The 72,089-nt window shown below is 45.5% G+C and overlaps 1 long non-coding RNA gene across 2 annotated transcripts; it reads right to left on the bottom strand.

Annotated features, from left to right (window-relative positions):
- Nucleotides 1-32,590: 32,590 nt before the first annotated feature.
- LOC148521905 (uncharacterized) lies at nucleotides 32,591-56,955 on the bottom strand. Of its 2 annotated transcripts, none has more exons than XR_015878785.1 (3): nucleotides 56,839-56,955; nucleotides 55,305-55,527; nucleotides 32,591-32,973 (listed from the first exon to the last, which is right to left on the bottom strand). It is a non-coding gene; the product is annotated as an uncharacterized LOC148521905 (long non-coding RNA). The 2 variants fall into 2 exon arrangements; XR_015878784.1 differs by lacking the exon at nucleotides 32,591-32,973 and adding an exon at nucleotides 47,718-48,343.
- Between the last annotated feature and the right edge of the window lie 15,134 nt (nucleotides 56,956-72,089).

The raw sequence follows: 72,089 nt of genomic DNA, 5'->3' as shown, positions 1-72,089 counted from the left end.
CGACTCCCAGCAGCAGCAGCAACAGCAGCAGCGGCAGCAGTAGGCGTAGCAATGCAGGATCCTCCGGAGGAATCCCGGATAGGAGAGTCAGTCATGCCAGTGATATGGCCTGCAGGACTACTTCCGATCCTGACTAAGGAGGAAATTGACGAGGAGGGAGTTGACGGTGTGGTTTGCAGGCGCTTGGATACAACAGGACAACGGGATTTAGGTGTCCCTGGACTGCTTACGGTCTGAGCCAAAGTTTCTGAACTTCACAGTAACTTTTTATGAACGCGCTGCAGGTGCCGTATAAGGGAGGATGTTCCTAGGTGGTTGACGTCCCTACCCCTACTTATTTCACCTTTACATATGGTACATATGGCAAGACAGTTGTTGTCCGGATTTGGATAGAAATATTGCCAGACCAAAGAGGTGGAATGTTTGGTCTTCTGCCCAGGCATGACCGTGATGGGCTTTTTCATCCCACGGACAACAACTGTCTCCCCCGGAGCCTGATTTAAACAAACCACATCACCATCAGAATCCTCCTCGCCAACTTCCTCCTCAGCGCCAGCTACACCAGTATCCTCATCCTGTTGTACTTCAACAGTGACATCTTCAATTTGCATATCAGCAAGTGGACTGTGGGTGCTCCTTTCAGCACTTGCAGGGGGCGTGCAAATGGTGGAAAGAGCCACCTCTTCCCGTCCAGTGCTGGGAAGGTCAGGCATCGCAACCACCACCACACTTGGACTCTCTTTGGGGATTTGTGATATCTTCTTAGAAAGCACAGTTCTTCGCTGTGCTTTTGCCAGCTTAACTCTTTTGATTTTTTTAGTGGGAGGAGTGCTTCCATCGTCATGTGAAGCTGAACCACTAGTCATGAACATACTAGGGATCGACCTTAGCCGTTCCTTGCCACTCCGTGTCGTAAATGGCATATTGGCAAGTTTACGTTTCTCTTCAGCTGATTTAAATGTCTTTTTCAAGGTCATTTTCCTGAACTTTGCCATTTGGGATTGTATGTGCCCTCTACTATGACATTGGGCATCGGCCTTGGCAGACGACGTTGATGGCATGTTATCGTCTATGTCATGACTAGTGGCAGCAGCTTCAGCACTAGGAGGAAGTGGTTCTTGATCTTTCTCTATTTTATTTTTATCGGAGAAAGTTTGGTCCTCCATTTATGTTATATCGATTTGATATATACGTGCGGCTAAACACAGAAAATAAATTTTTTTTTGGTTCGGACTGGAGTGTACTTTGTGGGTTACAGCACCCTTTAACGGTCAAGCCAGCCGGCCCTTTACTTATGACACAGGCGCACTCTTGGCACTACTTTGTTGATGCACGTGCGGCTACTGCGCACACAATTCACAAACACAGAAAATAATTTTTTTTTGGTTTGGACTGGAGTGTACTTTGGGGGTTACAGCACCCTTTAACGGTCAAGCCAGCCGGCCCTTTACTTATGACACAGGCGCACGCTTGGCACTACTTTGTTGATGCACGTGCGGCTACTGCGCACACAATTCACAAACACAGAAAATAATTTTTTTTTGGTTTGGACTGGAGTGTACTTTCGGGGGTTACAGCACCCTTTAACGGTCAAGCCAGCCGGCCCTTTACTTATGACACAGGCGCACGCTTGGCACTACTTTGTTGATGCACGTGCGGCTACTGCGCACACAATTCACAAACACAGAAAATAATTTTTTTTTAGGTTTGGACTGGAGTGTACTTTCGGGGGTTACAGCACCCTTAACTGTCAAGCCAGCCGGCCCTTTACTTATGACACAGGCGCACGCTTGGCACTACTTTGTTGATGCACGTGCGGCTACTGCGCACACAATTCACAAACACAGAAAATAATTTTTTTTTTGGTTTGGACTGGAGTGTACTTTCGGGGGTTACAGCACCCTTAACAGTCAAGCCAGCCGGCCCTTTACTTATGACACAGGCGCACGCTTGGCACTACTTTGTTGATGCACGTGCGGCTACTGCGCACACAATTCACAAACACAGAAAATAATTTTTTTTTTGGTTTGGACTGGAGTGTACTTTCGGGAGTTACAGCACCCTTAACGGTCAAGCCAGCCGGCCCTTTACTTATGACACAGGCGCACGCTTGGCACTACTTTGTTGATGCACGTGCGGCTACTGCGCACACAATTCACAAACACAGAAAATAATTTTTTTTTGGTTTGGACTGGAGTGTACTTTCAGGGGTTACAGCACCCTTTAACGGTCAAGCCAGCCGGCCCTTTACTTATGACACAGGCGCACGCTTGGCACTACTTTGTTGATGCACGTGCGGCTACTGCGCACACAATTCACAAACACAGAAAATAATTTTTTTTTTGGTTTGGACTGGAGTGTACTTTCGGGGGTTACAGCACCCTTAACGGTCAAGCCAGCCGGCCCTTTACTTATGACACAGGCGCACGCTTGGCACTACTTTGTTGATGCACGTGCGGCTACTGCGCACACAATTCACAAACACAGAAAATATATTATTTTTTTAGCACTTGGGGGGAGCACCCCTGATGGACAGAGCACCCCCTGGACAACACTACAGCACCCCTTTAGGACTGGGACACTGCACAGGACTTTGGAACTGACTGCACAACACAGTCCAGCCAGCCCCTATGGACTTTGAAGTAGTGGACACAGCCCCTATTAACAACAGCAGCACAGCACAACACAGCCAGCCCCTATGGACTTTGAAGTAGTGGACAACAGCAGCACTACACTACACTACACTACACAGCACTAACTCCCACCCTCCCTCTTCACTGTCCACAGCCGAGTGAGAAAATGGCGCCGACGCGGGTACCTTATATAGGATCCAAAACCCGCGAGACTCGGAAGGCGGGATGATGACGTTTTGCCTCGATGTCAGATCCGAGTCAGGCGGGAAAAGTCGAGCCTGACTCGGATCGGACTCGGATCGGGGGGGCTCGGGGGGGTTCGGATTTCAGAAATCCGAACCCGCTCACCCCTACTTTAAACCCATTTTCTAACACATTTATTTTTTTCACCCCAAAAATGACATGTCATTATTGCCCAAATTAATCTAATTAAAACATTTTTTTTTGCCTAATTTGTCAGTATGGGGAAGTCCAAATGGTTCTGAACCAAATCCTGACATTTTTATCCCAAAATATGGATTTTGCACACATTTTCAGCTGCTCTGAGATGGTGAAAACGTTTCACTTGTTTTTGTCTATAAAGAATTTGCACGTGTGAAAATTTCGGCAATAGGAGAAAAGTTCGCACCTGTTAAAACTTTTCGCAAAACCACGGCTTTTTCGCGGCTAATTGAACCCGACCCTTAAGCTGCTACTTCTTACTAATGTAATACTTACTTACTGCTACTCAGGGCCGGATTAAAGGGGGGGGTGACAGGGGCGATCGTCCCTGGGCCCCCACACCTGAAGGGCCCCCACACCCAGCCATCGGGGTTAAAGTGAACCGGAGGAGACTGAACCAGTTCCACCTCCTCCGGACACCTAACCCCAGTGCCGCAGAGAGACACCATTGACCACGCGCCCACTTAGATTGTATCCAGCTGGCGCCTGGCTCTCTCCTCGCAGCGGGAGCCAGAGCCGGAGGCTAGAGCTCACTCGTGAGCTCCAGCTTCCGGTTCAGGCAGTGAACTATGGGAGAGACGTCATAACTCTCCCATAATGCAGAGGAGCACCCGGGCGGACCAGAAGGCAGCGGAAGCCGGGCTTAAGGTAAATATACGTTTTTTTCTTTTTAGCGCGGACCAGAAGGCATTGCTCAGGGGGGGAGCATTACTTCTGGGGGGCATTACTACAGGGGGCATTACTACTGAGGGCATTGCTTGGGGGTACATTACTACAGGGGGCATTACAGGGGGGGCATTACTCCTGAGGGCATTGCTCGAGGGGGGCATTACTACTGGGGGGCATTACTACAAGGGGCATTACTGGGGGGGGCATTACTCGGCATTACTACAGGGGGCATTACTCGGGAAGGGGCATTACTACAGGGGGCATTACAACTAGGGGCATTACTATTGGGGGCACCATTTCTGGGGGCATTACTATTGTGGACTACTGGGGGCATTACTACTGGGGCACTAGTACAGAGGGAGCATTACTATTAGGGGCACTAATACAGATGCTGTGTAAAAAGGTGACCGAATACTTGGGGGTGGTCTATCTGTTTAGTCAGTCAGAGTCAGGGGCATTTATACAGAGGGTACTACTACAGGGGGCATTACTACTGGTGCCACTACCACAGGGGGCATGACTACTGGGGGCACAACTACAGGGGTATTACTACTGAGGGCATTTATATAGGGGGCATTACTATTGGGGACACTACTACTGGGGGCATCCAATAAGGGGTAACACTCCTGGGGGCACTACTACTGGGTGCACTGCATAAAGGGCACCACTACTGTGGGATCTGCATACGGGGCACTACCACAGTGGGCACTGACACTACTGGGGTCCCCATTGTGCATAGCCCCAGTCCGTCACATTTAATAGGGGCCCCCACATGTTTGTTGCTCAGGGACCCCCACAGACCTTAATCCAGCCCTGCTGCTACTTCTTACTAATGTAATGCTTTTCTGTATATTCTCATTGTTTCCTATTTTAGCACTTTTCAGTGAACTCACGGACTGGAGAATAGAGGAGACATGGCTGCAGAGGTATTGCTAACAGATGGCGGGGCCGCTGCTTCCCGCGCAGTGCCCACCACTGCTGGGAGAGATCATAGACAATCACTCCTCCAGTGGTGGCGGGGACTGTGTGAGAAGTGGCTTCCGCCTGTTAGCATTACCATTGGAGCATGTCTGTGGCCTGGGTCCCCTGCAAATACTGTATGTCTCCTCTCCAGCGGCGTTGGGCACTGTGCAGGAGGTGGTGGCACCACCGGCTGTTAGCCTTACCATGGGAGCATATCTGCAGGCTGTGTCATCTGCAGACATGTCTCCTCACCAGTGGCAGGAGGGAATGTGCAGGAGGTGGTGGCACCACCAGCTGTTAGCCTTACCATGGGAGCATATCTGCAGGCTGTGTCATCTGCAGACATGTCTCCTCACCAGTGACAGGAGGGACTGTGCAGGAGGTGGCGGCACCACCAGCTGTTAGCCTTACCATGGGAGCATATCTGCAGGCTGGGTCATCTGTTGACATGTCTCCTCACCAGTGGCAGGAGGCAGGGCCAGATTAACAATGGGACGGATGGAGCTACAGCTCCAGGCCTCCACATAAAAATAGGCCCATTGTCATGACAACATGATGTTGACTGACCATCTCCTCTCCACACAGTCAGCCATAAATCATAAGTAGTAAAATTGTATTTCTATTTACCTCAAAAAATGAAGCATTATTTTTCTTTTACATATTTAGGGCGACATTGGGGCTGAGAGTATAAGGGTGTACACGCCCACATGGCCACACCCACACAGCACTGGTCACACCTCCTCTGCTTCTCATAATAGGCCCTTAGTCATTTTCAGCTCCAGGCCCATGTGGCCCTCAATCCAGCCCTGGCAGGAGGGTCTGTGCAGGAGCCTCCTTTTGGCTCAGCAGCTGTAACATTGGCACAGCAGCAGCTGCAGATGCTTTGTAAAAAGGTGACCAAATACTTGGGGGTGGTCTATCTGTTTAGTCAGTCAGAGTCAGGCAGTCAGTCAGGGAACAAATGTGCAGACATCGTACAGTGTACTAAAGCATTACATCAGTAAGCAATTGCAGTTTAAGTATTAAAAAGTGTTACATTAGTAAGAAGGGGTTGGGTACTGGATCCCAGCGGTCAGGATGCTGATGGTCAGAATATCGTCAGTGCAACCTCCACAATCAGAATCCCAACAGAAATGGGTACATAACCGTAACCCTTACCCTAACCCTCCTTCTAACTCTAACGCAACTTTCCCCCAGCCTAACCCCCACCCTTTCCTCCCGCAGCCTAACCCTAACCTTCCCTTAGTGCCTAAACCTAATCCTAACCCTAATACTCACCATTGAGATGTCTGCAGTCGGGTTTCTGGAGCCTGCATTCAGATTGCTGACGAGATTCCAACAACGGGATTCTGACTGCCGGCATCATGACCGCTGGCATATTGACTGCCGGGATGCTGACTACATCCCATAAGAAGTAGAGATGTGCAGGCTTGGATTAGTTTGGATTTTCCCGCCAAATTCAGATTTTTCCCGACAAAACTCCGTTCTCAGAAAGAGCAAAACTTCATCTTTCATGGACAAACATCATCATTCCTGGACTTTTATCCAGGAATGATGATATTTTGTCCAGGAATGATGAGGTTTCAAACATCACCATTCCTGGACTTTTGTCCAGGAATGATGATGTTTGCCCATGAAAGATGACATTTTGCCTCTTTCTGAGACCCGATTTTTGGCGGGAAAAAACAGAATTTGGCGGGAAAATCCAAGCTAATCTGAGTCTGCACATCCCTAATAAGAAGTAGCAGTAAGAGTGTTAAATTACAGTAGTTAAAGTGCTGAATAACTTTACTGATGCTCTGAAGTAGCTTAGCTATACTGACCCAGGGTGTCCTATGTTCTGAACTTGAATCAACCTATTCATATGTTTGTAGAGTGTGGGTGGATACTAAAGCACCTGGAGAAAACCAACGCAACTTTGTGAAACTGAGGCATGTGAAAATCATAGGATGGTTGATTACATGACAACAGAAAACTATATTTGTGGTATGCCTATAAAATGACTAATCCCTACTTTGTTACTTATGTGAACGTGCTACACTATATATGATTTATATTTGCTTGAGGTCATGCTCCTCAGACCAAGTTTGCAGTGGTGTCCCTCCCTCTGGTGACACCCGGTGCGAGAAGGGGCGGGTAGGCTTATAGTGTGCGGGGGCGAAATTCTGGGAATTGTTGTGATGGTGATGCGATGCTGCATCTTTGAATGCAGCATTTGGATCACAGATGCTGACAGGAGGCATATTTTTCCTACCAACACCTCCTGCTGCATTAGAATATTAGTTGGATAGTATTACAAAGTATAAAGAGTACACCTGGCCAGTGATAGGGGATTTTAAGATGGTTGGCTTTCTGATGGGAATGCAAAGCGGTTATACTAAATATCCTTGTTACCTTTGCTGATGGGACAGTAGAGCAGACACAGCGCATTACCAACAGCACTCATGGCCTAAGCGGACCAAGTTTCAGATAAGAAAACATATTGTCAAATTGGTATCAATTGTGGAGCCTAAACACATATTGATTCCTCCATGGCATATAAAACTAGGCCTTATGAAGCAATTCGTAAAGGCTCTTCATCAAGATTCTGAAGCTTTTCAATATTTAAAGAATTTTTTCCTAAGTTATCCGAAGCCAAAGTTAAAGCTGGTATTTTCATCAGACCACAAATAAAGAAAATAATGGCCAGTGACGAATTTCCACAGCTATTCAACACTCACGAAAGACAAGCCTGGGACAGCCTTAAAGCAGTGGTTCATGGTTTTCTTGGAAACAACAGAGCTGAGAATTATAAAAGATCTTAATTCAACTATGCTTGATAACTTTAAACTCATGGGTTGCAGAATGTCTCTTAAAGTGCATATGTTACATGCTCACTTGGACCAATTTAAACATAACTCAGAAGAGCAAGGTGAACATTTTCATCAAGATGTGATGGACTTCGAACGTTGTTATCAGGGGCAATATAATGAGAGTATGATAGGGGATTATATTTGTGGGCTAATACGAGAAAGTCCATACAATCACAGAAGAAATACGAAAAATATTAATTTCTAAACTTTTTTTATATATTCTGTTACAGTAGTTGTTTGTTTTAAATTTTCTTTATGTAAAGAAAAGTAATTAAAATTCATAACAAAAGTTTGTTTGATTTTTACATACAATAAAGGTATGAAAATAGGGAAATTTAGTTAAAATCCATAATTTCATTCTGATAGCTACAAAAAGCAAACTTTTTTGGGTAAACTATTTTTTCTTTAATTAGTAATGTGGGAGAAACAAAAATCAGATATGCAGAATCCAGACTCAAAATTCGTGTTGACCGGTGTTATTTATTACAATATCTACACATATGAAGAACAGCAAGATAGCTGCAATAGAAGCCATCTCACTGCCCTCTGGGCCGTCCATTGTTTTGCGAGTAATTCTGGCACGATTCTAGCTAGTTTACAATTACATTCGGGGACTTTTATGTTTCACATTAGATACACGTGTCATGCTGAAAATGGTTGTGTCAATAGTCTGGCGAGTTAGGCTGTACTAGTATATTACATACAGCGACTACAATCTCACTGGAAATACCCAAAAATCATTAGTTTGACAAAATCAGAACCTATTACATTCCCCCCTTAGAGTAATAATTTAGTGTCGGTTTCATAATGCACTGCTTAAGGGGACCATATTTCACCAAATTTACTAAAACCAACCTTTAAAATACAGGTAATTTATTCTAAGAGGTATATTTACAAAGTGGAGCCTATTGCAATTGCCCGCCGGTTCTTGGCAATGCAAAACATGTTGAACATCGCTTTGAGATTTTAGATAGGGAATAGTGAGGAAGAGAAAATGGCGGACATGTTGATATCCCTTATGAAACAAATTTCCCTTAGTACTTCTGCAGATTAAGCTTTCATTGATTTTTTATTTTTATTTTTGCCTTTACTCTGGTTCCAGAGCCTCCATGTTATCTTCCCATTTAGTATTATGCTTATCCTTCTGAGATCGTAATTTTCAAAAACATGACAGTTAGGAGCTGATTGGTTGGAGCACCATTTAAGATTAGTAACGAGCAGTGGTGGCTCCAGGGGTGGGGATGCAGCGCAGTCAAACATTTAAATAGGGGAACCACATCAACTGTCAGTCCTGGCCGCTGATGTTTGGCCACATTTGGGGTGACAGTTGGTGAGGCTCCACTATTTGAATTTTGGACTGCACTGCAGCCCCACCTCTAGAGCCGCCACTGCTCGTTACTAATCTTAAATGGTGCTCCAACCAATCAGCTCCTAACTGTCACTGGAATTGCATTGGTTCCTGCAAGGCTGTTGCATAAAACCTTTGAGATATAGGGCCGTATTCAATCAGCCACAATAATTTTGCAGCCATTGGTGGAATGTACTTTTCGTGTGCGGCCCCGCTTTTCACCCTATTCATTTCCAAAGGACGTGAAAACGGGACCCAGCGAAACGCGAACAGGTGAAAAGTGCTTTCAGATTTGGGGAAATCAGCCTGACACCCCTCAAAAGATGTAATAACTTTGAGGATCAATCTAGATGCCCCCAAATAGCCCTGCTGAAGGTATTTAGGGTACTTAAATGCTCTCAATAGCTGCTAATTAGCGTCTTTGCACAAGTGGTAAAGAATAGCATTTAGCAGGTCTTTTTGGTGAAAATAACTAGTTCCAGCAAATTTGGGGTACATGAAAATGGGTGCAAGCATGGTTAAAAAAAAGTATAGAAAGGAGAAAATAGTGCCTAGGGGTTATGTTTAAATAAACCTTGTATCTTTGAAAACGATATAGAACTGCTTGAAGAGTGGAATAACACACTGGATATGTGCTCACTTGTACTTATGTCTTTAATAATATGCTTTAGAATGAAAAAAGTAGAGGAGACAAAGGAAGACATTGAGATCCAACGAAAGAAAGTAGAGTGTTTTAAGGATTTTATGAAAAGGATGAATTGATTGGTAAAAAATTAGTGGAGTTTGAAAAAACAACTGTAATAAATAAGAAAAAGAAATATGTGAGAGATAGTATTGATTACCAACGGAGTGAAACTAGGTCCTATAATAAAAGAAAAACTAACGATATCAATACACAACAAAGAATTAACTCTTATGATGCTAGAAATAGATACACCGAAGAAATTAAATATAATAAGAAAACTAGACCACAAACTCACACACATGATATTAATACACCATATAGGATTTGGAAAGAGAGGGACACAAAGCATTGGAGAAAAAGGAGTGAACATCACATCGAATGTAGAGATAATGAGAATGAAAACCCCTTTACTAGACATAATTCAGATGCCATTCCAAAAAGATCTCAAAGAAGAAACTCCCATAATAACAACCAGGGGTTTCTTTTAGGGAAAAATACCCACCAAATACAATCAGGTCCACAGCTACACAACAGTTCAGTGTTCTGACGACTCCAAAAAGGAGAAGGTTGTCAGACTCACTAGAAGTAGAGGAGGGAAGAAGGAAAAATCAAAGCAGATAAAGAATAGCAGCCAGAAGCACCCATCCATTCGATCCATATTTAATTTGTCACATACGTCTTTAAGTGAAAATCAGAAATCGGTCCTCATTAGGGGCTTGAAATTCTCCCCTTCTACAGGTCCAAATATATTTGTATTATATGTGGATCTAAATTGATATACAGTATTAGGAATTTATGTAGACAGCAGTATTTTGCCAATAAGAAAATATCAAAACCAGATTCTGAAAATTCACCCATACTTCTGGATAATGGCAATGTACATGCCCTTACAGCTTTAGAAGAACTGCTTGAGGAAAATAACGATGAGAACCACATAATCAAACTGTTTGACATAAAAGAAAATAAACAACAATTTAAAATAAAGTCAGAATTCTTTCCTATAAAAATAAAAGTTCCAGTGTAGAATTGTGTTCTATGTATAGACAGAAAAATCCAAACATAAACTCAATACTTATTAAAGAGGCTGATAAGGGAGGGGGGTATTCTCAATAGAGAAGACTATACCCTCGAGGCCCAATGCCAACTAGGGCGGTAATCAATTAGTTTTGCATACGCGATAAAGTTTTGTCTGCCGGACTTTTCGCCTACATCGCATATTTTAGCTGCAGAAACTTATTGTGCGTGTACCCGCTATTCACCCTATTCAATTCCAAAAGACGCGAAAACTGCGACACCCGAAGTCAGAAGAGGCGGAAAGTGTTGTCAGAATCGGGGAAATCAGCCTGAACCCCCCAAAAGGAAACATTGTGCACGATTAGCCCTAATTAAACTGTTTGGGGTACTTAAGTTGGTACAATTGCTTCTAATTAGCGTCTTTGCACAAGTGGTGAAGAATAGCATTAAGCAGTTTTTTTTGGAGAAAATAAGTAGTCCTGTCAAATTTGGGGTACTTGAAAATGGGTGCTAGCATCTTTTAAAGTCGCTAAAGTGAAGTTTTAGAACACTTAAAAAACATATCTTCAACAAGCACCTGCAATCAAAAAAACACCTCCCCTATACTTGCAGACCCCCCAAAAGCTTATTTCTCTAGTTTTTAAGTTTGTATCCCAACTTTGATATTTTTTTTTTTTTATGCCGTTTTGCTTTGGGAGGCTGTCCCAACGGTGCTGAGTGGTTTCCCCATGTTTGCACCCCAAAACCGCAATTCTGCACCTTTTTCACCACCTGCATTGCGTTTTCGCATCCACGAAAAGTATTTGGAATTGAATACGGCAATACTTTTCCACCTAGCGAAATTAAGTCATCGGCTAAACTTTTTCGCCGAAAACGGCTTTTTGCGTCTAATTGAATACGGCCCATAATGTCAGATCCCAAAAGCAGTGAAATAAAAGCACATCAGAAATTACAATTAAAGGCCAGTGACTAATCACAAACCAGAAATCATGAGATTAAGAATGTTTTGAGAATAATATGGATAATGTGGCAATAGCCTAGTGTGTCGTGTATTCACAAAAGGTCAACTCAGGCCATCAGGGAGCAAAGCTTGGAAGGCCAATGCTGATACAACATATGGTCAAGCAACATAATCTACTTTGAGAGAAAAACAACAGATCTGACAGCCCAGATGGCAGTTCAAACATTAAAAGTGTATTTTTCTCTCTACAGAAGAGATCATGTGGGAAAGTGAAAATAGGCTGCAAAAATATGAGCTATGGTAAGAACTTACCCTTGTTATCTCTATTTCTACAAAGTCCATAGGGTTCCACAGGATACCTTGGGGTATAGGTGTGACGTCAGTCGCTGGGCACCATAGAGTTAAGCTTTTCAGCCTCCCAGGATGCACTAGGGTCCCCCTCCTATACCCCGCCCCCGAGCCAAGGCACCTCAGTTAGTTATCAAGCCATAGGCCGGAGGAGGAGAAGGAAGAGAGAGAAAAAAGATCTGGACACATACAAGAATCACATTCTCACCAGAGGGAGACGGAAAACCGGTGACCAGAGCAAAGCCCATCTGCAGCACAGGTGCGACAGGGCGGGAGTCCTGTGGAACCCTATGGACTTCGTAGACATAGAGATAACAAGGGTAAGTTCTTACCATATCTCATATTTTCTACTTCAGGGTCCATAGGGTATCCACAGGATACCTTGGGGATGTCCCAAAGCAGTATCCTTTAAGGGTGGGGATGCTCCTGTGCAGAAAGGAGAATCCGCCGCCCGAAGGAAGCATCCTGAGAGGCGAAGGTGTCAAACCTGTAATACCTCACAAAGGTATGGACAGAGGACCACGTAGCAGCCTTGCAGATCTGAACTGCCGAGGCACCACGTCGAGCTGCCCACGAAGGACCCACAGACCTAGTGGAATGAGCCTTCAGAGAAGGAGGAACCGGTAGGCCTTCATGAAGATAAGCTTCAGAAATAGCCATATGGATCCAGGCTGCCAAAGTTTGCTTTAAAGCAGGCCAACCCTTTTTACGGAAGCCATAGAGGACAAACAAAGCGTCCGACTTCCTAAATGAAGAAGTGCGGTCAACATAAGTCCTTAAGGCCCGCACAACATCCAAAGAGGCCTCACCCACGGAAAGACCCGGTGAGTTAAAGGCTGGAACAACAATTTCCTCGTTAATATGAAACTGGGAAACAACTTTGGGAAGAAACTCGGGCCGAGTGCGGAGCACTGCCCTGTTCCCATGAAAAACCAAGAAAGGGGGTCTACAAGAAAGAGCCCCTAACTCAGAAACACGTCTGGCCGAAGCAATGGCCAGAAGGAAAACAGTCTTAGCTGTTAGCCATTTAAGATCCACTGAGCCCAGTGGTTCAAACGGCGGTCCTTGGAGAGCCCTCAGGACCACAGCCAAATCCCAAGGCACCACAGGTGGAACAAAGGGCGGCTGAATGTGGAGAACACCTTGCATAAAGGTGCGCACATCCGGGATTGTAGCAATCCTACGGTGAAACCAGACAGATAGGGCCGAAACCTGTACCTTCAAAGAAGCAAGGCGAAGCCCATGATCTAGTCCCGCTTGCAGGAAGGCGAGAATCCGAGACAGACGAAACTCCGGCGGTGCATAACCTCTCGGTCGACACCACTGGAAGAACGTATGCCACACGCGATGGTATATCCTCGCGGAAGACGGTTTCCGAGCTCGCAACATGATACGCACCACAGAGCTGGAAAACCCCCGGGACCTCAGCATGGCCGTCTCAACAGCCACGCCGTCAAAGACAGCCGAGTCAGGTCCGGGTGAAGACAAGGACCCTGAGACAGTAGGTCCGGTCGTAGCGGCAACCGCAGAGGAATGACCACGGACAGACCCTGAAGGTCTGAGAACCAGTGCCGTCTGGGCCACGCGGGAGCTATCAACAGGAGCGTCCCTCCTTCCTGTTTGAATTTCCAGATTACCCGTGGAAGAAGGGAGACCGGAGGGAACAGGTATGCGAACCGGAACGTCCACCGGACGGACAGAGCATCCACCAGAGACGCCCCTTCGTCTCTTGTGCGAGACCCGTACACCGGCAATTTGTTGTTGTGCAGGGACGCCATGAGGTCGATCTCTGGAAGACCCCACCTGTCCACCAGCAGTTGAAAAACGTCCGGGTGCAGGGACCATTCCCCCGGATGAACGTCCTGGCGACTTAGAAAGTCCGCCTCCCAATTTAGCACTCCCGGGATGAAGACCGCTGATATGGCCAGAAGATTGCGCTCCGCCCAAACCAGGATCCGAGAGACCTCTACGAGAGCCGCCCGACTGCGAGTTCCTCCTTGCCTGTTTATGTAGGCCATGGTGGTAGCGTTGTCTGAATGGACCTGCACCGGGTGACCCTGGAGAAACCGATGTGCCTACTGGAGAGCATTGAAGACCGCACGGAGTTCCAAGATATTTATTGGAAGCTCCGCTTCTGTCGGCGTCCACCTGCCCTGGAACAAGTGTGGACCCGAAACTGCTCCCCAGCCCCGAAGTCTGGCGTCCATTGTCAACAGGACCCAATTTGGAACCCAGAACGGACATCCCTTGTTGAGGTGGGTCGTCTGTAACCACCACGCAAGGGACAGGCGAACCTCCGGGGTGATCACAATCATCTGGGACTTCAGAGACTGAGGCAGCCCGATCCACTTGGACAGGATCAGGTGCTGCAGAGGTCTGGAGTGAAACCGGGCGTATTCCACCATGTCGAACACCGACACCATGGATCCCAGTAACCTCACAGCCAACTGCGCACCCTTGACTGTAAAGCAGAGATCTTGTCCTCCGTCACGAAGATCCTTTGCTGTCCCGAGTCCAATAAGGCTCCAAGATGCAGAATCCTCCGAGACGGGATTAGAGTGGACTTCTGCCAGTTGATTAGCCAGCCGTGCCGTTGCAGCAGTGCAATGGTCAGGTCCAAGTGGCGTAACAGGAGCTCTGGAGATCCTGCCACCAATAACAGGTCATCCAAGTACGGCAACATGCGGACTCCATGCAGCCGCAGAGAAGCCGCCATGACCGCCGTCACCTTGGTGAAAACACGTGGTGCTGTCGCCAGGCCAAAAGGTAACACCCGAAACTGGAAGTGGTCGCTGCGGATTGCAAACCTGAGGAACTGTTGATGGCGCAAAAGAATAGGGACATGCAGGTAAGCGTCCTGTATGTCCAATGACACCATGTAGTCCCCAGGTTCCAGCGCCAGAATGATGGACCGTAGGGTCTCCATCCGAAACTTCAGAACCCGCAAAGACTTGTTGAGTCTTGGGTTTCTGTACCAAAAATAGATTTGAATAGAAACCCTGGCCCCTCTGGGAGAATGGAACAGGCACTATAACTCCAGCCTGGAGCATAGTGTGCAATACCTTCCGCAGCTCTGTATCCTTGTTCCGGTCTGATGGTAGACCCGTGGTGAAGAATCGAGCTGGGGGTCTGTGCCGGAAGGAGAGGGCGTTTCCGTGGGAAACCACCTCCTGAACCCAAGTGTCTGTCGTAGTGGCCGACCAACACTGGGCGAACTGCAGCAAGCGGCCTCCCACCCTGGGATCTGACAAAGGGAGGCCCAGACCGTCAGGCCGCAGGCTTGTCATCTGGCTTGGGGGCCGGACGTCTGGAACTCCATGCCTGCTTCTGGGGCTTGGCCGATTTCTTAGGGCCAGCCTGTAGAAGAAACGACTGTGGTTTGGGCCTGCCCTGGGCCCTAGATGACCGAAAGGACGATGGTCCAGAACCAGAAGGAGCAGCGGCCGACGGGAGACAAGCCGATTTGGCTGCCGCCAGCATGGCCACAATCTTATCCAGATCCGGACCGAAGAGAACTTCTCCGGTAAACGGCAATGCCTCCAGACCCTTTTTGGAATCTGCGTCCGCCTTCCAGGATCGCAGCCACAAGGTGCAACGAGCAGCCACCGCTGCTGAAGAAATTCTAGACACCAGAGTACTAATGTCTAGGGCCGCCTCGTTGATATAAGTGGCCGAATCACGGAGATTACCAATCAACTCCGCCTGTTCGGCCGGACAGTCGGAATCAAAAGAAGCCTCTAATGAATCCGCCCAGCGCTCCATCGCTCTGGCAACCCATCAAATGGCCATAGCCGGCCGTGCTGCCCCCCCGCAAGGGAATAAGCGGACTTCAGGCAGATCTCCACCTTGCGGTCCGTAGCATCCTTAAGGGAGGACATAGATGGCATCAGCAATGTGGCACTACGGACAAGACGGGTCACGTGAGAATCCACCTGTGGAGGGGATTCCCACTTTGCAAAATAATTATCCGCGAACGGATAAGCCAATGCGAGGCATCTCTGCGGCTGGTATCTTTTGCCAGGCTGTTTCCACGCCTCCTCTAAATGGTCCACCAACAGACCCGAAAGAGGAAAGACTGTGGCATCGCCCTTCACATCTTTGAAAAAGGCATACTTAGATTTAGCCGCTGGGGGAACTTCGTCCTCAATCACCAAGGCTGTGCGGACTGCCCGAATAAGTCCAGGAATATATACTTTGGACTTAGCATCAGCATCCTTAGTATGGAGAGGTTCCTGATCATAAGGATCCAGAATCTCCCCATCATCAGACGTCCCCTCGTCATCCTCATAAGGAGCCGACAGAGACGCCACCGGCCGTTTATGCGGCCGCATCACAGACTCCCCTTGCAAAACATCCGACAAGTGCTGTACAGAACTCGTCAGGGAGTTAACCCACGCTGGCTCCTGAGAAACCGGGAGTGGGGAAATAGGGAGACTGTGGGGTACCACCAATTGTCGTGGGAAACCCTGCATGGGTGACGACACCACTGACTGCTGGGATAAACCCATCGGTGTAAACACGGGCTGCGGAGCTAAATGGCCCACTAAGGCTGTAAGTGCCTGAGCAAAACAAGCCCAGGGCTACTGGTGCTGTAACCGTAAGAGGCCGCGCCATGGACAAACACTACCGGCAAAGGCCCTCCTCGCTACCCTCCCCTTCCGCTAACGGTACTTTACACGTAGTACACTGTAGCCAGAGGAGAAAATCACTTTCGGACATGATGGCACCACGTATGTGACCTCTCTCACCAATTATAACTTAAATAGGCGAGAGACCACCCTGCAGCACCGCACCGCAAGGGCTTAGCAGAAAGAACAGGGACAGTAATAAAGCTGACAGTTTAGAGAAAAGTTACAGGCAGCAGCGCTAGGACAGTCACATACAATGCAAAGAAAATCAATTCCTGCATTAACAGCGCTGATCACTCAACTACGCAGACACAGGGCCTGGTAGGACACAGCGCTGCATACACAGACCTGACCACAGTGGAGGAGAGGTATGCGGGGGGGACCCAGACCACGATGCTTCCGTCCAGCGCTTCCAGCAGCGTTCACCATGCGTTCTGGAGAAGATGGCCGCCGAGGAGCAGAGAGGAGGCTGGCCTGGGGGAGGAGCGCTGCCACAGGACCAGTCGGCAGCGTGCAGAGAGGGCTGTGTGCAGCGGGGGAGGCGCTGGCTGTGAGAGGGGGAAGGCGCGCTCCCCTGGCATGCTTTTAACCCCTGGGATGCCGCAGCGCTAACGCTCTGCTGCGGTCCGCTGTCCCAGGGGGTAGTGGAAAGCGCAGGTTGGTCGCCTGGCTCCACGCTGCAGCCAGTCCCCAGGGAGCCCCCTGCCTGGGGACTTAGGACCATGTGACCAGCGGGTACCCACCGCGGGACTCCGCTGCTTACCTTTGTCCCCCTTGGATCCGGCCATGGTCCGGAACATCTGGGGTCACCGCTAGCTGTGACCCCAGATGCTCACCAGCATCCCCAGATCGATACCGGCGTTCTGGTACCGGCGGGGGTGTAGGGATGACAGCATGGATGTCAGGACTGACTGTCCATGCTGTACATCCAGATGTGCAGCCACAGCTGCACTGAAGAAAGCTTCAGGGGCTCTTCTAGCCCCCACTCTGACAGGTGCACCCGACTCCGGCCGGGCACCAAACTAAACTGAGGTGTCTTGGCTCGGGGGCGGGGTATAGGAGGGGGACCCTAGTGCATCCTGGGAGGCTGAAAAGCTTAACTCTATGGTGCCCAGCGACTGACGTCACACCTATACCCCAAGGTATCCTGTGGATACCCTATGGACCCTGAAGTAGAAATACATTTATCAAGTTAATAAACAAATATTTAATAAGTGGAACACAAAGCAAAGCAGAGATTTATTACAAATAAGAAGTGATAAACAAGTCAAGGAACTAATACTAATACTGATGCACAAAGACTGGAGGGTTATGGTAGCTGGGGAACAGGGTATAGTAAAAAGGACAAAGGATACCAAACAGGATAAGAGCCACAATTATCTAGGAAAGGCTGACAGTCCATGGACCCCTTGTAGACAGGGGACCCCGAACAGCATTGACATACAATTGATGGGATCCATGGCAGTCACAGAAGAAAGATTTAAATGTATATTAGGATGAACACGTAATACTCTGGAAGTTGGCAAGAAGTCTAAGCAGAATCTTCAAGAAGAGAGTAAATAAAAGAGGTGCGCAGTATCAAAAATCTGTGCCCACACAGATGGAAAATTGCAGGGTGTATTTACCTGCCACTTACAGGCAGCCGCAAACACAAAGGCATGTTGTCAGTATTAACTCTCCAGGAGTGAACCCTGGATACTCTATAACATATTGTGAAAATGAATGTCAGGCTCTCATGTAAGAAAAGAACAAGACAAAGTAGTTTTTTGTCTTTTCAAATTTGGGTCAACTGGGCTTAGAACACAAGTAGCTTGGCAACAACACCGAGATCTCTGGGTGCTTGGCACAATGACAGACCTCTGGCTGTTGGTCACCATCTTGGACTCGTGGATGTTCAAGGCAACTGTGCACCATGAGGGATATTTTATGGCTGGACGTATCAGCAGTTTCATCAGGCCCAAAGAGCAGGAACCTGAAGCCAGGGCAGCAGGGTTCTCAGGCAAGTAAGCACTCAAGATGCTTGGCAGAATTGGCAGTTACACTTGAAGCTTGGCAAACCTGGAAATCTGCAGTTGTACAATAGCTTTTCATCAATGGGTCAGTCTCAGACGTAGGTTCCTGGGCAGAGGAGTATCAGGACATATAGGAATCTGAACTTTGTAAGAAGCTTGGATGAATTGAGGATTAGCAGACCCTTAGCATGATCAGTTTTAGAAAAATAACTAGTACTATAGTCTGTAAAATAATCAATCATGAAGATATTTGTTACTATCCAGAAGATTTTCAACCCAAACTCCTTGTTTCCATTCTATAAAATATATTTATTTTCTACAGCTGAATACAGCCAAGGTTTTAATAAAAAGAACATTAATTAAATTCTCATAGTTATAAAATAATGTGTAACAAAAAGGTGGATAAAATATGGACTGTTCAGAATTAGAGGATAAAACAGGACAGGCACAGGCAGATGACTCAACAGGAATTCTGTGGCTGATGAGAAAACAGGACTTGCAGGGGCTAATAAACAGACTGCAGTGTTAGAGACTGATAGCCAGACTAGACTTTTAGAGGCAAGTAACTGCATAACAAGGTTCAAAACTGATAACAGACACAAAAAATATCTAAATTCATGTAATACTTTATCCACTCATTTACATTTGAATTTCTGAAGTTGTCATGGGGCCATTTTGGATTATTTGTACAAGAATAAACATCACATTTTCACCTACTCCTGACTCTTCAGACAATCATTATAAACACCCAGAGGAACAGCCAGAATGTTGTGGGCCCCACAGCAACATTTTGAAGGGGCCCCCACCCCATTATTCTAGAGAAAAAAAGTCTATCCACAATTTTTGTTTGTATTATGTTCAATAGCAGCATCCTAGTTCACTTTCTGAATCATAATAGTGCCCTAATTGATTGTATCCCCCATTGTTGTGCCCAAGCTCACATTATAACACACAGTGCCCCCAGTTCATTATGCCACATTGTAGTACCCCATTTCACAATAGGCCATATTGTAGAGCTGCCAGTACACATTATGCCACACAGTGTCCCTAGTACATATTGCTACAATGTAGTGCCCCAAGTTCATATTATTCCACACTGTAGTGCCTCCAGTTCATATATGACACATTTTAGTGCCCCCATTTCATATTATAAAACATTGTTCTGCCCCTAGTTCATATTGTGAAACATTAAAGCGCCTTCAGTTTATATTATGCCACATTGCAGTCCCCCCAGATCATATTAAGCCACATTACAGTGCCTCATAGTTTATACTATGACACATTATAGTGCCCCCAGTTCCACACAATAGTACCTTCAGAACATTATAACATTCACTAGTCACATCCCCTTTATCAGTATATCATCCACTACAGACATACCCTTACCAAAATAACAACCATAAACACGAACCAGTAACTGAAAATGGATTGGCATCCCATTAGACAGCATTAGCCTTAGTTTCTTAACATTCCATTAATATTCTATTGACCTCTTACCTTGCCTTATGGTGGTACTTCAAGTGCTTTTTACCTGTTGGCATCTTTTGAACCTTACATGGCAGCCGCTTTATGCAGAGCCTTCAGGAATTAAAAGATTTGCAGTTTAGAAAGAGTGTAAAGACAGTCAAGGATGGGGTGGCAACCAATTAGCTCCTACCTAAGCTTTGATTTGCTTCCACCAGCTTGCAGCAACAGCAATAAGGCAGATTGTCACTGTCACACTCCAGCACTCACAATTTGCACTAAAATCAGTGAAGGGGATTGTATTATATTGCTGTCACTAGGATGCTTGATTGTCCAATTTGAACAACATTTTAATGATCAACGATGGAGAATAAGAATTATTGAAAACAGGAGTGAGGTATAACAGAATTGCAAAATGTAGCAAAATTCTTGTCAGATCTATAGGAGAAGGAAGAGACCAAGATTTCAACTCCAGAAAAACTGTAACAACTGCATGCTGTCCCTTGTGCAGAGTCTTATACTGTATATTCCTCACCTCATTCTCTTGCAAGGGTCCTTTTACACAGATAACTCCACCTGCACCAGTTTCCTATTGGATCCCTGGTCTATGACAACTGTGCTAGCAGGGCAGCGTGGGCTATCCTTTTTAAAGAGAAGGAGTCAGATAGTCTACCAAAGCCATAGGAAGACCAATATCCACTTCTCTATTCAGATAAGGAAGTTAGGCATAGTAAATAAGTAAGTGAACCTCCCCATTGTAACCCATTCTAGTCAAAACTGAGGTCACAGTAGCCTTTGTGTTTTCTTGCATTTCACAATTAAACACATTGGTATTGGAAATCATAGCAGTTCCTGTTTCCTGCATATGGCAGTGACAGGGGGTGGCTGTTGATACAGTTCTCTACAAGTGCAATCTGTTGGCAATTTTTACTTTTTTACATGAGATTGTTGTATATCTTGTCAATGAAATGAAACAATGAGCTGATGATGTCTAGTTTGGTATCCTGATGCTGTTAAAGGTGGAGTGCACTACTGAAAAGACTCCATGTTACTCTGGGAAGCTCCATTTCCTGTTCCAAGATAGCCATAAACCTAAGTACTGCACATGCGCGGGGCCATCTTGTCAATGTGTTAAAGTACCACAGTAGCCTTCCACTTAGCTCCAGAGAGACCTGCGAATACTTGCGACCTAAAGGCTTTCCAGTGGTCCTGCACTGCTACCTTCATACACTCACCAGCTGGTGAGCTTATGATACCCAACTCCTCTCCATTTACCTGTATGTATATCAGTGAGAATGGCCGTACCAAATTTACCTTCAATAAAGACACTCCACTGCTTCAGAAACTGGGCTATTCGTTGTCATCCACTTATGTGTACAGAAATTCTGCTCATCAAGACTTTACACACATATTTCAAATGGATTAATACATTTATCTAGCTTTTGCTAATAAACAAATGGTTAGTGGCCCTCTCAATATAATGTATATTCACACATATTAAAAATCAAAATAAAGTCCAAATAAAATAACAATTTGGATGAGGCTCGTGTCATCTCAATGCAGGGGTTCTAGTCAATAGATCCACACTAAAAAGGATAGACACAAAATGGCAGACAGTCAATAGGTATACAGAGACAAAAGGTTGACAGGTACAAAAAGTCAAGGCACAAAATGTCAACATGGCTAAAGATGTACATGTACAAAAGGTCGACAGTGTTCATTGAAATGGTTGACACAAAAATTATTGACACATGTTTTTTGTTAGGTTTAGGGTTAGGCACTTACTGGAGTGCTAGGGTTAGGCTCTAGGAGGGACAGGTCGGGTTAGGCACTTACCAAAATGGTTAGGGTTAGGCACTAGGAGGGACAGTTAGGGTTAGACACTTACTGGAGGGTTAAGATTAGGCACTAGGAGGGACATTTTGAGTTAGGCACTTATCCCAATGGTGAAGTTTAGACACAAAGGGGAGGGTTAGGTTGAAGAATAGGGGAAGAAAATAACATGTGTCGACCATTTATTTGTCGACCATTTCAATGGCATCCTTTTAACCATGTCAACCTTTTGTATCTGTCTGTATTCATCCATGTTGACCTTGTGTGTCGACCTTTTGTCCCTGTATACTTATTGACTGTCTACCATTTGGGGTCTATCTAGACATTGTCTATCTTTTTATTGTAGCTCTTTTATACCAAACCCTCATTGCATTAGTCCCCATCCACAGCATCATCACTGAGATATAGGAAGGAATTCAATTAGTCTCAGTCATTTACAGTGTCTAATTGATCCTCTATTAAGTTAGCCCTGAAAACGGCAGTTATCATGTCTTTTTTTCACTTCCCTGGGGCAGGAGAGAAAAATCACTGATAATGACCCCGCTTTTGTGTTTGCAGACGCAAAAATATATAGGTCTGTGAACTTATCACAAATTTGATGTGTTTTCGGGTGAACTATTGTTTTCCATACAATAAAAGGGATGTAATTGAATTGCACAAAAAAAACGCAAAAAACTCCTAATTGAATTCACCCCTAAGTATTTTCATATTGAAAATAGAGACTTTTTGTATTAGTTTGATATACAGTAAACAGCATTTTTGGTTTATAAAAAAAATAAAAATTATGTTGCCAGTATTATACCACCAACGTTCTAAAAACATAATTTATGCCATTGAGCCCCAGGGCCACCATTAGGGGGGCTGCTGGGACTGAAGTCCCAGGCCTGGACACTCAGGGGCCCACTCCTACACCCCTGCTACTGTACTGTAAAAGTGTGTGCTGGCCGCCCTCCTGCTCTGCCTACTTATGCTGCATCGGCACACACATCCCTTTGAAATAAAGTGTCACAGCGGCCAGGCCGGCTCCTCCCAACACGTTGCGGCCGCCCACCACTGAGGCTGCCTGGCTGGGCAGGAGGACAAGGTGCTGCCAGCAATCTGCAGCCAGACGCTGCACACATGCGCAGGACCTGGCCTTGGGCCAGCATTAGCAGTGAAGCTGTCAGAGCAGAGGCTGAGCACTGTGAGCAGCACTGGGGTGGGGGCGGGGCCCAGCTGCCTGTTGACTCCTTGGATATTTAAGCCAGTGATCTGAGGAGTCTGAAGTGAGCTGAGCTGTCTGCTTCAGTCTCCCCTGATCACTGGCTGAGAGCCGATGAGTCATCAGGAAGCTTCGCCCCCTCCCCAATCAGTGCAGTGTGTTCAGCTTCTCCAGGGGCCCTGACCAGTGTCAGGACTCAGGCTTGATGGCAGCAGCACAGCAGAGGAGCTAACTGCCAGGGAGCAGGACTGGCCAGCATTGTAATAGGCAAGTGTTGGAGGTGGGGCACAGTATGGGTGAGAGGAGGGGGCACAGTGTGGGTGACATCAGGGGGCACAGTGTGGGTGACAGTGTGTGTGAGATGAGGAGGCATAGTTTGGGTGAGATGAGGGAAGGGGGAGCACAGTGTGGTTGACATGAGGGGGCACAGTGTGGGTGACATCAGGGGGCATAGTGTGGGTGACATCAGGGGGCACAGTGTGGGTGACAGTGTGAGCAAGATGAAGAGGCATACAGGAGTATTCAATATGGGAGCGATAACATAGTTTTTGTGTTAATATCGCACTTTTAACGTCATTATCGCAGGTTTGACTTTTACACCATATTCAGGGGGTCATTCAGACCCGCTCACGAGCGCATCACTAGTGATGTCAGTGGGAGTGATTTTGGCTCTGATAGAGCCAAAATCACTCCAGGGCTTGCGGCAGCGAGACCCTACCGCAGGGTCTCCATCGCAAGCCCGAAGGTCGCGATGGTCTTGACCACCGCGACCATCATCATGGACGCTCGCATAAGCTGTGGGTGGTCACCCACAGCTATGCGGGCGTCCAGGAGGACGCTCCATTTTCATGTAGGAGGGCCCTGATTCAGAGTGAGCACTCTGGTCAGAGCGTCCGGCTCTGAATCAGGCCCTCAATTTGAAAAGTCTTTGATAAAAAACGGGGATAACTTTTCACCATTGAATAGGTGTCGAAAAAAAGTGCAGAATTGGGGTTTAGGAGTGCAGGCTAAAAAAAAATAGCCTGCACCCCTGGGAATGACATTTAAAAAAGAACAGTGTCATAAAAACTTTAAAAAAAAAATAGGGACACCCCAAAAAATTTATAAAAAAATTGGGGTGAAAAAAAAAATGGGAAAAAATTGTTTAACAATAGGGAAATAGGTTCAGGGCTATTCTGCAAGTATGCGGCAGATGTTTTCTAGAATAGAATTATAGCGGCAGGTGCACAAATGCAGAATTTTTAAAAACTTACTTTAGGGACATAAAAATATGCTAGTACCCATTTTCATGTACCCCAAATTTGATGGGACCACTTAAAAAAATGAAAAAAACAACCTAAGTGGTCTTCTGCATCACTTCTTCAATGTAGGAAAAAAACACCTGCTGCGGCTATTTAAATCCCCGACTTTCAATTAAAGGCTAAAACGTGGGTACCCATAGTGTTCCCCCATGTTTTTACTACTTTAGGGGGGTCTTATAATTTTTTTAAGGAAAAATTTGTAACTTTACACAAATCCAACTTCGGAGTTTCCCGTTTTCGTTAATTTTATATTGAATACGGGTATAAGCAGGAGCACGCCCGATACTTTAACGCAGGTAAAAACTCCGATATGAAATATTAACTTCGACAGTGAAGTTAACGTTTCATATTGAATACCCCTCATAGTGTGGGTGAGATGAGGGAAGGTTGAGCACAGTGTGGGTGACTTGAGGAGGCACAGTGTGGGTGAGATGAGGGAAGGGGTGCACGGTGTGGGTGAGATAAGGGACAGGGAACACAGTGTGGGTGACATTAGTGGGCAAAGTGTGGGTGAGATGAAGGAAGGGGGAACACAGTGTGGGTGAGATGAGGGAAGGGGAGCATGGTGTGGGTGAGATAACGGACAGGGAGCACAGTGTGGGTGACATCAGGGGGCACAGTGTGGGTGACATCAGGGGGCACAGTGTGGGTGACATCAGGGGGCACAGTGTGAGTGACAGTGTGGGTGACATTAGGGGGCACAGTGTCGGTGACATTAGGGAGCACAGTGTGGGTGAGATGAGGGAAGGGGGAACACAGTGTGGGTGACTTGAGGGGGCACAGTGTGGGTGAGATGAGGGAAGGGGAGCACGGTGTGGGTGAGATAACGGACAGGGAGCACAGTTGTGGGTGACATCAGGGGGCACAGTGTGGGTGACATCAGGGGGCACAGTGTGGGTGACAGTGTGGGCGAGATGAGGAGGCATAGTGTGGGTGAGATGAGGGAAGGGGGAGCACAGTGTGGGTGACATGAGGGGGCACAGTGTGGGTGAGATGAGGGAAGGGGTGCACGGTGTGGGTGAGATGAGGGAAGGGGTGCACGGTGTGGGTGAGATGAGGGAAGGGGTGCACGGTGTGGGTGAGATGAAGGAAGGTTGAGCACAGTGTGGGTGACTTGAGGGGGCACAGTGTGGGTGAGATGAGGGAAGGGGTGCACGGTGTGGGTGAGATAAGGGACAGGTAGCACAGTGTGGGTGACATTAGGGAGCACAGTGTGGGTGAGATGAGGGAAGGGGGAACACAGTGTGGTTACTTGAGGGGACACAGTGTGAGTGAGATGAGGGAAGGGGGGCACAGTGTGGGTGAGATGATGGAAGGGGGGCAGTGTGGGTGAGATGAGGGAAGGGGGACACAGTGTGGGTGAGATGAGGGAAGGTGGAACACAGTGTGGGTGACTTGAGGGGGCACAGTGTGGGTGAGATGAAGGAAGGGGAGCACGGTGTGGGTGAGATAACAGACAGGGAGCACAGTGTGGGTGACATTAGGGGGCACAGTGTGGGTGAGATAAGGGAAGGGGGAGCACAGTGCGGGATTGGGAAATGGAAGCGCTATACAGGATGTGGAGCACAGTGGGATACAGAGAAGGGGAGGCAGAACAGAAAGGGGGCACAATGCAGAACATATAGGGGGAAGTACATACTGTACATACAGATACTGTATAAGAAAGGACAAGACAATATATTTTATGATGGCATACATTTTATAACGGCTTCTTTGCTGTTCAAGTTAAGTCTGCCGGGAGTCAAGTAAATGCCAAAGTCAAGCTACCGCCCAGAGGCAAGTGAGGATGCAGCGCTTGGCAAGCTGAGGGTACCCCTCTATGCCCGCCAAGGTCGTCAGAGCAGGTAAGGTCCCAGTGGGACAACCCTTCCTCATTACCAACATAGACCTCCAGGGCGTCGGGCCTTTTTCCCTGGGCATGCAGAGGCACATAGAAAAAACCAGGGCCACTTACTTGTGTTTGCCTCCCAAACTGAAAGTTGCCAGCTAGTCCCTCACTATATCCCCCCCCACACTTCTGCAGCACCATAGAAGGAGTCAAGTCACTTCTCACCCAGCCGCCTAGGGCCGCCCTCCCACTCCACCACCTACATACGCTGCAATAAACTTTTCCTTGTGAACCAGCACAACGTGACGTTAAGGGGGGGTTAGGGGGCCCTACCTATTTTATCAGTCCCGGGCCCCACAATTATTGATGGCAGCCCTATTGAGCCCACTCCACTGATACAGGAGCAAGAAAATGAGCAGCCACACATGCTCACCTCTTCACTGACTGATGTTTTAGTATCAAGCCTAAGTGTGCAACTCACAGTTATCATGGGATAGCATTAACACCAACCTAATAAGCATCAATGCCACCTTCCAGATGAATGAGCATAAGGTCACTGTGACCAGCTGGATATAAGAGATTGGCATGTCCTGAGGGTCAGAGACAGTGGCGGATTGGGCCGCCGGGACGCCGGGCTAGTTGCCGCTGGGCTGGTCACCTTGGAGGCCGGCGGCCCGCCCTGCTCACCCGGCCTGCACCCTGCAATGACCCAGCTCCAGTTCTCCCCCATCGCGCTGCACGATCAGTTCCGATCGGGCAGCTGAACTTTAACATGGCGGCCGCCCGGCCCTTTCACATTCTAACCCCGGCCCCACATCCCGCGCAGACTCCTCTTCCCAGCCGTCTCGCTGCCGCGATCGGAGTTTAGTTCCGATCGGGCAGCTAAACAGCACAGCGGCCTCCCGGCCCTGTCTAACCCCACCTACCGCGCAGTCACTTCACTCCTTCTCCGTCTGTCCCACTGCCGCGATCAGAGATAGGCGCCAATCGGGCAGCTGCACTGTGCACCTTCTGCGCAAGTGCAGAAGTCTTCAAGCCAGTGTGACTGGCTTTAAAAAAAATATATAGATATATATTTTTATATATATATATATATATATAGCCGAGATGGGGGAGCTGCTGCGCATGCCCAGCCGCAGCAGCTCCTCCCATAAGCCTTTGCGGAGCCCGGGGCCGTCAGAATTGACTGACGTCCCCGGGCTCCGCAAAGGCTTATGGGAGGAGCTGCTATGGCTGGGCATGCGCAGCAGCTCCCCCTCCAGCCACAGGGAGTCAGGGACACAGGCAGCAGACGCAGCTGCTGCACAAAAGCAGGCGAGGAGTAGGTGGTGGCGACTGGGCTGGGCTGGAACTAAATGAGCTGCGTCACCAGCAGGAAAATAATATTTTTTAAAGTAAGTTTATATTTTAGATTCATGATGTACTGTGTGTATATATATAAATATATATATATATATCCATACATATATATGTGTGTGTGTATGTGTATATATATATATATATATATATATATATATTAGGGGTGTGCACCGGCCCCTTTTCGTGTTTTGTGTCTTGGTTTTGGATCTGGATCTTTCTTCGTGTTTTGGATCTGGATTGGTCTTGCCAAAACCACCCTTCCGTGTTTTGGGTTCTGGGTTTTGTGTTTTGGATCTGTATTTTTTTTTTAAAAAGCATAAAAACAGCTAAAATCACAGAATGTGTTGGTTTTTCTGCTCCTATGCTATTATTAACCTCAATAACCTTAATTTCCACTAATTTCCAGTCTATTCTGAACACCTCACAATAGTGTTTTTATGTCCAAAAGGTTGCACCGAGGTAGCTGGATGACTATGCTAAGCGACACGAGTGGGCGGCACAAACACGTGACCCATCTAGGAGTGACACTGCAGTGGCACGCAGGATGGCAGTTTGAAAATCTAGGCCCCAAACTGTACATAATGCAAAGAAAAAAAAGAGGTGCAAGATGGAATTGTCCTTGGGCCCTCCCACCCACCCTTATGTTGTATAAACAGGACATGCACAATTTAACAAAGCAATCATTTCAGCACCAGGGTCTGCCACACGACTGTGGCTGAAATGATTGGTTCGTTTGGGCCCCCACAAAACAAGCTGGCAATTAATCTGTCCCTGCACAAACTGGCTCTACGGAGGCAAGATGTCGTCCTCATCCTCCTCATCCACCGATTCCTCAGCCTCTTCAATGTTGTGTGCATCCTCATCCTCACAGAGTATTAACTCATCCCCACTGGAATCCACCACCACAGGTCCCTCTGTACGTTCTGGAGGCTGGTCTCCCTGAAAGAGTTGATAATTCATTTTGATGAACATCATCTTCTCCACATTTTGTGGAAGCAACCTCCTACGCCTTTCGCTGACAAGGTTCCCGGCTGCACTAAACACTCTTTCGGAGTACACACTGGAGGGGGGGCAACTCAGGTAAAATAAAGCCAGTTTGTACAGGGGCCTCCAAATTGCCTCTTTTTCCTGCCAGTACAGGTATGGACTGTCTGACATGCCTACTTGGATGCTGTCACCGATGTAATCCTCCACCATTCTGTCAATGGTGACAGTATCATATGTAGTGACAGTAGACACGTCAGAAATTGTTGCCAGGTCCTTCAGTCCGGACCAGATGTCCAAACTTGGTCCTGCTTGCCCTGCATCACCGCCAGCGGGTTGCTTAGGATAGCTAAGTTTTTTCCTGGCAGCCCCATTTGCGGGAGAAAATGAAGAAGGAGCTGTTGACGTGTCACGTTCCGCTTCAGCTGACAGTGTGTTCACCAGCAGGTCTTTGCACCTCTGCAGGCTTGTGTTGGCCGGAAAGAGAGACACCACGTATGCTTTAAACCTAGGATCGAGCACGGTGGCCAAAATGTAGTGGTCTGATTTCAACAGATTGACCACCCTGGAATCCTGGCAAAGCAAATGAAGGGCTTCATCCACAAGTCCCACATGCCGAGCAGAATCGCTCCATCTTAGCTCCTCCTTCACTTTCTCCAGCTGCTTCTGCAAAAGCCTGATGAGGGGAATGACCTGACTCAAGCTGGCAATGTCTGAACTGACGTCATGTGTGGCAAGTTCGAAGGGCTGGAGAACCTTGCACAACATGGAAATCATTCTCCACTGCACTTGAGTCAGGTGCATACCCCCTCCTTTGCCTATGTCATAGGTGGATGTATAGGCTTGTATGGCCTTTTGCTGCTCCTCCATCCTCTGAAGCATATAGAGGGTTGAGTTTCACCGTGTCACAACCTCTTGCTTCAGGTGATGGCGGGGCAGGTTCAAGAGTGTTTGCTGGCGCTCCAGTCTTCGGCACACAGTCGCTGAATGGCGAAAGTGGCCAGAAATTTTTCGGGCCACCCAAAGCGTCTCCTGCACACCCCTGTCGCTTTTCAGAAAATTCTGCACCACCAAGTTTATTGTGTGAGCAAAACATGGGACGTGCTGGAATTTGCCCAGATGTAATGCCTGCACAATATTGGTGGCATTGTCAGACATCACAAATCCCCAGGAGAGTGTAAGTGGGGTAAGCCACTGGGCAATGATTTCCCTCAGTTTCTCTAAGAGGTTGTCGGCGGTGTGCCTCTTACTGAAACCGGTGATACACAGCATAGCCTGCCTTGGAACGAGCTGGTGTTTCTGAAATGCTGCTACTGGTGATGCTGCTGCTGTTGCTGCGTAAGGTGATACATCTACCCAGTGGGCTGTCACAGTCATATAGTCCTTAGTCTGCCCTGTTCCACTTGTCCACATGTCCGTGGTTAAGTGGACATTGGGTACAATGGCATTTTTTAGGACACTGAGGACACTTTTTCTGACGTTTCTGTACAGTCTCGGTATCGCCTGCCTAGTGAAGTGGAATCTAGATGGGATTTGGAACCGGGGACATACTACCTCCATCAATTGTCTAAATCCCACTGCCCTAATGGCGGATTCCGGACGCACGTCTAACACCAACATAGCAGTCAAGGCCTCAGTTATACGTTTTGCTTCAGGATGACTGCTGTCGTACTTCATCCTCCTCGCTAAGGACTGTTGGAGGGTGAATTGTTTAGTAAAAGTAGTGGTGTTCCTACTTCCTCTCTGCGATGATGAACGACTCCCAGTAGCAGCAACAGCAGCAGTGGCAGCAGGAGGTCTAGCAATGCAGGATCCTCTGGAGGAATCCCGGATAGGAGAGTCAGTCATGCCAGTGACATGGCCTGCAGGACTACTTCCGATCCTGACTAAGGAGGAAATTGACGAGGAGGGAGTTGACGGTGTGGTTTGCAGGTGCTTGGATACAACAGAACAACGGGATTTAGGTGTCCCTGGACTGCTTACGGTCTTAGCCAAAGTTTCTGAACTTGACAGTAACTTTTTATGAACGCGCTGCAGGTGCCGTATAAGGGAGGATGTTCCTAGGTGGTTAAAGTCCCTACCCCTACTTATTTCACCTTTACATATGGTACATATGGCAAGACAGTTGTTGTCCGGATTTGGATAGAAATATTGCCAGACCAAAGAGGTGGAATGTTTGGTCTTCTGCCCAGGCTTGACCGTGATGGGCTTTTTCATCCCACGGACAACAACTGTCTCCCCCGGAGCCTGATTTAAACAAACCACATCACCATCAGAATCCTCCTCGCCAACTTCCTCCTCAGCGCCAGCTACACCAGTATCCTCATTCTGTTGTACTTCAACAGTGACATCTTCAATTTGCATATCAGCAAGTGGACTGTGGGTGCTCCTTTCAGCACTTGCAGGGGGCGTGCAAATGGTGGAAAGAGCCACCTCTTCCCGTCCAGTGCTGGGAAGGTCAGTCAGCGCAACCACCACCACACTTGGACTCTCCTTGGGGATTTGTGATATCTTCTTAGAATGCACAGTTCTTCACTGTGCTTTTGCCAGCTTAACTCTTTTGATTTTTTTAGTGGGAGGAGGGCTTCCATCGTCATGTGAAGCTGAACCACTAGTCATGAACATAGGGAAAGACCTTAGCCATTCCTTGCCACTCCGTGTCTTAAATGGCAAATTGGCAAGTTTACGTTTCTCTTCAGATGATTTAAATGTTTTTTTCAAGGTCATTTTCCTGAACTTTGCCATTTGGGATTGTATGTGCCCTCTACTATGACATTGGGCATCGGCCTTGGCAGACGACGTTGATGGCATGTTACCGTCTATGTCATGACTAGTGGCAGCAGCTTCAGCACTAGGAGGAAGTGGTTCTTGATCTTTCTCTATTTTATTTTTATCGGAGAAAGTTTGGTCCTCCATTTATGTTATATCGATTTGATATATACGTGCGGCTAAGGCGCACACAAACACAGAAAATATTTTTTTATTTTTGCTGGAGAGTAGTGCACTTTGTGGGTTAAACCACCCCTTAAGAAATGAGCCAGCCGGCTCTTTACTTATGGGACACAGGTGCACGCTTGGCGCTGCTCCTTTGTTGATGCACGTGTAGCTACTGCGTACACAATTCACAAACACAGAAAATATTTTTTATTTGGTTTGGAGTGTACTTTGGGGGTTACAGCACCCTTTAACGGTCAAGCCAGCCGGCCCTTTACTTATGACACAGGCGCACGCTTGGCACTACTTTGTTGATGCACGTGCGGCTACTGCGCACACAATTCACAAACACAGAAAATATTTTTTTATTTGGTTTGGAGTGTACTTTGGGGGTTACAGCACCCTTTAATGGTCAAGCCAGCCGGCCCTTTACTTATGACACAGGCGCACGCTTTGCACTACTTTGTTGATGCACGTGCGGCTACTGCGCACACAATTCACAAACACAGAAAATATTTTTTTATTTGGTTTGGACTGGAGTGTACTTTGGGGGTTACAGCACCCTTTAACGGTCAAGCCAGCCGGCCCTTTACTTATGACACAGGCGCACGCTTGGCACTACTTTGTTGATGCACGTGCGGCTACTGCGCACACAATTCACAAACACAGAAAATATTTTTTTATTTGGTTTGGAGTGTACTTTGGGGGTTACAGCACCCTTTAACGGTCAAGCCAGCCGGCCCTTTACTTATGACACAGGCGCACGCTTGGCACTACTTTGTTGATGCACGTGCGGCTACTGCGCACACAATTCACAAACACAGAAAATATTTTTTTATTTGGTTTGGACTGGAGTGTACTTTGGGGGTTACAGCACTCTTTAATGGTCAAGCCAGCCAGCCCTTTACTTATGACACAGGCGCACGCTTGGCACTACTTTGTTGATGCACGTGCGGCTACTGCGTACACAATTCACAAACACAGAAAATATTTTTTTATTTGGTTTGGAGTGTACTTTGGAGGTTACAGCACCCATTATCGGTCAAGCCAGCCAGCCCTTTACTTATGACACAGGCGCACGCTTGGCACTACTTTGTTGATGCACGTGCGGCTACTGCGCACACAATTCACAAACACAGAAAATATTTTTTTATTTGGTTTTGAGTGTACTTTGGGGGTTACAGCACCCTTTAACGGTCAAGCCAGCCGGCCCTTTACTTATGACACAGGCGCACGCTTGGCACTACTTTGTTGATGCACGTGCGGCTACTGCGCACACAATTCACAAACACAGAAAATATTTTTTTATTTGGTTTGGACTGGAGTGTACTTTGGGGGTTACAGCACTCTTTAACGGTCAAGCCAGCCGGCCCTTTTCTTATGACACAGGCGCACGCTTGGCACTACTTTGTTGATGCACGTGCGGCTACTGCGTACACAATTCAATTAAGGGCTGCTTCCAGTAATTTCCTGGGCTGATTTTCCATCCCAATCCGCCCCTGGTCAGAGATATAGCTGAAAAACATATAAGGTTGATATGTGATACCTTAGTGGCAAGAGAGTATTTCTTTAAGGATCTTAAGGTATGCAAAGAACAGGTAATGGCACTCTAACGTGAATAACTGCTTATACCTAATGTGAGGAAAAATACATCTAAGCATATGCCCTGGGGTAACCATTAAAGATTGACTAGTGGCGATATTAGAACAACTGCTACATGTTTATGGTCCAATATAAAATCGGATCCTGAACTTAAACTTGGTGACATGGATATTATGCCATATTGCACAAGGGTCAGAAACATTAGAGATTATGTCATGAAGATGGACATTACTAACCTAGACATGGGTGAGGAGTCTCCTTTTTTTACTACTAAAAATAGGATGTCTAAAATGTTTTAATTGTATGACTTTTTCTTATTTAGTGACTGGTGATAGTTGTAGTAACCCACTAAGTAGAAAAAGATTTTATATCAATCATTGACTAAGTCGTAATTGAAAATATGTCATATATCTAATAATTACTTGTCCATGCTGTCTGAGCTATGTGGGCAAAACTGACCGATTATTTAAAGGAAATATGTCTCTACATCGGTCAGCCAACAGTGCTGCTGCAACTAAGGGACAAAGGCCCTCATTCAGACCCACTCGCAAACAGCAGTACGCTCGTTGCGTTCCGATGTTGACTAACCACGCATGCGTCGGTGTTACACTGCGCATGTGCGTACGGCAGATTGCGAGCTTTTTATCTGTCGTTCCTAAAATAGCGTACAGGAAGTGACATGTCAAATGTGATTGACAGAACAGGGCGTTGGGTGTTGACGGGGGTGGAGATGGAAAAACGCAGGCGTGGCGAGGCGTTTTTGGGGCGTACATACATTAGCAGATGCGAACGTCAAATGTGTTCAGACCGTCACATACGTCACTGGAACATCCTCTTTCCCTTCAAAATGCTCGCACAGTTTAGGGTCTGGATTACTCGACCACATTGGCGATGGCCTTCTCCTCCGTCCCGGGACTCCACGATGTTGCAGCGATTAATCGCGGGTGGTCACAAAAGCAATTAGTGTTGTATTGAAAACCGGCTTGGTATGTGTTTGGAAAGCAGTTTATTGGGATAGCACAAAACCGTACGCAGGTGGAAATCATACCTGCTAATGTCAGGATTACACAATCAATTGGCGTACATTTTTTGGGGGTTTTTTTGGCCTCAATTTGTTGTTTATGGCCTATTGTGACAATAATGTCATCATGTTTTAATTAGCTCCCCTTTTTTTTTTTAATGTGCAATTTGCATCGTTATGTGTTTTTTTAAACGTTCCTTCAAGAGGCCTTTTTTTTATACAAATGAAATGGTTTTTGGTGTCCTTTTTTGCCTTTAGGGCCAGGATTAAATGTAACCCATTTGTCCAATAATGTCACAATACAATGTCAGATTTTTTTCATAAATTTATTGTTTAAACACAAACCAATTGGCATAATATTTTTTTTTAGTTTTTCTGCCAAAGATACTTTTTTTCAAAAATAAATAATCAATAACTGATAACATAAACGTACAAAAATAACTTAAAAACATTTCACAAGAAAGGAGAGGGAAGTTTTGACCAGAAAGGAATATGAGCCAAGCACAGAAGGAGTGTGGGAAAAGTCGCCATTGCTGTCACCGTTTTTTCGCCCGTTTGGATGGGGGAGGGTGGGCGCCAGACCGGGTCCGGGATGCCATCGGGCTGGCCTGTCCAGAGGCAGATGTTGTGGCCTCTGGACTAGGCACAGGGCTAGGCACATTTGGAGGATTGGCTGATGTTGTGCCAGAGGTGGAGGATCCTGATGTTCCGGCAGGAAGGGAGGTCGGCTCCACCATGTGCTGGCGAACGAGCTGCTCCAGGGCATCGGCGATGCGGATGTTGGCCCTGGTATTTTCCGCCAGGGCCTGACCAATGGTCACGTTGGCCGCAGCATTTTGCTCCAGGGCCTCAGCCACTCGTAGCAGACTGGCGTCCATCCTCTGCAGAATCTCCGTATGGAAATCCGATTTGAAATTGAGTTCTGTGAGGAGGCCCACTGCCTGCGAGGGGGCACGCCCTGGACTGGCTTCTGCAGGGTCCTCAGCCGGATGTACTGGTTCCTCCCCTGCAGAGCCAGCAGAAATTCTGCGGCCAAGGCTTCCCTCTGGAGCAGACTCATCCGCCTGTGTCTCTGTTGGAAAAATTAGAAAAGACTCACATTAGAATCTACATATTGGCACAATAGCATTTCAGAGTTGGTGACATCACAATACTTACCTGGGCCAACATGAGGAGCCGCAAAGTCTGGCATGTCCGTATCCATGTTGGACACGCCAAACACCTCCACAGGCTGCACACACCCCTGTGCCAGCTCTTCTAAATCCGTCAACTCCAATGACACACTCCAATGACACAGGGGTGGGACCCCCACCTGTCCCCCTTGCATGCCTAGCCCTGTCCGCGAGTTTTTGCTTTAGGTGATATTTGAAGTCGCCCCATCTGTGGGGAAAAATGGAAGCCATTATCCTTTGGTTTAAAATGGGGTTTGTTTTTAGGGGGGGCAAGGGTTTACTTACCGCCGTTTGACATCCCGGGCTAGACGGACATAATCACCCACCGTATTGACAGCAACGGCTACCTCTTCCCACATTCTCCACTTCTGGCTTAGACTCATATTCCTGTCTGCCTGTGGCAGGATGTCCACACACTTCTGGATCAAACCTCCATCTCCTTTCTTGTGAAATGTGGCTGCCTTTTTTTTTTGGCCGCTTTGGCCGGAATACTGGGCCCAGCAGCCTCTTCCATGTCATCCTCCTCACCTATTTGTGTAAATTTACAGAATTCACAAAATCACAACTTGCCTCATGTTATGTTTCAAATTAATCGTTGATAGAAAATGCATGAAAGACTTACCGCCTGACTCTTGGGCATTTTTTCCCTGGTCTGTCGCCATGTCTGAGGTCCAAACAAGAAATACACCAGAATTTGAATGTGTTTTCGTGACGTATTTATACATGCGTCCTTATTTTGCGGCCGCATCATTGATTGTGCGGCCCTATGATCCCTCCTTAATTTGTGCGGGAAACGAAACACTATTTATGGCTTGGTGTGTCTCAAGTCGAGGTGGCGTTTTTGGATTGTTGGAGGTTATCTTGGCTGGAGTTTATTGATTGTGTAGAAAGGAGTTGGAGGTTGGAGAATCGTTTGTTGGTTATATTTGCGTTTTTTTACCGTTATCTTTGTTGGTTTATATTTTTGGGACCTCGTTTGTTGATTTGGTAATTTTTGTGAAGTCTAACTTTTGTTCAATTGTTGTTTCATTGTGTTTCGTATATTTTGTAATTTTTGGATACCTAATTTATTCTATTTTAGATTTTGTTTATTTTCGACCCCAAAGACCTTTTGATTTTGCATCTTAGATATTTGTTCTTGGTAAGTCCATTTTTTATCTTGTATTAGCGAACTAATTAGCGCATTTTTAGTAGTTACTCTTGTGACTTGTATTAGCGAACTAATTAGCGCATTTTTAGTAGTTACTCTTGTGACTTGTATTAGCGAACTAATTAGCGCATTTTTAGTAGTTACTCTTGTGACTTGTATTAGCGAACTAATTAGCACATTTTTAGTAGTTACTCTTGTGACTTGTATTAGCGAACTAATTAGCAAATTTTTAGTAGTTACTCTTGTGACTTGTATTAGCGAACTAATTAGCACATTTTTAGTAGTTACTCTTGTGACTTGTATTAGCGAACTAATTAGCGCATTTTAAACAGCTTAATAATCATTCTAACTTTTTGATGGTTTAGCTTTCGCTTTTTGAGCCAACATTTCGACCCGTTTTGATGTACTGTGTTAAATGTCGCTTTGCGGTTTGGCTAAATGGGTGTTTGGCATATTTGAACTTTGGTCTAGCACAAAATGTATCCACAAAAATGCACAGAGTGAAATGTGTCAAGTAATTTTGTTGTTTATTTTCAGTTTGGACGTATCATGACAATACCCGGCATGTAAGCAGCAATGGATGGTATCATCAAGCTAAGTTGTTTTAATATAGTTTTGGGGTGGGTCAAAAGCCTTACTTTGAAATTTTGGAATTTCAGGTTGATCTGGGGAGGATTGTTCTGGCCATGCTCCCGGAAGCCGACCAACCTCAATCTCATCCCAGGCGTAGGCATCGTAGGCATGCAAGGCCCCAGATATTTTGAACATGTGTCACCCTTTTTGGAATGCCCGATGATGAGGTTTTAAGACGCTACCGTCTACCTCCCAAAATCATCATAGACACTCTCTCATTAATAGAAAGTGATCTTGAGCGGCAAATTGACAGTCCAACAGCAATACCACCACTGACGCAATTTATGGCGGTGTTACATTTCTGTGCCTCAGGATCGTTTCAAACAACGGTGGGAATAGTGGCGGGCATCTCCCAATCCTCCTTTTCCCGGATCCTGAGGGCAGTGATGGAGGCACTTTTCAAGCACCTCCATCATTTTATTCAAATGCCTTTGGATATGGGTGCCCTTAGTGTGGCCAAGGCCAATTTTTACCAAATAGCTGGCTTCCCACACATCATAGGGGTTGTGGATGGTACTCACATACCACTTCAGCCTCCAGCACGGCTGGAGGCAATATTTCGAAACAGGAAACACTATCACTCCCTGAATGTAATGGTGGTATGTGATGCCTCCCTCCAGATCCTGTCCCTGAATGCTAAGTTACCAGGAAGTGCACATGACTCCTTCGTCATCCGGCAATCAGGGATATGGCAGAAATTAACCAACCTACAAGCTGGTGATGCGTGGCTTCTGGGTAAGTGGAGACCTTTAGTACATAACAATGTTAAGCTTGATACACAGTGTTCCTGATGTTGTCTCTTATTTTTCACAGGAGACAGTGGATACCCTTGCATGTCCTGGCTGCTCACTCCTTATTTGGCTCCCACACCAGGCCCACAAAGTGAGTATAATTCCGCACTTACAGCCACCAGGCAAGTGGTGGAGCGCTGTATCAGCCTTTTAAAAGGCCGATTCAGATGCCTCCACCGCTCTGGTGGCGAGCTCATGTATTTGCCGGATATGGTGTTGAAAATTGTGGTCCTGTGTGGGATATTTCACAACATCGCCATAAGGAGTGGTGTCCCAATGCAGCCAGAGGATGCCTTACCTGAGGATGGCCCCCCCGAGGTTGGTCGGAGGTCAGTATGTGGGGGGGCCATACGCGATGATGTGGTGGCCAGATTTTTTAGGTAAGTTTGACCCAAACTACAGTGTTTATACCTAATGTGTTTGTGTTTGTTTGCGAACATCTAATTTATTTATTTTTTTTCAACATCTTCTGTTTGTTCACATAATCTTTGCCACTCCAACGCTCACTACTTCCTGCTACCCTTACCAAACCTGGATCTGGTGATTTTGGCCATATATTCTGGAACCCATATCGCAATGCCATGTTTGTGGAATCATGTTGGCATGGTCCTTCGTCAACCAGTTCTTGATTGTTTTTTTTAATTAAATATTTTATTTGTATGTGTTGTATTTGAGATTATCACTGTTTTTTTGTTTTGGGACTGACCACTTTGATTTCTCATTTATGTTGTGAATAAATGTTTGGAGAGTGAAATGGTCTTTCTTTTTTTGGACGTTAACAGCAAGGGGGAACCAGGTTAACACACCTTACAATTGACTAAGGGGTAATCCAGTACTGACACCAGTTGATGTAAACTGAAATATGTTTGCAGGTTCCCAACCCACACCAAAAGGAAGCCTGTCCAAACCTTTGGATTTTGAAGATTGGCCTAAGCAGCTTGCACACCAACTAGGAACCTGTAAAATGGCGAAATATCTAATTGACACTACACCCAAAAAGGGAAATGACATTGTTACTGTTATGTGTTTCTTGTGGCTGTTTAACATACAAATACAAAATACAATCTAACTTTAAAAAAAGGGAAATCCTTGCAGGAACAGTCTACTTATGTCAGGGAAAACTATTTGTGTTTTAGAAAAAAAGAATGAGCCAGAACGTATATTAGAACGACAAAATTTATTTACAAAACGAAAATAAACAAAAAAAACTACTGGCGAAGGATGCCAGACAGCCGGTCAAGGGCCACAAGAAGGCCAATGACATGTTGGCGCATCTGGCCAACACAATCCTCCACCTCTTGACGACGCCTCTGTTCCTCTGTGGGTGAGAAAAGTGTGTGGATTAATAAAACAATAGGGAATCCACATTAAAAAAACAAAAACACAACGAAATCACTCTTAAACCGAAAAAAGAAAAACCAAAACAAAAAGGGGGTGCTGGCAAAAATACAAGGCCTATGTACAAATTCACACAGGTGTGATATGTGTATGTTGAAATCAGCAGGAAGAGGTAAAGGCAAACTGCTAAATCAACAAAAGTAAACCAAACAAGCACGAATAAAGGCACGACACATGATTACATACAAACAGTTTGTGGTTAAAAAAAATGAGAAATAAAAACATACCGGGAGCCAAAACGGGAGCTCCGGAAGTCCCTCCATGTTCCTCCTCGGAGGAGCCTTCATTCCCCAAAGAACGGGGAGGGGTAATGATGGACTCCGGGGAGGGGGTAATTGGAAGAGGGGTGGGTGGAGGAGAGGGGGAAGTGGGATGGAGGGGAAGGAGGCCCGACAGTTCCGGGAGAGGCTCTGGGAAGGCTGGGGAGGAGTGGGGTATAGGGGAAATATTTGGGGTGGAGTGTTGGCTGGGGGTTGGGGATAGTGGCCGGGAACGCCGTCTGGCCGGACGGTGACGGCGTAGTCTTGGCTGTCCTCCTAAAATATGTCAAACAAATTGAGGTTAGTTTCTGGGCAAATCTGGGGCCCAAATAAAAAAAAAAAAAACAGCAACAAAAAACATGCAAAAAGGAGTAGAATGAAAAAAACAGAAATAGAGGGAAAACAAGCACACGCTGATATGAGGACAAATAATTAATAGGACAGACAGGAAAACATGCACACGCAGATATGAGGACAAATAATTAATAGGACAGACAGGAAAACATGCACACGCAGATATGAGGACAAATAATTAATAGGACAGACAGGAAAACATGCACACGCAGATATGAGGACAAATAATTAATAGGACAGACAGGAAAACATGCAAACGCAGATATGAGGACAAATAATTAATAGGACAGACAGGAAAACATGCACACGCAGATATGAGGACAAATAATTAATAGGACAGACAGGAAAACATGCACACGCAGATATGAGGACAAATAATTAATAGGACAGACAGGAAAACATGCACACGCAGATATGAGGACAAATAATTAATAGGACAGACAGGAAAACATGCACACGCAGATATGAGGACAAATAATTAATAGGACAGACAGGAAAACATGCACACGCAGATATGAGGACAAATAATTAATAGGACAGACAGGAAAACATGCACACGCAGTTTGCCCCACAAACACAAACATGAAAACCACAATACATAACACTTACTTTCAACGATCTGCATGCGAAAGCATGCCAGCAAGCGGGGCGTTCGCCGTTGCAGGTCTGACCACCTGCGCTCAAGCTGCCCGATGTTGCGGCGTGAACCCAACGACCGCAGGCGGGACCGTGCTTCCGCATACTCGGAGCGCTTCTGCCGGTTGGTGATGGGTGGAGGCTGGCTGGTGATCCGCCTATCCATCACCTCCGTAAGCACCAGCAGCTCGTGCCTGGTGAATGCGGAGGCTCTCATGATGGCAATGGAGTTTTTCATACAAAACATTTTTGATAAAGTGTGCAAAAAATTTCTGATTGGCTAATGTATTTTGGAAATTAACAGGAGCAATTTTATTGGTTAGTGTATGAGTCATGTGTTCAACAGGGCCAGAAATCTCTGGAGAGTTATGATAGGCTTGATGCAGTGACATGCGTTTGCAAATTTAAATAAAGAAATGAACCCCGGAAAATATGCGGGGATCCACAGCAATAGAACAATTGTTTAATTGTGGTTCACATGTTTTTTGAACAATAAAAGCGAATGTTCCATCCGTACGTATTCTGCGGGTAAACACAAACACGGACAAGAGTAAAGTTTCTTGCATTGTGTTGAAAAAAAAAAAACAATTAAGCTTATTGATACATTGATTGGCATGATACGATTGAGGGAGGTAGGCAGAATAAAGGAGCAGGTAATCGACATCTGACAAGGCCACTTCCGGTTTCACTTGTGCGTGCGTTCCCTTCAAGCCATTTCGGGGATGTACGCTCGCTATTTCGCACGCTCGTTAGTTAGAGGAGGGGTCGCCTGAGTTTAGGGAGGAATTTTAGATGCGAACGAAAATACGAGCGAGCCATTGAATTTAAATAATTTTGTACGTACGCCTAACGTACGTGCGCCCGCTTGCGAGTGGGTCTGAATGAGGGCCAAAGTGATCAAACAGTAGCACACCACTTTTTGCAAGCAGGTCATCCGGGCTGGATTAAGGGGGGGTGACATGTGCAGTCGCTCCGGTGCTCCCACACACAGAGGGACCTACATACAGGGTTGGTGTGACCCTGCCAAGAACAGGTATCCAGTGTCACCTGTTCCCAGATGGGGGCTCAGCTGCCACATCTGTGTTCTACTGCATGCAGCAACACAGTCAATGCTGATGCAGAGTGGCTTTGTGTCCCCTCATCGGCATCACGTACGTGACTCTAATGAGGGGACTAGGGAGCAGCTCTGCTGGGAGGTCAGGTGAGTAATCAGTGGCAGGGATGAAGCAGTAGGCTGCGTGTGGCTTGGGGGAAGGGGGAGTAGGCTCTGTGTTGCTTGGAAGTGGTAGGCTACATGTGGCTTGAAGGGGGCCCCAACAACTTAGTTGCCCTGGGGCCCCCACAAGCCTTAACCCGGCCCTGTGGGTCATAAACTCTTTTTCTTTGAGGTACATGATTATTGATCATGTACCCCCCTTCTATGAGGTATGGTGATAGATTGGCAAAATTGCTCAGATGTGAATCCCGGTGGATACTGTATATCGACTGGGGACTTTGGCCCCAAGGGGATTAAATAAAAAGCCTATTCCTATCCTTTTTCTGTTTGATATTGTGTTGACTGTCTTGTGACCCTTTATGCTGGGTGGCCATATAATTGTTGGGGGAACTGTCATTGCAGTATATGAAGTATTTTAAATTGAATAGTTTTTGACTAGTCTATAACCTCATAGAACTCTGCAATATTATTGTTTTTTTACTTTATTCCGTATCAACTCATGTTACATTTGTCTTTTGATTACTGATGTTGTTTATGCATCCATTCGTATTCATATGTATTCATTTCTGTATACAGTTTCTGTATTGTGGTTGTTATGGTGATGGGCACTTGGTGATTATATCATTATGCTGTGCATCATCTCGGTTCCGAATGCCAATGTTGCATGTGGTGGATCATGGGCTATAAGGTCAGTGTCTGTTTTCTATGTTTTTTTAACCCTGATAACAATGTAGATTAACATAGAAATGTTGGAATATACCTACAGTACAGATGTGCCCAGCTAGTTTGTTGCTCCATATGCCATGTAGCGCACCATGCATGGCGCGCCACACACTACACCATAAGTCACGCCACACAGAAAGTTTCATAGCGTAGCGTAGCGCTGGAAAAAAATCATAATGTGTCATACAACTTTTTGTCCACTAGGTGTCACTTTTCCTAAACTACACAGCGCATGCGTCTGATTTCCAATGCATTTTCTATATCACCGCCCGATGAATGGCTGACAGAAGCGGTGATTCGGTACACTATACAGTAGTATAGCATTTTCCACATGGAATCAGGGCTGTAGAAGAATGTATAATAAATTTGAAATCATTAAGTGTGTGAGTCCTCTACTTTTATATAAAAATATTTCACATGCACGCACAGTTCTGTATTACACACTGTGCGGTTGAAGTTGCACACTTGCGACAATTGTAAGTACTGTCGGCACTGTCCCAAACTTAGACATTGCAGTGATTTCATGACTTTAGGAACTACTGTATTATCGGGCTGAGGCGTGTGGGCTAGAGGGTTAATGCCTAGCCTCACACAGAGACCTCTCTCTCAAACAGAGCCCACTACCAGTTTCTGAAGTCATGAAGTCACTATAGTGTTGAAGTCTGGGACAGCGGTGACAGTGGCGCAAGTGTGCAACTTCAGTCGCAAAGTCATTATGTACTGTAATACAGCCATCCCACTTTCGCTGTGTGACTCCCAACCCACTGGGCATGCGTAGTGTTATGATCTTCCATACGCCATGGCATAGCGCTACATGGCGTATGGAGCGGCTCCACTGGGCATGCGCCAGAGATCCCATTGCAACCCCTCCAGTTTCTGAAGTCATGAAATCACTATAGTGTCGAAGTCTGGGACAGCGCTGACAGTGGGCATGCGCAGTGCTATAATCTTCCTATACGCCATGGCATATGGAGCGGCTCCACTGGGCATGTGCCAAAGATCCCATTGCAACCCCTCCACTGGGCATGTGCCAGAGATCCAATTGTAACCTCTTGGAGCTGACAGCCACCACAGTGCCGATGTGCCGACATTGGCACAAGTTTGCATTTTTAAATGCACAATCAGTTTGTAATACAGAGACCTCTCTCTTAAAAAGAGCCCACTACTACATTATTAAGTCATGAAACTACTATGGTGTCAAAGTCTTGGACAGCGCCAATAGTGCTGACAGTGCCACAAGTGTGCAACTTCAACCGCAATACAGACATGCTGTGTGTGACTCCCGACACACTGGGCATGCGCAGTGCTATGATCTTCCATACGCCATGGCATAGCACTACATGGCGTATGGAGGGGCTCCACTGGGCATGCACCAGAGATCCCATTGCAACCCCTCCACTGGGCATGTGCCAGAGATCCCATTGTAACCCCTCAGAGCTACAATAGGTGGCATTGGTGAGGCACTGAATCTGTGCAGTGATGGTGAGACCCACCCAAATATGTTTAACAAGGGGAGTGACCACACCAATCTGCTGCTTAGAGGTACAGTCCAGGTGTGGCTGGGGCAACCAACCAAGCCAGTAGAAGCCAGAAGGTAAGTGGAGGCCAGGAGGCCAATGACCATATATGCTAGAAGCAGGCAGGACTGAGACTTTGTGCGCAGACTAACTTCCCTTGATAGTTAGGACTGAAGAATTGAGGTAAATGGGGCTATCCTCTCCTGACCTAATCCCCTAGGGAGTCATGCCAATTGCATAATGTATAATCATTTAACTTATGTACATATTAACACAAATTTGAACATGACAACACAGGATGTATAAGCAAATTAATATCACAATTCTCAAAGTATACAATATATAGTCTATAGCAATGTTCATTAAATATTCCAAAGGATATCATTGGTGTACTTACAATAGTATAACTTTGTTGCACGCTGGCATTAGATAACTTTTCCAGTAAGAAACAGCAAATGTTGATAGTTTAATGAACACAGGATAGTGTGTACATGAGTTGTACTGACTGATAGTTCATTATATTGTTGCAATCCAACACTTTAGTGTGTCACTGTATACAGTAGCTTATAAAGTGAATAGGTGTAGTTCATTATTATATAGAAACACTTATACAGAATTATCTGTATTCTTGAAGTGTAATTCAATAGAATTAGTTTAATAGTACCGTGTTTCCTCGATAATAAGACACTGTCTTATTTTTTTTTTGGTCAAAAAAACTCCATAGGGCTTATTTTCGGGGAAGGGCTTATTTTAATTAACATTGACAGAAATTTCAATAATTCAATACAATTCTTTACTTACCTTTATTTTTTTTCCTCTTTTCTCTTCTCTCCTCCGCGGCGCTGCTGTAAATGACGCTGCCACGCACGCCAGCTGCCGCATGCTCACTGTGAGAGAGTGAGATGCTGCAGCTGTGATTGGATGCCACTGTTAAATCTTTAACGGCGGCATCCATTTCATGCGGGGGGCGGAGCTGGGGGCATTTTAGTGTAGCGAAGGCAGGGACCGGACAAAATGGGGATTTTGTTAGGGCTTATTTTAGGGTAGGGCTTATTTTGGACCGTTTTTCAAAAGTAAGTGTAGGGCTTATTTTGGGGGTAGGTCTTATTATCGGGGAAACACGGTAGTGTCTTCTTAGGGACTGATATTTGCCTGGACTTTGCTGCAGTTGTGGTAACGGAAGCAAGTCCTCTACATCAGAAATGAAAGAATACTTGGGCTGCTCAGTAGCTTGTGAAAACTAGCATCGGTGGACTGAGGATTTAAATTATTTTAATATGTAGACATGAAGGTTTAGCTTTAGCAGACGCTGACTTAAGACAGCTAATTTATACCCTCTCTGATGCTAACTAACTTCTCTGTCATATATGTCTTTATATAACGCAGGCTGTCAATATACTGTGTGCTGTGTGGAGGAGTTTTACCTGAACAGTCCTGAGTTGATCTCTTAAGGTGCCCACACACTAGGTGATATTTTACACGATCAGCCCGATTCCGACGCATCGGGACGACAGATCGTATAAAATATGTCCTAATCGTGAGTCTCCACTCATGATTACGATGCCGATGCGCGTCCCGGCTGGTCGTACATCGCATTTTGAGATCTTGCCTGCTGCAGGCAAGATCTGAAAATCTCAGTCACGATGCACTGGAATAGTGTTGGAGACACAATAGATCAAGGGTCAAATGTGGATAGCTTTTAACACCAAATTGTGACCACGACTGCAAGGGAGCTGCTGGGGGAGATATCGGACACGATATCGCATCGGGACCAGAATGCCTAGTGTGTAGGCACCTTTACCTTCCGGCTCTGTTATTATTGCCTCTGTAGGCATAGGTGAGGTACTTTCTGGTCCAGGACTGCCTCCAAATACTACAGCCAATGCCCCTGATATTCTGTCTATGCAATGGCTTCAGGGGCGGGGTGGCAAGTTTATGGCCCTTAACGGGCTCCAAGGGATGGTTGGGCAGGGCTTCCACCATCAAAACTTTCAATGTGATGGTAACTAACATTGCATCAAAAGTATTTTATGGAAGAAAACATTGCTATGGTGCACATACAAAATAAAATTAGTTTGCGCATATGCAATAGCAAGCCATGGCCATGCTCAATGTTAACAAGCTAAGTTAAGCTGTATTTTTATATTGAATGACCATTGCTTCTACCATTTGCCTGGCTGCCATCGGAAAGCCCCCATCGAATTTTAAAAACACTACCATCAGAAGAAAAACATTGATGGTGTTAAATTCGATATCCATCCTTATATAGTAAATAGTTCCCTGACATCAGGAGAGAGAGAGAGACCTCCCATACACCACCTCTTCAATCTGCTGCTGCTGCTATCAGTAAGTTTTCACAGACGCCGAACCTCAGCTTTGTATTTTAATGATGTCTCTGATATCACCTCAGGTACCTCAATCTTAACTACCTGCCGGTTTATCCTGCTCGCACTTTAATTGGTGGCTTGTATGCAGGGCTGCCACCAGAAATTGTGGGGCCCGGTAATAATAAAATATTCAGGGCCCCCCCTGGGGAAGAGCATGGGACAGGGAAGGCTGAACCTTATTGGGGGGGCAGGTTAGGAAAGGCTGGAGAAGGAGCAGGCACATGGGAGGGATCTGTTAGGAGTAGGGGAGAGGCACAGGGCAGGAGAGGCTGTCTGGACTTGGGGGGGGGACGGACGCACAGTGAAAAGCTGGCTGCATTAGAAGGACCTATGTACTTACTTCAGCTGGTCCGGAGAGAGTGAGGGCCCTGGTTGCAGGGCCGCAGCAGTTCAGTTATGCACCGACAGCCATCAAGAAAGCATCGGTGGCATTTCAAATAAGGCACTGGCCGCGAGCCATCACAGCTCGCGGACCGGCAGTCAATCAGGAGCGGCCACTGCAGATTGGCTGCTCGTGGGACAACCAATTAGGAGCGTCAATTTATGATTGATTTTGCTAGAAAAACCGTCAGTTAAGTGGTTAATGCTGACCACCAGGCCCCCTCTCTCTCCAGGCCCGGGACTACAGACCCAGCAGTCGCCCCTGATGGCGGCCCTGCTTGTATGTCACTTCTGGCTCACTGTAACTAACGTTCTCTGGGTTACTAGAACTTTCCAGTATCTTCTTTTCCTCGAGAGTTATATACTGCATACTAAGCTGCCCTAATAATAACAAACCCTCATCACTTACATATCTATTATATTAATAAAAATAATAATACATTTAGTTAAAAGCTGTATATTTAGTAATATATAAACTGCATATTATTATTATTATCATCTAAGTGGGAGTTACATTAGCAAGAAGGAATGAAAATGTAAGGGCTTACTTATTACGGTTTCTGCACAATCACTCAGCTAGCGAGATGTGCTTTAGCAAATGAGTGTACAAAATAAATAAAAGCATAGCTGTCAGTGAGTATACATCACTTCATGTTGTATAGTGGCAAAGCATGCAATCTCTCTTTCAGCTCATCGGGATGTACTTAATGTCAGCAGTGATTCGGCAGTCATCCAATGAGAACTGAGGACATGTTGCTGTCCATCATCATCTTGTTGTATTTGTAACTGCCCTGTAGCTGAGCAAATTGTACACCTCCTTTTCTATGCAAAACTAGCCATTATGGGCTTCATTTACATAAACTCTCCCTTACTGTACATATCCAAAGTGGGATTGTCCCTTCCCTTCACCCCTCTGTTCATAAGGATCAGTAAGTGCATAATCATTCCACTCTGAAATTATGCACTTTTAGTGCAATTGTATTCTGGTCATGCCAAGTGTAAAAACACAAAAGATATGTTACTCCAACTGGTATAGCTTTAATTCAGTATCAGTCCCTCTGTGTTTTTGCTGTATTGTAATTAAAGGGATTAATATGTAAACTAAGACACATACAAACTAAAGTATGCCTCAGGTGTATTAAAATTAGAGATGAGCGGGTTCGGATTCCAGAGATCCGAACCCATCCGAATTTAGCAGAACCAAGTCGGAAACAAGCAGGCTTGGAGTTTCCCGCCTGACTCGGATCTCGAAACCAAGGCAAAACGATAGAGTCTGAAATCTTTTGGTTTCCGAGCTTTCGTCTCTATGATCAATGTAGTATATAAGGGACCATGCGACAGACGCCATTTCACTCCGGCTGCGGAGCCTGAACAGGGAGGGTGAGTAGTGTAGGGCTGGGAGAGGTGCTGGTGCTGTCTGCTGTGTCCTGGGCTGGTGACTGCTGTTCCATTCTGGGCTGGTGTTGTCACTGTGCTGTCTGCTGTGTCCATCTGGGCTGTCTGTGCTGTCTGCTGTGTCCTGGGCTGGTGCTGCTTATCCATTCTGGGCTGATGTTTTTTATGTCTGCTGTGTCCTTCTGGGCTGGTGCAGAACTGCAGATACATCTGGTCTGTTGCTGTGTCCATCTGGGCCCAAGTTCTGGACTATAAAAAAAAAATATATAGTAAAAAAAAAAATCAATCAAAGTGTCTTTTACATTTTTCTGTGTGTGTGTGTGCATGTTAGGCTTAACCGGAGTACCGCACAAGATCCAAACCAGCAAGGCAAGTTGCAACCTAGTGCTGCCCGACTCCAGTCATGCTAAAAAACAAAAAAAATCAGTGTGTTTTTTATATTTTTCTGTGTGTGTGCGCGTGCATGTTAGGCTTAACTGCAGTACCGCACAAGATCCAGCCAGCAATGCAAGTTGCAACCTAGTGCTGCCCGACTCCAGTCGTGATCAGTCTGTCCTCTGTGCCCAAGTTCTGGTGCATAAAAAAAATTAAAATCAATTGTCTTTTTTTCTAATAATTGTCTGTGTGTCTGTGCATGTTAGGCTTAGCCACACAAGATCTACCAAGTCGGCAACGCAAACTAGTGCTGCCCAACTCCAGTCGTGATCAATCTATGCTCTGGGCCCAAGTTCTGGTGCATAAAAAAAATTAAAATCAATTGTCTTGTTTTGTCTAATATTTTTGTGTGTGCACGACTGCACGTGTGTGAATATTGTAACCGCACCTTGGCTACACTGTTGGTGCTTGTGACACTGCTTCAAGACCGCAGAAAATATGGAGGGCTGTCACATGACAGGAGAGCAAGGCTTAGAACCACATGTTGTAGCTGCCACCAGCAGTGCAAGGCCGTCGACTTCCTCGTCCTCTATGAAGGCCCATGCCCCAGGGCTTAAGTCACGCCATCGATATGATAAAGCTACTTGTACTGAAGTTAAGAAAAAAAAATTGAAAGGAAATTTGCCTTTAGATAAACAAAAAATTGCCAATATGCCCTTCACTACACGAAGTGGCAAGGAAAGGATAAGGCATTGGCCTTTCTTTAGGAAGACTGCTGATTCTGATAGCCCTTCGGAAAAAACAACTGTCTGCCCTGAGAAATCGAAATCACAAATCCCAGAGGAGAGTGCAAGTGTTTCCGCGGTTGCCATGTGTGAGCCAGACATAAATACTAGTGTACTGGAGGATCCTCCAAGTTCCAACATTTGTGTGCCCTCTGTAAATGTGGGGAAGGGCAGTCAACATCTTGCAGACGTAGTCATTGAGGATGCTTCTGTGGAATTGCACATGGAAGAGACGGATATTTTGGTAGTTGAAGGCGCTAAGGATGATAAGGATGTTGATGATGAAGATGTTGGTGATGAGGATGTTGATGCGGAGGATGTCCTTTGTGTAAGTAAAAATAAAACAAGTTTTTTATCGTGCGCTCTTTCTAAATATAACTGGAGTGGATTTGGGAGTTGCTATAGCTAGTAAGGTCACCACTCTTCTCATTATACAGGCGCGTTTTTCATTTGGGATAGCTAGCGTTCACCTAAGGAAAAAATGTGCATATATATATGTATATATATATATATATATATATATATATATATGATTAAAATACCTATATATGTAAAAAAATATATATAAAAAAATAAATAAAAATATACTGATAGAATCAAATAACTGTAAGGGGACTATGTTAAATTGAGGAGTTTTATTGTAGTCTTAAACTCATATACTTATGTAAGGACATACAAACACATACAATAATCACAGGGAAACGTGAAGGGAAAGGGAGGGATGACATTGAGGGAATTGCTCAAAGGGTAGAATTAAAAACGTTTGTATAAAAAACCTTTTGGGTAAAACGTTCAAAACATTATAATAAAGTGATCATTTAAAAATAAGTCGATAAACGAAAAATAGCTGACTTCCAAGTAGAGTTGGTTAATGTGGATTATCAAGTATATAGTTTTATAATGCCAGAGAGGAAAGGACTTTTGTAAGTTCAAATAAGTTCAGTATAGGAAATTCTGATGCTTTTGCAGTGGGTGCAACATAAATTGTAGAGAAATGTCAGGATTCCTGATCGTTGTTACTGTTAATTGATGTTTTGATGTTCGGGAGTCCCGAGTCCAGTGGCGGATGTAAATGACTATCAGTGCTGCAGACACTGATTGTGTCGCATGGCAATAAAGGGGTGGAAAGGTAAGTATGTTCGGATGGCGTTCACCTTCACTGTTGTTTGTCAGAGCTCGTGTAGCGTCTCCTTAGTGGCACAGAGGAGGATAGACTGATGCTGCGGGGGTCACTTAGGAGGACAGCACACGTGGCAGGTGATCCGCCAGCGGGTGCTGTGTTCCTGGTTTCCCCGGCTGACATAGCTTCCCCTATCGCCTGACCAACTCTTACCTTCACTTGCGGCTTCGTCCGTCCCGGGTGTTAGCCGCTGCTCCGTCCCTCCAAGCATCCCGGTAACTCTGGTGCTCCAATGCGTGTAAAGTATGATCAGGTAAGTCCGTGTAGGTAAGTGGTCCAACGCGTTTCAGCCAACTCCGGTGGTCTTCTTCAAGGATCTCTAATGGTCCTAATGTAGTGGTTTAAATAGCCATGCTTGTCCTAGTCTCTGTTTAAGATTGATTGAGAATTCTGATAGGTGTATGTTCTTGTCAATCAAAGAGCAAGGGTATCAGGTTAAACACCAGCAGGTGATAATGTATTCCTAATGATTGTCCCGGTCTCTGTTTAAGATTTGTGTAAGTAAGGCAACAGCTGTTGCCCATGGATTGAAAAAGCCAAAGCCCATTGTTGTCATGCCATGACATAAGACAAAAAAATCTATTTCTCATGTGTGGAATTATTTCCATCCCGATCCAGACAACAGTTGTCAAGCAATATGTGCCCATTGCCATGCAAGAGTGAGTAGAGGGAGGGACCTAAACCACCTAGGAACCTCCTCCTTGTTACGTCACTTGGAGCGCATTCATCAAATATCAAAGTTTACATTGCTAAGTTCCAAAACTCAAAACGTAACAAGTCCAGTGTCACCTACCTGCTCCCTCTCTATGAGATCCAAGCGCCTTCGATCTCCAACACCAACACCTGAATCATCAACATCCTCATTCGACATCAGAAGTAGTCCTGCTGCATCCAATGTTGATATTCAAAGCCTGATTGACTCCTCTCCTATCCGTGATTCCTCAAAAGGATCCTTGATGACTACGCCTGTTGCTGCTGCTGTTGCTGTCAGTGGAACGTCATCCCAGAAGGGGACCAGGAGGATGACCACTAGTAGTGTATCCTCCAAAAAACAATTAACTGTTAAACAATCGTTTGCATGGGCAAACAAGTATGACATCAATTACCCATTTGCACAGTAGATTACTGACACCATAACCCGCAAAATATCCGGACATTTTAGACATTCGGCGACCGCTTGTCGAAGATTGCATGACCAGCAGGTACTGTTAAATTTGCCCTTCATCAGCTGAAGCAAGAGGTAGTACCCTCTATATGCTTCAGCAGATGGAGGAACAGCAAAAGGCCATCCAGACCTATACAACGGACTATGACATAGGCCATGGAAGGGGTATGCACCTTACTCAAGCGCAGTGGAGAATAATTTCTGTGTTGTGCAAGGTTCTCAAACCCTTTGAACTTGCGACACATGAAGTTAGTTCAGACGCTGCCAGCTTGAGTCAGGTCATTCTAAAACTGTGCAAAGAGATGTTGGTGAAAAAATTGGCAGCTGCAGCCGCACGTGAAACACCATCATCTCCTCCTTCAGTTTCTGCAGCTCCCAGGAAAAGACTCAATTTTCCTTACAGAATGCCTGCTGGTCATGCAGATTGTGCACCAAAAAATTACATCTGGTCGGAACTGAGAGAACTGCCTACTAGTGACATATCTTCTACCGTGACTATGTGTGATAGGGTCTCCATTCACAGAATGGTGGAGGACTATTTCAGAAATAACATCCTAATAGGCATGTCAGACAGTCCCTTTCAGTACTGGCAGGAAAAAGAGGCAATTTGGAGGCCCATACACAAACTGGCTTTGCATTACTTACGTTGCCCACCCTCAAGTGTGTATTCTGAAAGAGTTTTCAGTGCAGCTGGCAACCTTGTCAGTGATCGGGGTAGGAGGTTACTTCCTTAAAATGTGGAAAAGATGATGTTCATTAAAATGAAATACAAATTCCACGAGGAAGACCTCTACCAACAATTATATAAAAAAAATTACAGAGGCGCCTATGGTGGATTCCAGCGGGGACGAATTAATATTGTGTGAAGAAGAGGCTGTACACACTGATGGGGATGATGAGAACGAGGATGATGACAACTTGTAATGTAAAGCCAGTTTGTGTATGGGATCATTTTCATTTCCATGTTCAATGCACAATGGCAGATTGTTTTATGGGGGTCCAAACAAACCAATAATTTCAGCCACAATTGGCAGTCCTTGTCGCTGAAATGATTGGTTTGTTAAACTGTCCTGTTGCGTATACAACATAAGGGTAGGTGGGAGGGCCCAAGGACTATTCCATCTTGCACCTTTTTCCATTCCATTATGTGCTGATTTGGGCATTGCTGCCTGACATTTTAAATTAATGTTATGGTTGGTTTAGGAACCAATGATTTATTTTTAAGTTAATCAATTTAACAGCCAGGGGCTGTACCAATTAATTGCTTTTTATTCATTATTCAGCCAGAGGCTGCACCCAATGAATTTTTTTAAATTAATTTATTGTCAATTTTACAGCCAGGGGCTGCACCTATGAATTTATTATTATTAATTATTCAGCCAGGGGCTGCACCCAATGAATTGTTTTTAATTAATTTATTATCAATTTTACAGCCAGGGGCTGCACCAATGAATTTCTTTTTATTAATTATTCAGCCAGGGGCTGCACCCAATGAATTGTTTTTTAATTAATTTATTATCAATTTTACAGCCAGGGGCTGCACAAATTAATTTATTTTTATTATTCAGCCAGGGGCTGCACCCAATGAATTGTTTTTTACTTTTTAAATTAAATTATTATTAATTATTCAGCCCAGGGCTGCACCAATGAATTGTTTTTTAATTAATTTATTATCAATTTTACAGCCAGAGGCTGCACCAACTATCAACTATCAATTCTTCAATCCTCAAGGGTATCCCAACCAACAACTTTGCATAGTCCTCAACTCCAGGACTTAGGACCTCATGCAGAGTCGGTCGTTGCGGCTGCACGGTTGTAAGGGAAAAGGGGCCGGATATGCAAATGATGCACTCGTAAGTTGCGTCCTTAAGATCGGATCATTAGCTGGCCGACCAAGGGGAGGTTGCGGCCGTAACACAAAAAATACGCCCCCTTCTCGTACGCATTACACGTCATCTCCGGCCATATAAGGATTAATCGAGACCATCGGTAACCATCGGAACTGGTCGTAGAGCTTAAGGTTGACCATACCCTCTCTTAAGCACTACGATCAGGTCAGTGTACAAACCACCCATGTCATGTGTGCCATGACACTACTTTGTTAATTATGCACTCCCATAAAACGCCGTTTGCATAATTAGGCACGCCTGCGTTCGGATCTCCACTCCCCCGTTTTCAAGCACCTTCCCCTGTTACCACCCACAAACGCCTCATTCTGTCACTCAAACTACCGACCTGGCTGTGTTCAAGGAGAGAGAAATTTCTGATCATAGCAGCTAGTTTGCGCATGTGCATTGCGAACTTTATGCAAACATCGGTGGCGTACGACCGTGCAGCCACAACGACCGACTCTGAATGAGGTCCTTAGTTTTGGAAGGTAACACCATCTTCCTGACGGTGTTACCCATAGAAGCCTAAGGGCTTCTTTATGCAGTGTGCTGATAGATGGATCCAATCAGATCCCTCCCAGCACCCCCTGCAGTACATGCTTCCTTCTGGCATTACCAACCACGGTATGCATGCGATGACTTGTGGAATGCAACCTGCCAAAGGACTGGTGCAAATTTCGAAGGCGCAACCGATGCAGTATTTCAGTGTTTACAAATGCTACAGTGGGTGTCTCAGTCCTTGCATATTCGGACGCATGGATTTATAGAAGGGAAGGACTTTGTAACTGCATTATCATAAAGACGCAGACACAACTGTGGCAAAAGACAGCTGGGGCTACATCTGTGTCTTTTCTGAATCAGTCTGTGAATGAATGCAGTTGCACTAATATCAGAATGAGAAGGCTCCTTGACTAATCTACTGGAAGTGAGCAAATATCAAATGGGGTGCTTCAATTCCGTGAAAGTCAGTAGTAGTAGTAAAACACTCAGCTATGAAACTGTGGCTGTCTCAGTTGATTGCAGATTAGCTCTATAAAGGGCTAATGACCTTTGAAAATAAAGCCAGGTAGCTGAAACAGAGAGTTTAAAGATTTTACATTTAGAATTGTATATAGTGAGTTTTTCTCGTTATTACGCACTCTTTAACAATAATCCAGGCCCAAATTCACTGAATTAAAGCAACACCACCTTTAGTAATACATGAACAACAAAATAATTTCTGTAATTGGTTAGCACTACTTGTTAAAATGGAAGTTTATAAAGTATAAGGTGAGTCAAACTTTGGATGGTAAAATTACCCAATTAAGGGACAGACAATTTATTTTAAAGATGCATAAAACATTTTAAAAGACAAAATAAATAATAAACAAATGAAAAGCCAATAAACAAATAATCAGATATAATGGGCTTTCCAATGTTCAGCCTCTCACCAATAGTAGGTGCTATGGTCCCAGGCTTAGCAGCTCGACACCACCGCAGAAAGCATAGAAGTCCACAAGGTGGCTGTAATTGGATGTCTCCTCCGTTTCAAATGCATTCCATGTTAACAAGATGTTACATTGACAAAATATTCACATAGTCGCAATTTTTTTTTGTCATTGTCAGGTCTGTGAAGAAGCAGTCTTCAAAACTTATACAGCATGCGTGTTCCCAGTGGAATGTTTATAACACACAGTTATCGGTGAAGAAATATCATGTCATTGAGTAAAGATATGCATAACCAGATTTAAGGTTATATAAACAAACAGCAGTTTATTATCAAAATGCAAAACAGAGGTAGAAATACAGTTTATTTGTGCATCAATACTCAACTTACATGTGGTCAAATCTGTCCTTCATATTGTCATTCATGGGAGGTTTGCTTCATTTTGATAATGGATGGTCACACTTGCACAGAGCCGTAGCTAGACTTTTTGGTGCCCTGTGCCAGAAAGAGCTTTGGCGCCCCCCTCATTTTTCAAATGGACATGATGCACCCAAAAAGGTGGAATTGCCTCAAGGGGAAGGGCCAGGGAAGAGATAGGAGAGGCCAGGAGATGCTGGGGATGATATAAGAGAAAGTTATAAGTTAGAATGATAATAAACAAAAATTTGACAGGTCCAAACAGCGCCCCCTGACCTGTGGTGCCCTGTGCGATGGCACCAGCCGCACTACCCTAGCTACGGCCCTGCACTTGCAAACATCTAAGCACAGGTGCATGTCGTTCCACTGCCTTACACGAATCTCCCATTCTTCCTTCTGATGAATTCTCTTCCTCTCATCCTCTCTTCAGACAACTCTTCATATACTCTCTTTCTTGCTGACCACAGTAATCTGTGTCTCTCTCACACGGACCATTCTTGGCATGTGGTTTGCTCACTCCATATAAGATACTTCTATTACAAACTGTCTCTTTTGAGCTCACCACTGTATCTAGGTCCTTAAATGTCGAGGTCGACCTAACAGTTGGCCATTCTCTAAAAATAAACATAAACACATACTGCATAGTTATTTAATTGTTTTGGATGGGGGAAAGGGGAGTTAAAGGGATATACTGTGGGGAAAAGGGCGGGTTGAACTAGGGAAGAAGTAAGGGATAAGTGCTCTGTGGTTACCAGTATGCGTTAATTAACTAGTGGGAATTGCGCTCCTTTTGATTGTTGTATTTCTATATGAATGAAATGTTATAAGATTCTTGTGTAGTTGTTAACAGTCCAGGTGGGCAATAACTGTAGGCTGGTATTTCTAATATATTGTCTTATGGGTTGGTAGCCTCTAAGTTGGTGCTCATGGTGTGTGTTCTTTTGTCTGGTGGGCAAGAACTTTAGGCTGGATCTTCGGTGAGTGAAAATATTCTCTATGTTGTTACAGCCCTGTGTATTGCAAGTTTTCTTGTTTCTGGTGGGCAAAAACTTCAGGCAGGTTTTTCTTAGAAATTGAAGATGTTTAAATTTACTGCTTGAGTCACCTCAGTACTTTCAGTTCCCCTTCAAGCTTCTCACAGTGTTATGGGTAATTTTGTTGCCCCAGTTGTGATACCTCAGAATAATGAGAGTGCAGTATCAGGGTGGGGGGACAACAATAATACAGCTGGTAAGTGTGTGCTTGATTGTACTTACCCAGATTGCTGCTGGTCCTGCTCCCCTTCCGTGGATGTACTGGCTCAAGATAGGTAGAGTGCAAGTGAGAGGGCTGGTGTGTGGGAATAAGACTATATACTGCTATATAAAATAAACTATTTATTCCAATATTGTTGACAAAGAATGGGTAGGTAAAAAACACAATATAGTCAATGTCCATTTTGTAGACCCAATGCGTTTTGTCCCATATAGGGACTTTTTCAAAGGCAACAAGTGGTGCTGTCTGTTACCTTTGGCTGCTTTATGCGATTCTGTGGGTCCTCCGTTCGCGCACTGATTCACCTGGTTACGCACTTCCGGGTTCCAGTCATGACGTACTGGGTGCCCAGCTGGTGTCAGTGCGCTTGCATGGACTTGTGTTGGATAGTTAATCAGATGTCATGTGATCTCCCGGGTGCTATTGGAATAGGGTTCTGATGTTGGATGCGGGCTACAGTCTTCAGTCAAGGCGGCGACCATTTTGTTGTAGCTCTTATTGCATTAACGTCATTGAAGCAGAGTGTTTTAGTAGCAATCTGCAGTTTATTATTATGGCTGCAGTCGTTTTGTTGGTGATCTTTGTAGCATAGGATCTCCGTATGTGCATCTTGCTGTAATGATGTTTTAATTTTAATGTTTACAAATTTTTAACTTATTGTGAGTTTTTACGATTCAATAAATGTAAGTAAAATCAGCATTTCAATGACCTTGATGTATTGCTATGGCTTCTCTTGCCATCATATATTTATCTGATAATTCACACTACAATACTACTGGAATCTGGTATCTAATTATGAATAGCCTCCACAAAGTGCCAATTATTTTATATGGTATATATTCTGAGGAGAGTAATGGTCCTAAATCAGTTCATTAGAGTATCAGGTATTATTATCATATATGTGCCTGTGTTCATTGAACAATTGTTAAACGTATAAAAACAAATACTAGTACGTATTACATCCTCTATGGGAGTTTGTGATGCTTTATGTATGCATCAGTGGGTGTGTCTATGTATATAAATGGATAGAAATGAATAGGTACATTTGAGCCTCAGGATAAGGTGATATTGGAGGCTCGACTGATAAGCCTATTGGATACTATCCTTACCATCTTTCTCATGATGTATTACGTCCCTGCTTTTCCAGATATACATAGGCTAATTATCGGACCTTTTGTTTTAACATCCCTTCTAGGGGTTTATGTTCAGGCCTTCTGGATGTAGCGTTTGTAATTCGAAAATCCATCTACTTTCTATCCTATCTATTCTTGCTAGGCAATCCTCCCCCCCTCCAATTATATTTAATTCTTTCTATTGCTATGAATTCCAGGACTTTTTGGTCACATCCATGTTTTTTGTCTAAAATGCTCAGAGACACTGTGTTTTTCATACCCTTTGTTTATATTGTTCAGATGTTCTCCCACCCTTGTTTTGAGAGATCTTGTTGTTCGACCAATGTATTGAAGTCTGCATGAGCATGTAAGGAGGTATATTACATGTGCACTGTCGGATGTGAGTGCTTCTTTAATTTTACATATTTTACCTGTATTTTTTGATTGGAATTCCCTAATAGGTTTTGTACTTCTATACTTTAGTTTCTGACAATTTTTACACCTGCCACAATGGTAGAACCCTTGTGAGACCTTATGTCCCTCTAATTTGGTTTGTTCTTTCTTGATATCTGTTTTTAAATGATTATGGATGAGTTTTTGTTTTAGATCTGGCGCTTTCCAGAATATTACATCTGGTGCCTCCGGCAGTATCTCTTTCAAAAGGTTATCCATATGTAGAATGTACCAGTGTTTTTTAGGATGTTTTTGATTTTATGTGAGGTTCTTGTGTATTTTGTGATAAAATAGACTTTATTATTTTGGTGTGTTTGTGGTTTTTCTGACCTGATGAGTAGGTCCTCCCTTGGTTTGGTTTTTAGTTTGGTGTAGGCTTCCTCTACTTTTCCCATATTGTACTTTTTCACTTTGAACTGTTCTTTCAACTCAGTGCCTTGTTCTATATAATCTTCAATGTGAGTGCAGTTACGTCTCAACCTGGTAAATTGTCCCTTTGGAATTCCTCTTACCCAGTTTGGATGGTGGTTGCTTTGTACTAAAATGTAACTGTTCACATCTACATTTTTTGGTGTGTTTTTGTGCGTATTTTTGAGTCTTTGATGAAAATATCTAGATCTAGAAACTCAACTTTCTCCTTACTGTACTTTGACGTAAATATCAAACTTATGTCATTGTCATTGAGATATCTTAGGAATTGTTGTAAGGACCCTTCTTCTCCCTGCTAGATGAACAGTATGTCATCTATGTATCTTCGCCAGAGAACTAAGTTCACCCCAAGTTTGCAATTGGTCCAGATGTTATGCTCCTCCCAAAAACTCATGAAGAGGTTTGTGTAACTTGGAGAAAACTTAGTTCCCATAGCGGTACCCCTACACTGGAGGAAGAATTCATCCTCGAACCACATGTAATTGTGTGTAAGGATGAGCTATCAGGGAGTTCCGATCTAAAAATACAGTTACTATATATAAAATTAAAGAAGCACTCACATGCGACAATGAACATGTAATATACCTCCTTACATGCCCATGCGGACTTCAATACATTGGCCAAACAACAAGATCTCTCAAAATAAGGGTGGGAGAACATCTGAACAATATAAACAAAGGGTATGAAAAACACAGTGTCTCTGAACATTTTAGACAAAAACATGGATGTGACCCAAAAGGCCTGGAATTCATAGCAATAGAAATAATTAAATATAATTGGAGGGGGAGGATCACCTAGCAAGATTAGATGGAAAGTAGATGGATTTTCAAATTACAAATATTACATTCAGAAGGCCTAAACATAGACCCCTAGAAGGGATGTTAAAACAAAAAGTCCGATAATTAGCCTATGTACAGTATATATGGAAAAACAGGGACATAATGCACACAAACTGATACATACATAAAGCATCACAATCCCCCATAGAGGATATAATATGTACTAGTATTTGTTTTTATACGTTTAACAATTGTTCAATGAACACAGGCACAAACTGCAAATTACTGCTAAAACACTCTGCTTCAGTGACGTTAATGCAATAAGAGCTACAACAAAATTGCTGCCGCCATGACAGAAGACTGTTGCCTTCATCAAACATCAGAACCCTATTCCAATAGCACCCGGGAGATCACATGACGTCTGAGTAACTATCCAACACAAGTTCACGCAAGTGCACTGACACCAGCTCGACCCCAAGTACATCATGACTGGAACCCAGAAGTGCGGCACCAGGTTAACCAGCGCGTGAATGGAGGACCCACAGAATTGCATAAAGCATCCAAAGGTAACAGACAGCATCACTTGTTGCCCTTGAAAAAGTCCCTATAAGGGACAAAACGCATTGGGACTACAAAATGGACATTGACTATATTGTATTTTCTACCTACCCATTCTTTGTCAACAATATTGGAATAAATAAATACAGTTTATTTTATATAGCAGTATATAGGCTTATTCCCACACCCCAGCCCTCTCACTTGCACTCTACCTATCTTTAGCCAGTACATCCATGGAGGAGGAGCAGGACCAGCAGCAATCTGGGTAAGTACATCCAAGCACATACTTACCAGCTGTATTATTGTTGTCCACCAACCCTGATACTGCGCTCTCATTATTCGGAGGTATCACAACTGGGGCAACTCAATTACCAACAACACTGTGAGAAGCTTGTAGGGGAACTGGAGGTACTGAGGTGACTCAAGCAGTAAATTTAGACATCTTCAATTTATAAGAATAATTTGCCTAAAGTTTTTGCCCACAAGAAACAAGGAAACTTGCAATACAAAGGGCTGTAACAACATAGAGAACATTTTCACTCACCGAAGATCCAGCCTAAAGTTCTTGCCCACCAGACAAAAGAACACACACGATGAGCACCAACTTAGAGGCTACCAACCCATAAGACAATATATTAGAAATACCAGCCTACAGTTATTGCCCACCTTGACTGTTAAACAACAACCACACAAGAATCTTATAACATTTCATTCATATAGAAATACAACAATCAAAAGGAGCGCAATTCCCACTAGTTAATTAACGCATACTGGTAACCACAGAGCACTTATCCGTTACTTCCCTAGCTCAACCCGCCCCTATCCCCACAATATATCCCTTTAACTCCCCTTTCCCCCATCCAAAGCAACTAAATAACTTAGAATAGAACATTCATCGCTAAACCTTTTGTATATATGGTTTGCAACCATAGAATGATGGGATAATAGCAACAGACTGTGATAGTTAGTACTAGGGGTGAGCGGGTTCGGATTTCTGAAATCCGAACCCCCCCGAGTCCCCCCGATCCGAGTCCGATCCGAGTCAGGCTCGACTTTTCCCGCCTGACTCGGATCTGAAATCGAGGCAAAACGTCATCATCCCGCCTTCCGAGTCTCGCGGGTTTTGGATCCTATATAAGGTACCCGCGTCGGCGCCATTTTCTCACTCGGCTGTGGACAGTGAAGAGGGAGGGTGGGAGTTAGGGCTGTGTAGTGTAGTGTAGTGCTGCTGTTGTCCACTACTTCAAAGTCCATAGGGGCTGGCTGTGTTGTGCTGTGCTGCTGTTGTTAATAGGGGCTGTGTCCACTACTTCAAAGTCCATAGGGGCTGGCTGGACTGTGTTGTGCAGTCAGTTCTCCATAGGGGCTGTGTCCACTCCAAAGTCCTGTGCAGTGTCCCAGTCCTAAAGGAGTGCTGTAGTGTTGTCCAGGGGGTGCTCTGTCCATCAGGGGTGCTCCCCCCAAGTGCTAAAAAAATAATATATTTTCTGTGTTTGTGAATTGTGTGCGCAGTAGCCGCACGTGCATCAACAAAGTAGTGCCAAGCGTGCGCCTGTGTCATAAGTAAAGGGCCGGCTGGCTTGACCGTTAAAGGGTGCTGTAACCCCCGAAAGTACACTCCAGTCCAAACCAAAAAAAAATTATTTTCTGTGTTTGTGAATTGTGTGCGCAGTAGCCGCACGTGCATCAACAAAGTAGTGCCAAGCGTGCGCCTGTGTCATAAGTAAAGGGCCGGCTGGCTTGACCGTTAAGGGTGCTGTAACCCCCGAAAGTACACTCCAGTCCAAACCAAAAAAAAAATTATTTTCTGTGTTTGTGAATTGTGTGCGCAGTAGCCGCACGTGCATCAACAAAGTAGTGCCAAGCGTGCACCTGTGTCATAAGTAAAGGGCCGGCTGGCTTGACCGTTAAGGGTGCTGTAACCCCCGAAAGTACACTCCAGTCCAAACCAAAAAAAAAATTATTTTCTGTGTTTGTGAATTGTGTGCGCAGTAGCCGCACGTGCATCAACAAAGTAGTGCCAAGCGTGCGCCTGTGTCATAAGTAAAGGGCTGGCTGGCTTGACTGTTAAAGGGTGCTGTAACCCCCAAAGTACACTCCAGTCCAAACCAAAAAAAAAATTATTTTCTGTGTTTGTGAATTGTGTGCGCAGTACCCGCACGTGCATCAACAAAGTAGTGCCAAGCGTGCGCCTGTGTCATAAGTAAAGGGCCGGCTGGCTTGACCGTTAAAGGGTGCTGTAATCCCCGAAAGTACACTCCAGTCCAAACCAAAAAAAAATTATTTTCTGTGTTTGTGAATTGTGTGCGCAGTAGCCGCACATGCATCAACAAAGTAGTGCCAAGCGTGCGCCTGTGTCATAAGTAAAGGGCCGGCTGGCTTGACCGTTAAAGGGTGCTGTAACCCCCAAAGTACACTCCAGTCCAAACCAAAAAAAAAATTATATTCTGTGTTTGTGAATTGTGTGCGCAGTAGCCGCACGTGCATCAACAAAGTAGTGCCAAGCGTGCGCCTGTGTCATAAGTAAAGGGCCGGCTGGCTTGACCGTTAAAGGGTGCTGTAACCCCCGAAAGTACACTCCAGTCCAAACCAAAAAAAAATTATTTTCTGTGTTTGTGAATTGTGTGCGCAGTAGCCGCACGTGCATCAACAAAGTAGTGCCAAGCGTGCGCCTGTGTCATAAGTAAAGGGCCGGCTGGCTTGACCGTTAAAGGGTGCTGTAACCCCCGAAAGTACACTCCAGTCCAAACCAAAAAAAATTATTTTCTGTGTTTGTGAATTGTGTGCGCAGTAGCCGCACGTGCATCAACAAAGTAGTGCCAAGCGTGCGCCTGTGTCATAAGTAAAGGGCCAGCTGGCTTGACCGTTAAAGGGTGCTGTAACCCCCGAAAGTACACTCCAGTCCAAACCAAAAAAAAATTATTTTCTGTGTTTGTGAATTGTGTGCGCAGTAGCCGCACGTGCATCAACAAAGTAGTGCCAAGCGTGCGCCTGTGTCATAAGTAAAGGGCCGGCTGGCTTGACCGTTAAAGGGTGCTGTAACCCCCGAAAGTACACTCCAGTCCAAACCAAAAAAAAATTATTTTCTGTGTTTGTGAATTGTGTGCGCAGTAGCCGCACGTGCATCAACAAAGTAGTGCCAAGCGTGCGCCTGTGTCATAAGTAAAGGGCCGGCTGGCTTGACCGTTAAAGGGTGCTGTAACCCCCGAAAGTACACTCCAGTCCAAACCAAAAAAAAATTATTTTCTGTGTTTGTGAATTGTGTGCGCAGTAGCCGCACGTGCATCAACAAAGTAGTGCCAAGCGTGCGCCTGTGTCATAAGTAAAGGGCCGGCTGGCTTGACCGTTAAAGGGTGCTGTAACCCCCAAAGTACACTCCAGTCCAAACCAAAAAAAAAATTATTTTCTGTGTTTGTGAATTGTGTGCGCAGTAGCCGCACGTGCATCAACAAAGTAGTGCCAAGCGTGCGCCTGTGTCATAAGTAAAGGGCCGGCTGGCTTGACCATTAAAGGGTGCTGTAACCCCCGAAAGTACACTCCAGTCCAAACCAAAAAAAAATTATTTTCTGTGTTTGTGAATTGTGTGCGCAGTAGCCGCACGTGCATCAACAAAGTAGTGCCAAGCGTGCGCCTGTGTCATAAGTAAAGGGCCGGCTGGCTTGACCGTTAAAGGGTGCTGTAACCCCCGAAAGTACACTCCAGTCCAAACCAAAAAAAAATTATTTTCTGTGTTTGTGAATTGTGTGCGCAGTAGCCGCACGTGCATCAACAAAGTAGTGCCAAGCGTGCGCCTGTGTCATAAGTAAAGGGCCGGCTGGCTTGACCGTTAAAGGGTGCTGTAACCCCCGAAAGTACACTCCAGTCCAAACCAAAAAAAAATTATTTTCTGTGTTTGTGAATTGTGTGCGCAGTAGCCGCACGTGCATCAACAAAGTAGTGCCAAGCGTGCGCCTGTGTCATAAGTAAAGGGCCGGCTGGCTTGACCGTTAAGGGTGCTGTAACCCCCGAAAGTACACTCCAGTCCAAACCAAAAAAAAATTATTTTCTGTGTTTGTGAATAGTGTGCGCAGTAGCCGCACGTGCATCAACAAAGTAGTGCCAAGCGTGCGCCTGTGTCATAAGTAAAGGGCCGGCTGGCTTGACCGTTAAGGGTGCTGTAACCCCCGAAAGTACACTCCAGTCCAAACCAAAAAAAAATTATTTTCTGTGTTTGTGAATTGTGTGCGCAGTAGCCGCACGTGCATCAACAAAGTAGTGCCAAGCGTGCGCCTGTGTCATAAGTAAAGGGCCGGCTGGCTTGACCGTTAAAGGGTGCTGTAACCCCCAAAGTACACTCCAGTCCAAACCAAAAAAAAAATTATTTTCTGTGTTTGTGAATTGTGTGCGCAGTAGCCGCACGTGCATCAACAAAGTAGTGCCAAGCGTGCGCCTGTGTCATAAGTAAAGGGCCGGCTGGCTTGACCGTTAAAGGGTGCTGTAACCCCCGAAAGTACACTCCAGTCCAAACCAAAAAAAAATTATTTTCTGTGTTTGTGAATTGTGTGCGCAGTAGCCGCACGTGCATCAACAAAGTAGTGCCAAGCGTGCGCCTGTGTCATAAGTAAAGGGCCGGCTGGCTTGACCGTTAAAGGGTGCTGTAACCCCCGAAAGTACACTCCAGTCCAAACCAAAAAAAATTATTTTCTGTGTTTGTGAATTGTGTGCGCAGTAGCCGCACGTGCATCAACAAAGTAGTGCCAAGCGTGCGCCTGTGTCATAAGTAAAGGGCCAGCTGGCTTGACCGTTAAAGGGTGCTGTAACCCCCGAAAGTACACTCCAGTCCAAACCAAAAAAAAATTATTTTCTGTGTTTGTGAATTGTGTGCGCAGTAGCCGCACGTGCATCAACAAAGTAGTGCCAAGCGTGCGCCTGTGTCATAAGTAAAGGGCCGGCTGGCTTGACCGTTAAAGGGTGCTGTAACCCCCGAAAGTACACTCCAGTCCAAACCAAAAAAAAATTATTTTCTGTGTTTGTGAATTGTGTGCGCAGTAGCCGCACGTGCATCAACAAAGTAGTGCCAAGTGTGCGCCTGTGTCATAAGTAAAGGGCCGGCTGGCTTGACCGTTAAAGGGTGCTGTAACCCCCAAAGTACACTCCAGTCCAAACCAAAAAAAAAATTATTTTCTGTGTTTGTGAATTGTGTGCGCAGTAGCCGCACGTGCATCAACAAAGTAGTGCCAAGCGTGCGCCTGTGTCATAAGTAAAGGGCCGGCTGGCTTGACCGTTAAAGGGTGCTGTAACCCCCGAAAGTACACTCCAGTCCAAACCAAAAAAAAATTATTTTCTGTGTTTGTGAATTGTGTGCGCAGTAGCCGCACGTGCATCAACAAAGTAGTGCCAAGCGTGCGCCTGTGTCATAAGTAAAGGGCCGGCTGGCTTGACCGTTAAGGGTGCTGTAACCCCCGAAAGTACACTCCAGTCCAAACCAAAAAAAAATTATTTTCTGTGTTTGTGAATTGTGTGCGCAGTAGCCGCACGTGCATCAACAAAGTAGTGCCAAGCGTGCGCCTGTGTCATAAGTAAAGGGCCGGCTGGCTTGACCGTTAAGGGTGCTGTAACCCCCGAAAGTACACTCCAGTCCAAACCAAAAAAAAATTATTTTCTGTGTTTGTGAATTGTGTGCGCAGTAGCCGCACGTGCATCAACAAAGTAGTGCCAAGCGTGCGCCTGTGTCATAAGTAAAGGGCCGGCTGGCTTGACCGTTAAAGGGTGCTGTAACCCCCAAAGTACACTCCAGTCCAAACCAAAAAAAAAATTATTTTCTGTGTTTGTGAATTGTGTGCGCAGTAGCCGCACGTGCATCAACAAAGTAGTGCCAAGCGTGCGCCTGTGTCATAAGTAAAGGGCCGGCTGGCTTGACCGTTAAAGGGTGCTGTAACCCCCGAAAGTACACTCCAGTCCAAACCAAAAAAAAATTATTTTCTGTGTTTGTGAATTGTGTGCGCAGTAGCCGCACGTGCATCAACAAAGTAGTGCCAAGCGTGCGCCTGTGTCATAAGTAAAGGGCCGGCTGGCTTGACCGTTAAAGGGTGCTGTAACCCCCGAAAGTACACTCCAGTCCAAACCAAAAAAAATTATTTTCTGTGTTTGTGAATTGTGTGCGCAGTAGCCGCACGTGCATCAACAAAGTAGTGCCAAGCGTGCGCCTGTGTCATAAGTAAAGGGCCAGCTGGCTTGACCGTTAAAGGGTGCTGTAACCCCCGAAAGTACACTCCAGTCCAAACCAAAAAAAAATTATTTTCTGTGTTTGTGAATTGTGTGCGCAGTAGCCGCACGTGCATCAACAAAGTAGTGCCAAGCGTGCGCCTGTGTCATAAGTAAAGGGCCGGCTGGCTTGACCGTTAAAGGGTGCTGTAACCCCCGAAAGTACACTCCAGTCCAAACCAAAAAAAAATTATTTTCTGTGTTTGTGAATTGTGTGCGCAGTAGCCGCACGTGCATCAACAAAGTAGTGCCAAGTGTGCGCCTGTGTCATAAGTAAAGGGCCGGCTGGCTTGACCGTTAAAGGGTGCTGTAACCCCCAAAGTACACTCCAGTCCAAACCAAAAAAAAAATTATTTTCTGTGTTTGTGAATTGTGTGCGCAGTAGCCGCACGTGCATCAACAAAGTAGTGCCAAGCGTGCGCCTGTGTCATAAGTAAAGGGCCGGCTGGCTTGACCGTTAAAGGGTGCTGTAACCCCCGAAAGTACACTCCAGTCCAAACCAAAAAAAAATTATTTTCTGTGTTTGTGAATTGTGTGCGCAGTAGCCGCACGTGCATCAACAAAGTAGTGCCAAGCGTGCGCCTGTGTCATAAGTAAAGGGCCGGCTGGCTTGACCGTTAAAGGGTGCTGTAACCCCCGAAAGTACACTCCAGTCCAAACCAAAAAAAAATTATTTTCTGTGTTTGTGAATTGTGTGCGCAGTAGCCGCACGTGCATCAACAAAGTAGTGCCAAGCGTGCGCCTGTGTCATAAGTAAAGGGCCGGCTGGCTTGACCGTTAAAGGGTGCTGTAACCCCCGAAAGTACACTCCAGTCCAAACCAAAAAAAAATTATTTTCTGTGTTTGTGAATTGTGTGCGCAGTAGCCGCACGTGCATCAACAAAGTAGTGCCAAGCGTGCGCCTGTGTCATAAGTAAAGGGCCGGCTGGCTTGACCGTTAAGGGTGTTGTAACCCCCGAAAGTACACTCCAGTCCAAACCAAAAAAAAATTATTTTCTGTGTTTGTGAATTGTGTGCGCAGTAGCCGCACGTGCATCAACAAAGTAGTGCCAAGCGTGCGCCTGTGTCATAAGTAAAGGGCCGGCTGGCTTGACCGTTAAGGGTGCTGTAACCCCCGAAAGTACACTCCAGTCCAAACCAAAAAAAAATTATTTTCTGTGTTTGTGAATTGTGTGCGCAGTAGCCGCACGTGCATCAACAAAGTAGTGCCAAGCGTGCGCCTGTGTCATAAGTAAAGGGCCGGCTGGCTTGACCGTTAAAGGGTGCTGTAACCCCCAAAGTACACTCCAGTCCAAACCAAAAAAAAAATTATTTTCTGTGTTTGTGAATTGTGTGCGCAGTAGCCGCACGTGCATCAACAAAGTAGTGCCAAGCGTGCGCCTGTGTCATAAGTAAAGGGCCGGCTGGCTTGACCGTTAAAGGGTGCTGTAACCCCCGAAAGTACACTCCAGTCCAAACCAAAAAAAAATTATTTTCTGTGTTTGTGAATTGTGTGCGCAGTAGCCGCACGTGCATCAACAAAGTAGTGCCAAGCGTGCGCCTGTGTCATAAGTAAAGGGCCGGCTGGCTTGACCGTTAAAGGGTGCTGTAACCCCCGAAAGTACACTCCAGTCCAAACCAAAAAAAAATTATTTTCTGTGTTTGTGAATTGTGTGCGCAGTAGCCGCACGTGCATCAACAAAGTAGTGCCAAGCGTGCGCCTGTGTCATAAGTAAAGGGCCGGCTGGCTTGACCGTTAAGGGTGCTGTAACCCCCGAAAGTACACTCCAGTCCAAACCAAAAAAAAATTATTTTCTGTGTTTGTGAATTGTGTGCGCAGTAGCCGCACGTGCATCAACAAAGTAGTGCCAAGAGTGCGCCTGTGTCATAAGTAAAGGGCCGGCTGGCTTGACCGTTAAAGGGTGCTGTAATCCACAAAGTACACTCCAGTCCAAACCAAAAAAAAAAAAATTTTCTGTGTTTAGCCGCACGTATATATCAAATCGATATAACATAAATGGAGGACCAAACTTTCTCCGATAAAAATAAAATAGAGAAAGATCAAGAACCACTTCCTCCTAGTGCTGAAGCTGCTGCCACTAGTCATGACATAGACGATAACATGCCATCAACGTCGTCTGCCAAGGCCGATGCCCAATGTCACAGTAGAGGGCACATACAATCCCAAATGGCAAAGTTCAGGAAAATGACCTTGAAAAAGACATTTAAATCAGCTGAAGAGAAACGTAAACTTGCCAATATGCCATTTACGACACGGAGTGGCAAGGAACGGCTAAGGTCGATCCCTAGTATGTTCATGACTAGTGGTTCAGCTTCACATGACGATGGAAGCCCTCCTCCCACTAAAAAAATCAAAAGAGTTAAGCTGGCAAAAGCACAGCGAAGAACTGTGCTTTCTAAGAAGATATCACAAATCCCCAAGGAGAGTCCAAGTGTGGTGGTGGTTGCGATGCCTGACCTTCCCAGCACTGGACGGGAAGAGGTGGCTCTTTCCACCATTTGCACGCCCCCTGCAAGTGCTGAAAGGAGCACCCACAGTCCACTTGCTGATATGCAAATTGAAGATGTCACTGTTGAAGTACAACAGGATGAGGATACTGGTGTAGCTGGCGCTGAGGAGGAAGTTGGCGAGGAGGATTCTGATGGTGATGTGGTTTGTTTAAATCAGGCTCCGGGGGAGACAGTTGTTGTCCGTGGGATGAAAAAGCCCATCACGGTCATGCCTGGGCAGAAGACCAAACATTCCACCTCTTTGGTCTGGCAATATTTCTATCCAAATCCGGACAACAACTGTCTTGCCATATGTACCATATGTAAAGGTGAAATAAGTAGGGGTAGGGACGTCAACCACCTAGGAACATCCTCCCTTATACGGCACCTGCAGCGCGTTCATAAAAAGTTACTGTCAAGTTCAGAAACTTTGGCTAAGACCGTAAGCAGTCCAGGGACACCTAAATCCCGTTGTCCTGTTGTATCCAAGTGCCTGCAAACCACACCGTCAACTCCCTCCTCGTCAATTTCCTCCTTAGTCAGGATCGGAAGTAGTCCTGCAGGCCATGTCACTGGCATGACTGACTCTCCTATCCGGGATTCCTCTGGAGGATCCTGCATTGCTACACCTACTGCTGCCGCTGCTGCTGTTGCTGCTGCTGGGAGTCGTTCATCATCCCAGAGAGGAAGTAGGAACACCACTACTTTTACTAAACAATTGACCCTCCAACAGTCTTTAGCGAGGAGGATGAAGTACGACAGCAGTCATCCTGAAGCAAAACGTATAACTGAGGCCTTGACTGCTATGTTGGTGTTAGACGTGCGTCCGGTATCCGCCATTAGTGCAGTGGGATTTAGACAATTGATGGAGGTAGTGTGTCCCCGGTTCCAAATCCCATCTAGATTCCACTTCACTAGGCAGGCGATACCGAGACTGTACAGAAACGTCAGAAAAAGTGTCCTCAGTGTCCTGAAAAATGCCGTTGTACACAATGTCCACTTAACCACGGACATGTGGACAAGTGGAACAGGGCAGACTAAGGACTATATGACTGTGACAGCCCACTGGGTAGATGTATCACCTTACGCAGCAACAGCAGCAGCGTCACCAGTAGCAGCATCTCAGAAACGCCAGCTCGTTACAAGGCAGGCTACGCTGTGTATCACCGGTTTCAGTAAGAGGCACACCGCCGACAACCTCTTAGAGAAACTGAGGGAAATCATCGCCCAGTGGCTTACCCCACTTAGACTCTCCTGGGGATTTGTGATATCTGACAATGCCACCAATATTGTGCGGGCATTACATCTGGGCAAATTCCAGCACGTCCCATGTTTTGCTCACACAATAAACTTGGTGGTGCAGAATTTTCTGAAAAGCGACAGGGGCGTGCAGGAGACGCTTTGGGTGGCCCGAAAAATTTCTGGCCACTTTCGCCATTCAGCGACTGCGTGCCAAAGACTGGAGCGCCAGCAAACACTCTTGAACCTGCCCCGCCATCACCTGAAGCAAGAGGTTGTGACGCGGTGGAACTCAACCCTCTATATGCTTCAGAGGATGGAGGAGCAGCAAAAGGCCATACAAGCCTATACATCCACCTATGACATAGGCAAAGGAGGGGGTATGCACCTGACTCAAGCGCAGTGGAGAATGATTTCCGTGTTGTGCAAGGTTCTCCAGCCCTTCGAACTTGCCACACGTGAAGTCAGTTCAGACACAGCCAGCTTGAGTCAGGTCATTCCCCTCATCAGGCTTTTGCAGAAGCAGCTGGAGAAAGTGAAGGAGGAGCTAAGACGGAGCGATTCCGCTCGGCATGTGGGACTTGTGGATGAAGCCCTTCATTCGCTTTGCCAGGATTCCAGGGTGGTCAATCTGTTGAAATCAGACCACTACATTTTGGCCACCGTGCTTGATCCTAGGTTTAAAGCCTATGTGGTGTCTCTCTTTCCGGCCGACACAAGCCTGCAGAGGTGCAAAGACCTGCTGGTGAACACACTGTCAGCTGAAGCGGAACGTGACACGTCAACGGCTCCTTCTTCATTTTCTCCCGCAACTGGGGCTGCCAGGAAAAAACTTAGGTATTCTAAGCAACCCGCTGGCGGTGATGCAGGGCAGGCAGGACCAAGTTTGGACATCTGGTCCGGACTGAAGGACCTGGCAACAATTTCTGACATGTCTACTGTCACTGCATATGATACTGTCACCATTGACAGAATGGTGGAGGATTACATCGGTGACAGCATCCAAGTAGGCATGTCAGACAGTCCATACCTGTACTGGCAGGAAAAAGAGGCAATTTGGAGGCCCCTGTACAAGCTGGCTCTATTTTACCTGAGTTGCCCCCCCTCCAGTGTGTACTCCGAAAGAGTGTTTAGTGCAGCCGGGAACCTTGTCAGCGAAAGGCGTAGGAGGTTGCTTCCACAGAATGTGGAGAAGATGATGTTCATCAAAATGAATTATCAGCTCTTCCAGGGAGACCAGCCTCCAGAAGGTACAGAGGGACCTGTGGTGGTGGATTCAAGTGGGGACGAGTTAATACTTTGTGAGGATGAGGATGTACACACTGAAGAGGGTGAGGAATCGGTGGATGAGGAGGATGAGGATGACATCTTGCCTCCGTAGAGCCAGTTTGTGCAGGGACACATTAATTGCCAGCTTGTTTTGTGGGGGCCCAAACGAACCAATCATTTCAGCCACAGTTGTGTGGCAGACCCTGGCGCTGAAATGATTGATTTGTTAAAGTGTGCATGTCCTGTTTATACAACATAAGGGTGGGTGGGAGGGCCCAAGGACAATTCCATCTTGCACTTCTTTTTTTTCTTTGCATTATGTACAGTTTGGGGCCTAGTTTTTCTAACTGCCATCCTGTCTGCCACTGCAGTGTCACTCCTAGATGGGTCACGTGTTTGTGCCGCCCACTCGTGTCGCTTAGCATAGTCATCCAGCTACCTCGGTGCAACCTTTTGGACATGAAAACACTATTGTGAGGTGTGAGGTGTTCAGAATAGACTGGAAATGAGTGGAAATTAAGGTTATTGAGGTTAATAATAGCATAGGAGCAGAGAAACCAACAAATTCTGTGATTTTAGCTGTTTTTATGCTTTTTAAAAAAAAATACAGATCCAAAACACAAAACCCAGAACCCAAAACACGGAAGGGTGGTTTTGGCAAAACCAATCCAGATCCAAAACACGAAGAAAGATCCAGATCCAAAACCAAAACACAAAACACGAAAAGTGGCCGGTGCACACCCCTAGTTAGTACAAATATAGTGTGCTTAAAAATCATACAATTTAGTTGCAGATATAAACTTAAACAACAACATTTGAAAACATGTACAAAAATGGGAACAGTGAGTGCTAATGTGCACTGTCAGGTTATATATCAATAACCACTGAATACACACACTAAGTCAATTGCACTGGGACCCTTGGTATGGAAT

Source organism: Taudactylus pleione, unplaced genomic scaffold (genome assembly GCF_031769625.1).
Source record: "Taudactylus pleione unplaced genomic scaffold, aTauple2 ptg000154l, whole genome shotgun sequence".
Taxonomy (NCBI): Eukaryota; Metazoa; Chordata; class Amphibia; order Anura; family Myobatrachidae; genus Taudactylus; species Taudactylus pleione.
The sequence above is the reverse complement of the archived record's forward strand: the minus strand, read 5'-3'. Positions and strand labels throughout refer to the sequence as shown.